The sequence below is a fragment of the Podarcis vaucheri genome, assembly GCF_965113315.1.
Source record: "Podarcis vaucheri genome assembly, chromosome: 6".
NCBI classification, from domain to species: domain Eukaryota; kingdom Metazoa; phylum Chordata; class Lepidosauria; order Squamata; family Lacertidae; genus Podarcis; species Podarcis vaucheri.
The window spans coordinates 107672333-107733280 of NC_138764.1; the positions used below are offsets into that span (position 1 = coordinate 107672333).

General features: G+C 51.3%; 2 protein-coding genes and 1 long non-coding RNA gene across 8 annotated transcripts in view; 1 reads left to right on the top strand and 2 right to left on the bottom strand.

The window, feature by feature from the left end:
• Positions 1–2826, bottom strand: part of LOC309535445 (protein-glutamine gamma-glutamyltransferase E-like) — a 17624-nt gene extending 14798 nt beyond the window's left edge. Inside the window, exons 1-3 of one of the 5 annotated variants that reach the window (XM_082228518.1) lie at positions 2402–2826; positions 1750–1828; positions 816–932 (exon numbers count right to left, since the gene is read on the bottom strand). In XM_082228518.1, the coding sequence (XP_082084644.1) occupies positions 816–822 (7 nt within the window). In that variant the 5' untranslated portion in view covers positions 823–932; positions 1750–1828; positions 2402–2826. The other 4 variants (XM_082228515.1, XM_082228517.1, XM_082228519.1 and 1 more) reach the window with 4 other exon arrangements.
• A 24449-nt stretch (positions 2827–27275) lies between these two features.
• LOC309535446 (protein-glutamine gamma-glutamyltransferase E-like) lies at positions 27276–42668 on the bottom strand. Its single transcript, XM_082228520.1, has 13 exons — positions 42531–42668; positions 40385–40552; positions 39988–40224; positions 39477–39595; positions 37935–38063; positions 37475–37652; positions 34588–34723; positions 34272–34375; positions 31370–31615; positions 30473–30775; positions 29628–29785; positions 29265–29398; positions 27276–27549 (listed from the first exon to the last, which is right to left on the bottom strand). The coding sequence occupies exons 1-13, from the start codon at positions 42535–42537 to the stop codon at positions 27402–27404; spliced, it is 2067 nt and encodes a 688-aa protein (XP_082084646.1). The 5' UTR covers positions 42538–42668; the 3' UTR covers positions 27276–27401.
• LOC309535450 lies at positions 33301–49757 on the top strand. Of its 2 annotated transcripts, none has more exons than XR_014221257.1 (4): positions 33301–33613; positions 33890–34003; positions 37073–37122; positions 49424–49757. It is a non-coding gene; the product is annotated as an uncharacterized lncRNA (long non-coding RNA). The 2 variants fall into 2 exon arrangements; XR_014221258.1 differs by lacking the exon at positions 49424–49757 and adding an exon at positions 47363–47499.
• Positions 49758–60948: the final 11191 nt, after the last annotated feature.

Consider the following 60948-nt stretch of genomic DNA (forward strand, 5'->3'; position numbering starts at 1 on the left):
CAGGCAGGCAGGCAGAACCTGCCCTAACATTGGGGATATGTGGCTGTTGGGTCTTCATGCGCCACTTGCTGCCCAGTTCTTTCACAGGGGTTAATGCCAATGGCGGGGGGGGGGGGTTCTGGGTACCCAGTTTTGCAGTTCCCACCTGGGTTAGACCAGATCAGGACAAAGATCAAAGCGGCAGGCGCACGTACACACACACACACCACCCCATGACTGTTTGGTTAAGGAGCCTCAAGGAGGGTTGTAGTGGGAGGCCAACCAGAGCAGGACTCTGAGGGGTTTGGAAGGGCTACCTGCTGATGGGCTTTTGGTGGAGGATTGTTGCAAACCGCTCAGATGCTATTTATGAAGAGCAATATATTAATATTTTCTACTCATAAATACATGAAGTGGAGAGATGGAAGAAGAGGCTGGTGCAGGAACTCCAGGATGCTCAAGAATGCGCGGCATCCGTCCACTCAGAGCAGATTGCCACCTTGAGAGGAAGAGCCATCACTTGGGACCTTCAAGGCCCTCTTGCACCCTGAGGGTAGAGCTGCTGGGGAAGAGGAACACCCCATTTCTCCTGGCACCCAGAAACTCACCATCTCTCCCTTGGAAGGCCCCAGGCAGCTGGGCTGGACCCCTTGGATGTGGGAGACAGCAAATGCACAGTTGCCTTGTGTTCTTCTGAGGACTCCAGTCTCAGCAGAGCAACAAGCCAAAGGCCACCACAGAGAAAGCTCCCTCCCACCCTAGCAAGGACCACAGCATGGAGGCTGCAGGGCAGAGAGCAGGGCTGGCCGGGGCAGGTGCCACCATCCCAAACTCACCTCCCATCCTTGAGTCTTGTCTTCTTCAGCACGGCCAGGAGCTCCTACTGCACATTCCTCGCCGCTCTCCTGCTGTCCGCTGAGCCAGGTGTGATGTGAGGATGTTTCCGCTGATCCCTAAAAACTACCCAGGTGCAATTAGCCAGCTCCTGTAATCGGTGGCAGCGCAAGGGCAATTTTCCTCTCCAGTGGGAGGAGAAGGCATCCTTGTTTACTCAGAGGAAGTGCATTCACTTGCTTGCGCAGGGATGACATGCAGGACTTCCTACATGGAATTCCAAGGTGAGGAGTCACCCCCAGAGGCGAGGAAACAGGTGGGAAGGGAGAGAAACTGCAGGAGGAAGAGAGAGCCTCTCTCCCCACACCCTTCCATTAGGCAGAGCCCTGCGTCTCCTTCATTGCACAAGCCCAGCCACCTCCCATTTCCCAATGGGGTTCCTGCCTGTGTGCGGACATCCCTTTGGCCTCCTGCCCTCCCCCAGGAAGCTGGCATGGCCCCATTTGCTCCTCACAAGGTAACTGTGCTTCTAGCATTGCAGGGGGTTGGACTAGATGACCCTTTGGGTCTCTCGCCAATCTACAGTTCTGCTCCAAGAGCCTCTTGAGGCAGCTTCAGCTGAGAGGGAGGGAAGGAGGGGCTGCTAGGCTGCGTTGGCAGTAGCCTTGCGTGACCAGAGAGAGACCCAAAGCCACCAAGTGAGTTCCATGGCTGAGAAGGGGCTGACCACCCCCAGGGACTCTTGCAGAAACCCACCGCTGGCTCCCTTGGGCCTCTTGCACAATGCCTCATTGGCATCGACCTTCTCCCCTCCCCATTTTTGTTTCTCCTGGGCTTGAGGTGGTACCTCAGACAGTGGAGGAGCCTTTCCTTCTCCTCAGATGAGCTTTACTGAGGTTTCTAGAAATTGTGTTTTGGCTGAGGAAAGTGAAGTACCTTTTGCCAGTGGAGTATTGATCTTCTCTGAAGGTCTCCAGTGGCCCTTGGTTGCTTTGCATCAAGAATGTCTTCCAGGCTTGGAATTCAAAAAGACTCAGTTAGGAAGATGTGAGACAAGAGCACCAGTCATCTTCTGGAGGGAAGATGTGGCTACGTCACCTCTCAGCAAGGCTTGTCTAACGGGTGACATGGCCATGGCCAACCTGGGGTCAAAGCTTCCCCCACCCCACTGGGTGCCCCAAGGGGTGCTGAGCTCCCCCCTTCTCTATCTGCTGGGGACCTTCTTGGGTCCCTTCCTGAGTGCCTTCCATCCTCTCAGGTCCTCTCCATCGCTGGTTGTCCAACCAGACATCCCCTTTTCCCTCATCTCTCAACAGACCTCCTCTCAGGCTGATGCCTCCCCACCACACTACAGAGCCACAGAAGACAAGGAGCTGCGCAGCCCCCCTGCCCCACAGACGCACCAGGGGAGCTTCACCTCCCCCTGCCCCATTTCACCTGAGAGCATGAAAGAGCCCTGTGGCTGGATCTGGCCAAAGGCTCACTCCCACAATGCCCATCATCCTGTTGGGCGTGAGCTGCCCCTGGGCCACCTCTCTCGGTCTGGCTTCCTCTGGGAGCAGCCCTTGCTTCCCACCGTGGCACCTACTCCTTCTGCTGCTGCTGCTGCGATGCCTTGGAAACCACCTGCCACTGCCTCCTCTTGCTGCTCAGGCAGTCTCAGGCGGTGGCGTTGCCTCAGTCGTGCTTCACTCACTCCACCCCTTCATTACAAGCCACGTTGCCGGGTGTTTGATCCCCGCTTCCTCCCAGCTCTGGGCTCCTGCAAACTACCTGCTCTGAGCCTTTTGCCTGCTCAAGAACTTGACCTCCACACCTTCACTGCTGGCAGCCATGCTTGTCCCAGCCCAGAATTCCCAGCCCAGGCATCTTCCCCGCTGTGTGCAGATCCGTATCTGCCTGGCTTGACTTTCCAGTTTGGAGATTCATCTGCTGAACTGCAACTTTGTCCTTGCTTGCTTCCTGGATTCTTCACCGGGAATCATCACAAGCCCAGCCTGAACTCCATGATGGCTTCTGGAAGTCTGCCACAGGGCTGGAGTTGAGCAATGCTGTTGCCACTTCCCCGCCCAACTTAATGGTCCTGATGTTGCTCAATGTCCTACTCAGGAGGAAGTAGCCTGCTCCAAAGCCTTCGTTGTGAATCACAGAATGCTGGGAAGATGTCTAAGGCTGTTGCTCTGCTTAATTTCCCCACAGCATCCTCCCCCCCCCCACCTGAGCACTTCCAGCTCCCTTCCTCTTCTTTGGAAGGCTTCTGCTTCTGCACCACCTGCAGCTACAGGGATCCACCTTCTCCCCACCTTGCGCCCCTGCAGTGGGCAGATGCCTGACGTGGTTGCCTTACTCTTCTCCTGCTGCTGCAAGTTCAGAGCATGTTCAGAGCAGGTACAGAGGCATTTCCCAGGTGGTGGACAGCAAGCACACAGGTCCACAACAACACCCTCTTCCATTCGGAGCCTTATATCCAAAAAATCAGCTTTATACTACTACTACTACTACTAAAGACCCTGCTGTTGGGAAAGATGGAGGGCACAAGGAGAAGGGGACGACAGAGAATGAGATGGTTGGATGGTGTTCTCGAAGCTACGAACATGAGTTTGACCAAACTTCAGGAGGCAGTGGAAGACAGGAGGGCCTGGCGTGCTCTGGTCCAGGGGGTCACGAAGAGTCAGACACGACTGAACGAGTAAACAACAACAATTACTACTTCTACTAATAATTATTTTTATTATTTTTATTTCATACCCAACCTTTCCCCCCTGACAAGGACTTAAGTCTGCTTACAGATAAAATAAGAACAGCTAAAAATATAGGGGAAATCGTTTTTTTAAAATAAGCATTAATAAAATTTTGTACACACACTCACATAACAGAAGATAATTGCAATAAAAACAGCACGGTGCCAACCCGTTCATTAAAAGCAGTCTGTTCCCCAGAGCCTGTCGAAACGAGAAGCTCTCCACCTGCTGGTGGAAGAGCAAGAAGAAGGGAGCCAGCCTGACTTCTCTAGGCGGGGAGTTCCAAAGTTGCCTCTCTTCCAAGCGAAGCAGATTTGTTTTCCCGAAGCTGCTGGTTTCGGCCATGTTTGCTGCAACTGCAAACTCTTGTTTTACTGTAACTTAGAAGTGTTTTCCTGTACGTAAACTTTTTTGTCTATCTTATTCTTTGCAATGGAAAGGTCAGAAGACCACAAATAAAAGTGGTAAAAGGTATGATTGCCTTGTTCCTAAGCTTTACTAAGTGTTTCACTCTGTTACAGAGTCTTCACAGCCTGTTTACTTTTGCATTTTAGCCTGCAGATTTAACCCTCCATCCATCTCCCACAACCGTCGCTGAGAAAGCCCCCTCCCCCACCCCACCAAGGGTGCCTGTGAAGGTGGCAGGACCAAGAGAAGGGCTGTTTTATGGGAAGGGATATGACACTTCTGATAGCTGGCACCTCAGCTGTGCAGGGCTTGTTATCTTATAGCCAGCCCTTTGAAAAGAGAAAAGAGATCTTTCATGAGTTGAAAATTGGATCTTATTTGTTTACCAGAAGCACGTATTAGGGAAAACAATATAAAATATTTGTTTCAAAAAAATTTAGCTGAGGAAATTGTCTGCAGAACTGAAGAAAAAAATGGGGTTATTCTACATGTACATAGACATTCCAATTTTGCCCAAAACTGATGAGCAAGGTAGATATGTGTTTTTTTCCCATATAATTTTTATTAACAAACCAATCAGATCACATTAATTCCAAATTACAAAACCAAATTTTTAAATTTTTGTTGGGGGTACCCATGCTTCGAGCTCAGAAAGGGATCCAAACATCTCTTTTGCTGCTGCTTTAATATTCACAGTTCTGTCCAAATAGTATTCACAGTTCTGTCCAATCTTCTCTCTATTGTTTTCTTCATCTTCTTGTTGTTATCATATATTCCTTTCTTTGTGACCTCTGATGGTCTCCACAAGCGGGTTAAAAACAAACGTTGTTATATCCTGTGTGGATTGTCCGTTCCTCCAAGAGCCATATTCAGACAGGCAGACTCCATTTCAACACTTCGATACAAAGCATTCTTAAAGTCTGCCCATTAATCCTCGCAAGCCTGTCACTCTCTCCTTGATCTTCTTAGGGGGTTCTGCCAGGTCAAACTCACAGTCCGCTATAATAACAAAGCCGTGGTCTCCTCCCCCTCAATAATAAATCCAGCCACCAGGCCTGCTTCCTAACAAGTCTCTTTTTATAGCTGCGTCATTCCAAAGGCCTTTCATTCCTTTCCAAATATTTCACAAACCATGTCTTTGATTAGTAATTCATTTCCACACAGTTCTTAATCATTCCTCTTATATTCAGTAATTGCAACGATTCTTCCGGGGGGGGGGGGTTGTTAGGTAATCACATAAGATAAAAAAAGAAACCCCCCCTCATTCCGTCCTGTTCCAAAGCAAGGTAGATATGTTGAGGTGGAAGTTAGCATCCAAGGGAATAAAACTGTGGTTTTAGGCATTTATGCTCCAAATGAAGACAAATCAATATTTTATAAATGATTTATGGAAAAGTTGGTGGGTTTTTCATATGAAAGTTGGTGCGTTATGGGAGATTGGAATGGAGTGGTCTTCACAATACAGGCTAGAGCTTCAGAGAAAAATACTAAAACTTCCTAGGGTAAGGTACCTAAACATTTTTTTAAAAAAAGATGGATAATTTGGAACTTGTTGATATCTGGCGAGATAAAATGGAGATGTAAAGCAATTTACATATTTCAGCAAAAGACACAGATCTTTCTCAAGAACAGACATGATATGGTGGACAGACACCGGTTACTTGGGTGCATAAAGCTGACTTATAGTTAAAAAGGGAAATCCTGGGGTGCAGGCTGACTCTGCTTCCCAGCTCCTTGGGGTGCCACTCCCCGTGGGTCCCTCCAGTCAGTAAAGAAGGAATTTCCAGCCAAGTTTAAAAACCAAAACTGCGCCAGTAGACCCAATCTTTAGTGTTGCCTCAAGGTTCAAACACACAAAGGGTAGGAACCCCAAACATGGGTTGCATGTGATCCCTCGTAGCCGAGTAAGATTGTCTTCCATGAACACAGTCTGAACAGTTAGTCCGTAAGTGACTGTGGAGGCCAATTCTGGATCCACACGTCCTTCCACAGTGGGGACATTGGTTTCCGGGTGGGAGTTCATCATGGTGTGGATTTGCCAAGCGTGCCTTCCTCTTAGTGTGTTTCTCCCTTGTGTCCTGAGTTCGAGTGTCTCCAAAGCCCATTCTCCAATTGGAGTGCTCACAGGCCAATGTTTCCCAGTTGTTAGTGTTTATACTACTTTTTAAAGATTTACCTTGAAAGAGTCTTTAAACTTCTTTTGTTGACCACCAGCATTACGTTTTCCATTCTTAAATTTGGAATAGAGTAGTTGCTTTGGAAGACGATAATCAGGCATCCGCACAACTTGACCAGTCCAACGAAGTTGATGTTGAAGAATCATTGCTTCGACACTCTTAATCTTTCCTTCTTCCAGTACGCTGGTATTAGTTTGCCTGTCTTCCCAAGTGATGTGTAATTTTTTTGGGAGACACTGTTGATGGAATCTTTCAAAAAGTTGGAGATGGCATTTATAAGTGGTCCATGTTTCACAGGCATACAGTAAGGTTCTAGTACAATAGCTTTGTAAACAAGCATTTTGGTTTCCCTGCAAATGTCCTGGTCCTCAAACACTCTGCATTTCAATCAGGAGAAAGTTGCACTTTCAGGCGATGCTGGATTTTGGCATCAATGTTGGCCCTTGTGGAAAGATAACTGCCCAGGTAAGAGAAGTGATCGACACTTTCCACCACTGAGGTCGCTTTGTGGTGGTGCAGAGGGATTGTTTTGTGCTTGTTGGTGCAGCACTTTGGTTTTTTGGATGTTGGGCAATAGGCCAAGCTTCTTGTAAGCTTCTGCGAATACATTTAGGATGGTTTGGTAGTCATCCTCTGAGTGTACACACATTACGTTGAACAAAAGAGGGAGCTTTGGGGTTTTAGGTTTATGTTGCATTTGTGCAAACAGTGTAGGGGAACGCTCAGGCTCATCATCCTGACTCGAGGCCGTGGTACCACTTCTGGGGTGTCACAATCCCCCCCCCTCCGGCTTTAACATTACCAAAGACTTTCTCAATCATAATCCAGTTATTATGACTTTCAACAGGAAAAAAATGTTTGTGTAGAGGCTTATTACAACAAGAAAAGTTTGTACAAGACTGCAAACAGAAGTTAAAATATTTATTGGAGAATAATTTAGACAAAGTCATAGAGATGCAAACAGTTTGGGATTCAATTAAGCTTTCATAAGAGGCTATTTCATACAACATACAGTTGAAATCAAAATTATTCAACTCCCTCAACTCCCTTTGCAAATCATGTTTATTATCAAAAATTACAGACTTTCGGCTGTTTGCAATGAGCAAATCAAACAAAAGCAATTGAAATAGCTCAACACAATGGATGCTTCAAGTGGTTTCCCTCCAATTCATCTGAAATTGCAACTTATACTGGCTTCTCCAGTCTCACTATCATTCAACCCCCTGAATAGAATCCCTCACAACAGCACAAATACAACTGGTGTTGATTAGTTGCACCAGGTGTGCTTGAGCTGGAACACCTGAGATACCTGAACTGGCTAGGGGTTTGCCGAGTATCAAATGTGGCTGCAAGTCAGAAATATCACTATGTCAAGAGAATACAAGAATGTAAGAGAATAGATCATCCCCCTTCCGATACAAGAAGATACCGAAGGCACTGAATGGGAGCTTGAGTTGAGAGTCTTGCATTGCAGGGGGTTGGACTAGATCAGCCTGGGGGAATCCCTTCTAACTCTATAATTCTATGATTCTAATTAGAAAAAGATTATGGAACTTTATTTCAATACATGATTACAGCTGTGAGACTTTTATACGCAGAAAGATTCATCATTACCTACCATGGAGGAATGGTTGTTAAAATTATTGGATTTAGCTGAGATGGTGAAGTAGACATGTTTAATCAGAGAAAAATATTGTCAATATTTACTCAAGATTGGACATTCATAGAATCATAGAATCGGAAGAGACCACAAGGGCCATCGAGTCCAACCCCCTGCCAAGCAGGAAACACCATCAGAGCACTCCTGACATATGGTTGTCAAGCCTCTGCTTAAAGACTTCCAAAGTAGGAGACTCCACCACACTCCTTGGCAGCAAATTCCACTGTCAAACAGCTCTTACTGTCAGGAAGTTCTTCCTAATGTTTAGGTGGAATCTTCTTTCTTGTAGTTTGGATCCATTGCTCCGTGTCCGCTTCTCTGGAGCAGCAGAAAACAACCTTTCTCCCTCCTCTATGTGACATCCTTTTCTATATTTGAACATGGCTATCATATCACCCCTTAACCTCCTCTTCTCCAGGCTAAACATGCCCAGCTCCCTTAGCCGTTCCTCATAAGGCATCGTTTCCAGGCCTTTGACCATTTTGGTTGCCCTCCTCTGGACACGTTCCAGTTTGTCAGTGTCCTTCTTGAACTGTGGTGCCCAGAACTGGACACAGTACTCCAGGTGAGGTCTGACCAGAGCAGAATACAGTGGCACTATTAGTTCCCTTGATCCTAGATGCTATACTCCTATTGATGCAGCCCAGAATTGCATTGGCTTTTTTAGCTGCCACGTCACACTGTTGGCTCATGTCAAGTTTGTGGTCAGCCAAGACTCCTAGATCCTTTTCACATGTACTGCTCTCAAGCCAGGTGTCACCCATCTTGTATTTGTGCCTCTCATTTTTTTTGCCCAAGTGCAATACTTTACATTTCTCCCTGTTAAAGTTCATCTTGTTTGTTTTTGCCCAGTTCTCTAAAAAGAAAAAACTTTTTGCATTAAAAAGAAAGTGACCTTATAATATAATATTGAGGATTGAAAATGATATTGGTGGAATTCTGGGAACTATTTTGGAATGGATTCTTTGAACAATTTTGTCAGAGCTGCTTCAAGATCCTAGCTCACAGAGGATCACGCTAGCCAGCGGTTACTTAGTAAAAGTCTTTATTGAATTACAGTTTCCATTCTCAAGCTGCTGCGTGCAGCTCTACGTCTTATGGGTTAGACCGGCGAAGCTCCGTCTGAGTCTCCGCCCCCTGTACACCAGCTAAATACCCTAGCCTTACTCCACCTTTTCCGCCTGACCGTTCTTCTCTGGGTCCCTCTGCCCCCCGTGGTCTCTTCCTTTCTGGACGCTTCTGACGCTGACCCCCCCGGACCCTTCTGTCTCCTTGCGTCAGGCTTTAGGACCTGGCTCCCTTTCCGGGCTGCTTACTGCTCCACCTTCCTGTGTATTTGAACTTGGCGTGCGCGCCCAACCTTCCACTTGCCGCCTGACCGTTTCCTCGCTCCCCGATGGAGGTGTGGCCACTCCTGACTCGTGCCCTCCCTCCTGCTGCGAGCTGCCAGAGCTCGGTACCTGGCGCCCTTCCTCTCCACTACGTTCTGTTGGTGACGCTTGTCCCGATTTCCAACTGCTCCCCTCTGAGCCCCCTCTGGACCCTTCTTCCTGGGGTGCTCCCCTAAGCTCCCCCCTTGCTCTGGCCACTGGCGCTCCTTCCTGTGAATCTTCTGATTCACTGGAAAGACTCGGAGATCTCGGGTCCGTCGTCATCACTCATCTTTTCTTCTGCCTCCTCCCCCTCGCTCTCTGTTTCCTCCCTTGCCCTCGCCTCTGCTCCTGAACCCCTGACAAATTTTCTATATATAGCTGACAGACAAAGAATCAGAAGTTATCATTTTCTTTACTTTATTTCTTTCCTTTTTTGTTTGTGCTTTTGTTTAGATTAGTTTTTTATCTTTTATGTTGACCTTTGAATTTGTTTTCAGACTTTAATAACATCTATTTTAAAAAAAGAAAAACTTGTTTGCATTGAATTGCCCTTGCCCCTTTCCTCCCCATTCCCATCCAGGGCATTCCTACTTCATTTCCGAAGCTGCATCCATGCGCTGTTTGCCACAAGCTGTATCAATTCTGTAGGTTCCTGGCAAATCCTGCTCTTTGATGCATTTTCTCTCAAATCAGTTTCTGTCCAATTAGGAAACTGGATGAGGAGCAAGTGGTGACATGAACAGCAGTGGCGCAGGCAAAGATGGAAGGGGATGGGGGTGTGTCCAAAAGGGTCATGTGCTTCATTGGGTAAAGACATCCCCACCCCACCCCCTCTCTGGTGCAAACAACTGCTCTGTGCTTCAGTGTAGCCAGGAGGAGGGGTGACCTCACTGCATGCCAAGCTGTTATTGGGAACATCCTCTCAGTTTGGAGAGTTCCTCACAGTCTTTGTTTCAACTACCCTGAGCAAGTTGTGGGAAATTGTAGTCAAGCTTAGTGCACAATGCATGAAATGGTTAAGACCAGAGAATTGTATTCCTAGACTCATCTAGCTCACCCCCCTCACCTGGAAGGAAGTTTCCTCCTTTGTTCAGTCATGAGAACTCACTGAGATAGAATGGGACAGAGCTTGCTCACAATCAGCTCAGACCATGTGCTTAGAGCTATTTCACTATATTTTGTCACCCAAGATTTCTGCTGCATCTCCCACAGGGCATGTTTTCAGAAAGACTGGTCCAGCGCATCACTAGTGAAATGCTCAGTTTATCTAACATTCAACCACAAAGGGGTTCCAGCCTAAACACCCTTTCCACATTTGCAGTCCTGTTCCATCTCCTGTCTTCGTTGTACTCCTATGAAATACAACTTGGACTCAGAAACCCCTCCAGGAGAAAGCGGAATGAGGAATAACCTCTGCTTTCTGGCCTCACCAGGCATCTTGGAAACCAGGGAGCCAGAGAGCAAGAAAATAAACTGGAAGGGGAGCATGATGCACAAACCACATTTGGGGCGCCTGCAAATTACAGGGACAGGCAGGTGTTTTGCCTTAGGCAACCTCGGTCTTGCACAGATCAATTCCATTAATGATGGTAATTTGCAGCATAAGTAGTTTATGTATGAACCAGAACCACAACAAGGAGCATTGAGAAACTCTCATGCCAAGGGTTATCCCTCTGCAGCTTCTGTTTTCAGGGTTCTGTTATTCTCCTTCATTCTGCAATTTTTCTGGGGAAACTTAACTTTACTGCCAGCTTCCCAACGGGAGAAGTTTTGTCTTTTTTCTGCTTTTGGTCCTACTTGGGTGTTACCCTCTGGACTGCCAATCCCAGCGTCACAACTGCAGGTGAGGGGGAGGCAGGTGCCCCAGTGAGGAAGGCAAGTCCTCAGAGATGCCCTTCCCCCAAAGCCTCATTGAGAGGAAGGGGGAGAGGAGCCAACAAGGAGTAGTCTTGGCCGTCTTCCTTCTTGCACAGTCCCTGGGTTGGGGCTCGCCTCAGTGGGCTTGGGGCATTTCACCCCTGGCTTTTATTCCTCTGCAGGCAAAGGCAGAGGTGAGAGTCTTGGACTGGGGCAGTGGGACACAGATCCATTGGGGCTCAGAGTGCCACGGAGGGGGTGGGGATGAGCCACCATGCATCTTTCCTTGGAGAGCTGCTCTGCCAGAGCTGCCCTGATGGAGGCCAGCACAATCAAGGAGACACAATCTCAAGATGGAAGGGGAGGGAACAGCTGCAGTCGCCTGCGATTCCTGCGCAATGTTTGCCATCTTGCCAAAGGTTGCAGGCAGCTTTACCTGCAGCAATTGCATGTTGATTGCCCTTTTAAAAGACAAGGTCCAGCAACTGGAGGAACGTGTAGCTACGCTCCAAAGAATTAGAGAGCTGGAGCTCTTCTTGGAAGCAACAGAGCACACCGTCCCCACCAAGGAGGAGACAGGGGACTCCCCTGAGAAGGAGGCTAGTTCACCAACTCAGGAGCCAGATATATGGAGAAACGTGACTCAAAGAAGTAGGAGGCCCAGGGTTCACTCTGATTGTTTAGAAATACACAATCGCTTTGAGGTCCTTTCCCCTAGCATGGAAGACGAAGAGCAGACTCCATTTGAGGATCTCTCCCTCATTACAGTCGATCAGGTATATGAAGACGAGCAGCAAAGTCAGTCCTCAGGGAATGTGCAGGCGACCTTGGAACGGACAGCTCACGGAAGAACCCCGACCAAACCCAAGAGGAGGCGTGTAGTGGTGATAGGGGATTCCCTACTGAGGGGAACAGAAGCAGTGATCTGTGGGCCTGACAAGATGTCTCGGGAAGTGTGCTGTCTCCCTGGGGCTAAGATCCAAGATGTAACTGAACGACTGCAAGGAATCATAAAACCCACTGACAAATACCCCTTCCTCTTGGTTCATGTGGGAACCAATGACACTGCAAGCAATAGCCTCCAGAAGATCAAAAGAGACTACGAGGCTCTCGGCAGGAAATTGAAGCAACTAAATGCACAAATTGTCATCTCGTCTGTCCTCCCAGTTGAACGACGTGGCCCAGGGAGAGAGGGGAAAATAGTGGAAGTGAACAGCTGGCTTCGCAAATGGTGTAAACAGGAACGGTTTGGATTCTTAGATCACGGACTGCAGTTTCTTGAAGATGGACTTCTGGCAAGTGATGGGCTGCACCTCACAACGGTTGGGAGAAATGTTTTTGCCAAAAATCTCAGAAACCTCATCAGGAGGGCTTTAAACTGACTAATGTGGGGGAGGGAGATAGTGCTCCTGAAGGTAGGAGTCTATCAATTATTGAAGCTGATCATCCAAATGTCATAGACCAAATGGAGCAAACAGCATGTGGACCTAGTGGTGGGAGGAAAAAATCCTTAAATAAGAGACACGGGGGAATGATTAATGGACTTCAATGTCTGTACACTAATGCGCAAAGCATGGGAAATAAACAAGATGAGCTTGAGCTCTTGGTACAGCAAACTAAATATGACATAATAGGCATCACTGAAACCTGGTGGGATAAGTCCCACGATTGGAATGTAAAAATGGGGGGATACAATCTATTTCAGAGAAACAGACCAGACAAGAAAGGAGGAGGAGTGGCGTTATATGTCAGGGATGTGTATACCTGTGAAGAGATCCAAGATTTAGAACCTCAAAGCCAAAGTGAGAGCATTTGGGTCAAAATTAAGGGAGAGAAGAATAACAGAGACCTCATTGTGGGAGTTTACTATAGATCCCCAAGCCAAACGGAGGACATAGATGATGCCTTCCTGGAACAGATGGCCAAGCATGCAAAAGGAAGGGAGATAGTAGTAATGGGGGACTTCAATTACCCGGATATTTGTTGGACGTCAAACTCAGCCAAGAGCATAAGGTCAAACAGATTCCTCACTGGCCTTGCAGACAACTTCATTGTCCAGAAAGTGGGAGAAGCAACAAGAGGAACAGCCATTTTAGATCTGGTCCTAACCAATGTTGATGACCTGGTTAGTGGGGTAGATGTGGAAGGATCATTAGGCGCGAGTGATCATGCTCTTCTGAAGTTTACTATACAGCGGAAAGAAGCAGCCAAGCATACTAGGGCTCAATTTCTTGACTTTAAGAAAGCCGACTTCATAAAACTTAGGGAAGTGCTGGGTGAGATCCCATGGACAGCAATACTAAAAGGAAAGGGAGTTCATGATGGCTGGGAGTTTGTTAAGAGGGAGATACTAAAAGCACAACGTCAGGCAATACCAATGAGACGGAAACATGGAAGGTGCCTAAAGACGCCAGGGTGGCTATCTAAAGAACTTTTAACTGAATTAAGATTAAAAAAGGATGTGTACAAAAAATGGAAAAGGGGGGAAACCACCAAAGAGGAATTCAAACAAATAGCCAGCACGTGTAGACACAAAGTCAGAAAAGCTAAAGCACAGAATGAACTCAGGCTTGCTAGAGAGGTTAAAAGCAACAAAAAAGGCTTTTATGGGTATGTTCGTAGCAAAAGGAAGAACAAAGAAACAGTGGGGTCACTCAGAGGAGAAGATGGTGAAATGCAAACAGGGGACACAGAAAGGGCTGAACTCCTCAATGCCTTCTTTGCCTCAGTCTTCTCCAATAAAGAAAACAATGCCCGACCTGAAGAATTTGGAGCAAATGATTCAGCAAAGGAAACACAGCCCAGAATAACTAAGGAGATAGTACAAGAATATTTGGCTAGTTTAGATGTATTCAAGTCTCCAGGGCCAGATGAACTGCATCCAAGAGTATTAAAAGAACTGGCAGATGTGATCTCAGAACCACTGGCAGTCATCTTTGAGAATTCCTGGAGAACAGGCGAAGTCCCGGCAGACTGGAGGAGGGCAAATGTTGTCCCTATTTTCAAAAAGGGGAAAAGAGAGGACCCAAATAATTACCGCCCAGTCAGTCTGACATCAATAGCAGGGAAGATTCTGGAGCAGATCATTAAGCAAACAGTCTGTGAGCACCTACAAAGGAATGCTGTGATCACCAATAGTCAGCATGGATTTCTGAAAAATAAGTCATGTCAGACTAACCTGATCTCGTTTTTTGACAGAATTACAAGCCTGGTAGATGAAGGGAACGCAGTGGATGTAGCCTACCTTGATTTCAGCAAGGCATTTGACAAGGTGCCTCATGATATTCTTGTAAAGAAGCTGGTAAAATGCGGTCTTGACTATGCTACCACTCAGTGGATTTGTAACTGGCTGACTGACCGAACCCAAAGGGTGCTCATCAATGGTTCCTCTTCATCCTGGAGAAGAGCGACTAGTGGGGTGCCACAGGGTTCTGTCTTGGGCCCGGTCTTATTCAACATCTTTATCAACGACTTGGATGATGGACTCAAGGGCATCCTGATCAAATTTGCAGATGACACCAAACTGGGAGGGGTGGCTAACACCCCAGAGGACAGGATCACACTTCAAAACGACCTTGACAGATTAGAGAACTGGGCAAAAACAAACAAGATGAATTTTAACAGGGAGAAATGTAAAGTATTGCACTTGGGCAAAAAAAATGAGAGGCACAAATACAAGATGGGGGACACCTGGCTTGAGAGCAGTACATGTGAAAAGGATCTAGGAGTCTTGGTTGACCACAAACTTGACATGAGCCAACAGTGTGACGCGGCAGCTAAAAAAGCCAATGCAATTCTGGGCTGCATCAATAGGAGTATAGCATCTAGATCAAGGGAAGTAATAGTGCCACTGTATTCTGCTCTGGTCAGACCACACCTGGAGTACTGTGTCCAGTTCTGGGCACCACAATTCAAGAAGGACACTGACAAACTGGAACGTGTCCAAAGGAGGGCAACCAAAATGGTCAAAGGCCTGGAAACAATGCCTTATGAGGAACGGCTAAGGGAGCTGGGCATGTTTAGCCTGGAGAAGAGGAGGTTAAGGGGTGATATGATAGCCATGTTCAAATATATAAAAGGATGTAAGCAATAGCCTCCAGAAGATCAAAAGAGACTACGAGGCTCTCGGCAGGAAATTGAAGCAACTAAATGCACAAATTGTCATCTCATCTGTCCTCCCAGTTGAACGACGTGGCCCAGGGAGAGAGGGGAAAATAGTGGAAGTGAACAGCTGGCTTCGCAAATGGTGTAAACAGGAACGGTTTGGATTCTTAGATCACGGACTGCAGTTTCTTGAAGATGGACTTCTGGCAAGTGATGGGCTGCACCTCACAACGGTTGGGAGAAATGTTTTTGCCAAAAATCTCAGAAACCTCATCAGGAGGGCTTTAAACTGACTAATGTGGGGGAGGGAGACAGTGCTCCTGAAGGTAGGAGTCTATCTGTCAGAGCTGCTACCAGGTCCCAGCTCACATAGGACCACGCCACACAGCGTCCACTTTAAAAGAGTCTTTATTGAGTTACAGGTTTCATTTCCGAACTGCAGCGTGCAGCTCTACACCTTCTGCTCTAGGTCGGCGAAGACCCGTCTGAGTCCCCGCCTCTTGCACACCAGCTTAATACCCTAGCCTTGCTCCACCTCCTTCGCCTCTCCCTACGCCTCTGGGTCCTTCTGCCCCCCTGGGCCTCCTCCCTTCTACTCTCCTCTGACGCTGACCCCCCTGATCCTTCTGCCTCCTTGCGGCGGGCTTTAGGACCTGGCTCACTCTCCGGGCTGCTTACTGCTCCAGCTTCCGCTGCATTTGAACTTGGCGCGCGCGCCCAACTCTCTACTTTCCTCTTAACCGTTGCCTCGCTCTCTGAGGAGGGCGTGACCACCCCTGACTCGTGCCCTCCCTCCTGCTGACAGCCTCCGGAACCCGATGCCTGGCTACCTTCCTCCCTGCTGCTCTCAGTCTTGAGCGTGGGTCCCGACTTCCAGCTGCTGCCGCCCTCGGTTATGAGCGTGGGTCCCGACTTCCAGCTGCTGCTCTCTGAATCTCCTCTGTTCCCTTCCTCCTGGGGTGTCCCCCCGGATCCCCCCCTTGCTCTGCTCACTGGGGCTCCCTTTTGGGAGTCCTCTGACTCACTGCTTAGGCTTGGAGATCTCGGGTCGTCATCATCACTCATTCTCCCTTCGGCTTCCTCCCCCTCGCTCTCTGTTTCCACCCTTCTCTGCGTCTCTGCTTCTGAACCCCTGACATCCATCCCCCCCTCGAAGCCCCCCCTTCCCCCCTCCCCGCTGTCAGGTGTGGGTGCTGGGCGCTCCATCATCATGGGAGGGAATGCTGGATACAGGTCGCTCCCCGTGGGTGGCCGCCAACTGAAGACCTCCGAGTCTTCCCCCTCGCGGTCGTCGACGTTGACTTGTTGCTCTTCCATCTCTGTACCGCCGTGCTCGAACCCGAGGTCCTCCCCGAACACGTCCATGTCAGTCTCTGCGTCGGTCGCTCGACCTGGCATCTCCAGCCACTTCCTGCGCCATCGCTCCTCTGGTCGATCGTCCCACCAATACGAGTTGCCTGATGCCGAACCTGCCGGTGAACCTTCTGGGGAACGGGTGCTCCGTGCGGGTTCCCCTTCTGAGTCGAATCCATGGAACGTGCTGGAAGAAAGTGTGGGTGTGAACAACCAGTCGTCGAAGAAGCTCGCTGGCATGGGTTTGTGTGGGAAGAGGGCATGAAACTCGTCCTTGAGCAGGGGTTCCTCCAAAGCGTAGTCTGGTACCCAGCTATTGGCGCTGGCCCGGGTGCCCTCTCTGGCTAAGAGGTATTCGACTCCCTCTTCCCCCCATCTGGAGTCCAAAATCTCCGTGACCTCGTTGATGTGGTCCTGGTGCTTCACCTCCCGCGTCTCCGTCCGTTCCCGGAGCGGACTTGGCGCCGTCCCTGGCTCCTGGAACCTGTGAGGTGCCTTGTAGGGAGTGAGCACCGACCTGTGGAACACCGGATGCATTCTGGAACCCTCCGGCAGCGCCAGTCGGAAGGCTACCGGGTTGATCTGCGCTTCGACTTGGTACGGACCGATCTGCTTGTGCCCCAACTTCTTCTTGGCAAGCGACCTGGTCGGCACTGCGTGGGCTGCCAACCAGACCCAGTCTCCCACTTGGATCACTTCGCCAACCCGCCTGTGCTTGTCAGCTTGCACCTTGTAGGCGTGCTTAGCCAGCTCCAGCTGCCGTCTGAGTTGATCGTGGACCGCCTGCAGCTCTGACGCGAACGCGTCCGCCGTCTGTGGTTCTCCTTCCCCCACTCTCTCCAGTCCCGGGAAGGTTCTGGGATTCCTCCCATTGTTGGCAAAGAATGGCGTCACTCCTGTGGACACGTGCTTCGTGTTGTTGTAAGCGAACTCGGCTAGCGGCAGGTAATCCACCCACGTCGCAGGCTGTTGATTGGCATAGCATCTCAGGTACTGCTGCATGATGGCATTGACCCTCTCTGCTTGCCCGTTGGTCTGCGGGTGTCTTGCTGATGCCAGATTGACCTTGACATTTAGAAAACCCATCAGCTTCTGCCAGAAAGACGAGATGAACTGGCGTCCGCGGTCGGACAGGATAGACCGTGGCAGGCCATGCACTTTGAACACGTGATCTATGAACAGTTTGGCGGTTTGTTCCGCCGTGGCCACCTTCGCACACGGAATGAAATGTGCCATCTTGGTGAACAAGTCCACCACCACTAGCACAGCTGTCTTGCCTCTCGAGCTGGGTAAATCCGTCACAAAGTCCAGGGCCACCCTCTCCCACGGTTCAAACGGTGTTTGCAGCGGTTCTAACAGTCCCGCCGGTGGTCTGTGTACCGGCTTGGCCCTCTGGCAGGTGTCGCACCTCGCGACGTAGTCCGCGACCTCTCCTCTCAGCCTGGGCCACCAGAAGTCTCTCGCGACTAATTCCATCGTTTTCTCTGTGCCAAAGTGACCGGCCGTGGGTGCGTCGTGCAACTGTTGCAGTACCTTGGCGCGAAGGTCGTCTCCTGGTACATAGACAGCCCCTTTGCGTAGGAGCAAGCCGTCCCGCACCTGGAACTCGTCCGTGGTAGCCGTGCCTCTGAGCAGTTCCGCCATCTTGTCTTGCGCGAATGAGTCGTCCCGCAATGCACGTCGCACCGCATCCAGGTCTACTGTAGCTGAGGCACACGCCCACGCCGTCGGTGCGAAGATGTGCATGGCCGCCGCTGGCGTCACCTCTTCTAGGTATTGCGGTTTTCGGGACAGTGCATCCGCCATGATGTTGGTGTCGCCTGGGACGTACTCTATTCGGAAATTGAAGTCAGCAAAGAACTCCGCCCAACGTATCTGCCTCTGGTTCAGGAACTGAGCCGTGCGCCAGTGCTCCAGATTCTTGTGGTCCGTGCAGACCTGCACCGTGTGCTTGGCGCCGATTAGGAAGTGCCTCCACGCCTTGAAAGCTGCATGAATGGCCAGCAACTCCCTGTCCCAGATGGTGTAGTTCTGCTCCGACTTGCTGAGCTTTCTGGAGTAGAACGCTCCCGGCCGCCACACCCCCTGCGGGTCTCGCTGCAGCAGGACAGCTCCCACGGCTCTGTCTGACGCGTCTGTCTCTACCCTCAACGGTTTACTGGGGTCGATATGCAGCAGTTGCTTCTCCGATGCGAAGAGATGCTTGAGCGCTTGAAAGGACTGTTCCGCCTGCTCCGTCCAGATGAATTTCTTTTTTTTGGAGCTGAGCGTGTCCGTAATTGCTGCCGTCTGCATCGCGAACCCCTTGATAAACTTGCGATAGAAGTTGGCGAAGCCGACAAACCGCTGGACCTCCTTCCGGTTGCGCGGGCTTTTCCAATCCAATACCGCACGAACCTTGGTGCTGTCCATGGCAATCCCCTTGTCCGACAACTTGTATCCCAGGAAATCCACCTCCGTTGTGTCGAACTGGCACTTCTCCAGCTTGGCGTACAGTCTATGTTGTTGCAACCTGCTGAGCACCTCCCTCACGTCTCGGTCGTGAGCTTGCTGCGAGTCAGAGAAAATCAGGATGTCATCCAGGAAGCAGACGCATGTCTTGTAGAGGAGTCCCTCCAACACGTGATGCATAAAAGCTTGAAAACAGTGAGAGCCATTTTGTAATCCAAAGGGCATAACTCTGTATTCGTAGGTGCCCAGCGGTGTGAACATGGCCGTCTTCCACTCATCGCCCTCCCGCATGCGGATGAGATTGTACGCCCCTCGCAGGTCCAACTTGGTAAACACGCGTCCCTTGCGCACCGTCGCGAGGAGGTCGTCAATCCTGGGCATGGGGTAATCAGACGGTTTGGTCATCTGGTTCAAAAGGCGGTAGTCCACAACTAGTCTTTTTTGGGGCGTGTCTTTCTTTTTCACGAAGAAAACGGGACTGCCCCCCACTGCCTTGGACTCTCTGATGAATCCACGCTCCAGATTATGCTCGATGAACTGCTTGAGTTCCTGCATTTCATCTTCAGACATGGAGTATAGCCGCCCCTTCGGCAGCGTCGCCCCCGGTAGGAGGTCAATCTTGCAGTCATATGGCCGGTGAGGGGGTAGCTTGTCTGCCTCCTTCTCGCAGAAGACCTCCAAAAAGCTCGCGTATTTGTGGGGGACCGCTTGCAACGTTCCCAACTGCAGTTGTGATTCCTCCTCCTCTCCCTCCCGTCGGGGCAGGATGCAGTGTTCTGCGCAATAAGAGGAGCCGAAGATCAGTTGTCTCTGGTACCAAGCCAGTGTCGGACTGTGCCTGTCCAGCCAACTCATGCCCAACACAATGGGCGTGTCCGACAGTTGGGTGACATTAAAACTGATGACTTCCCTGTGGTTGCCAAGGCGCATCACCATCGGTGGCGTCTGCTTCACCACCTGCCCCCCTAGCAACTCTCTGCCATCCACTGTGACGACTTGCAGGGGCAGAGTGGCAGGCAATAGCTGTATAGCGTGCTGCTCCACAAAGCTCTGCGCTATAAAGTCTGCGTTGCTTCCAGAATCCACAGAAAGCGGCACTTCGATAGTGACGCCGTCGGGTAGCTGGAGAGATGCTGTGAGCTGCACTACTGGTTTGGGTGGGAGGGGATCCGTGGGTTGCAAGATTGCTGGGGACTGCTTCACAGATGCGTCTGGCTGGGCCCCAGTGCCTCTGTCTCCAGCCAGACATCGTCGTTTCCCTGCTGTGGTTCTCCTTGCTGCGTTGCTGCAGTCACCATTGCTGAGGCTGCAGTGTGCTTGTGGAGCCTCCGGGGACACTCCTTCGCCAAATGGCCTGGATCCTCGCAGATGTAACACTTCCTGTTCCCTCTAGGAGGCTTCGCTTTCACTGCTGCCGGTGCTAGGGCTCTGGCTGCTGACTGAGCCCTTGCACCTCCAACCTCCATCGGTTCTCCTCCCCCTCCTGGCGGAGGTGTGGATTGCGCACGCGCTGCTTCCCTCGGAACGAAAGAGAAACTTCTCGCTGCTTCGCGCCCTCCACGTCCTTCATCTCTGCACCATGGACGTTCTTCCAGCCTCACCCCCACAGTCAGCGCCCTTTGGACCACCTCCTGCGTGCTTCGGGGCCTCTCCCCCCTTGCAATTTCATCCTTAACCGCTGAACTTAGACCCTCCCAGAAGAGGTCTCTGACAGGGGGCGAATCCCGATCCCATTCTAAAGCACTGACCAGCGCAAAAAATCGGGCGTGATACTGCCGGACGCTCGCCCTCCCTTGTTTTAGTCCATGAATCTCCCGTCTGGCAAGATCCACATCAATAGTAGACAAAAAACACGCATCCATCGCTTTGATAAAGGCATCTGCATTCTGAAGCGCCGGATCTTTATCCCTCCACAAATTGCGCAGCCAGGCTTTGGCATCCCCATGCAAATGGGACAATATGAACCCCACCTTCTCTTCCTCATCTCTAAAGTCTTTTGCCAGCAGTTGCAGTGCGCACATTACGTCTGCTCTAAAATTAGGGTACTGTTGCAAAGTCCCATCGAAGTGAGCCACAAGCCCTCCTGCTCTCCGTGCCAATCCCACGCCCTCCGGTCTGGGTCCCGGTTGCCCTTGCTTAACAAGCATTTCAAACCTGGCGTGTAGGTCTCTGTAGGCGGCTGTAGTCTCCTCCTCCCGTTTCTTGGAAGCCAATACCTCTGAGGACAACTGGGTCACTGCCTCTTGCAGCGCGGAGATCCTCTGTTCTTCCGTCATTTTGCTAACCTTTGTGAGCTCGCTTACAGACACCCCTCTTCCTCCCCTAGCGGCTTCTGCTCCCGCTGCGAGGTTTCAGGTTTCTGAAGCTTTGAGGAGACGGGTCTTACTGTCAGAGCTGCTACCAGGTCCCAGCTCACATAGGACCACGCCACACAGCGTCCACTTTAAAAGAGTCTTTATTGAGTTACAGGTTTCATTTCCGAACTGCAGCGTGCAGCTCTACACCTTCTGCTCTAGGTCGGCGAAGACCCGTCTGAGTCCCCGCCTCTTGCACACCAGCTTAATACCCTAGCCTTGCTCCACCTCCTTCGCCTCTCCCTACGCCTCTGGGTCCTTCTGCCCCCCTGGGCCTCCTCCCTTCTACTCTCCTCTGACGCTGACCCCCCTGATCCTTCTGCCTCCTTGCGGCGGGCTTTAGGACCTGGCTCACTCTCCGGGCTGCTTACTGCTCCAGCTTCCGCTGCATTTGAACTTGGCGCGCGCGCCCAACTCTCTACTTTCCTCTTAACCGTTGCCTCGCTCTCTGAGGAGGGCGTGACCACCCCTGACTCGTGCCCTCCCTCCTGCTGACAGCCTCCGGAACCCGATGCCTGGCTACCTTCCTCCCTGCTGCTCTCAGTCTTGAGCGTGGGTCCCGACTTCCAGCTGCTGCCGCCCTCGGTTATGAGCGTGGGTCCCGACTTCCAGCTGCTGCTCTCTGAATCTCCTCTGTTCCCTTCCTCCTGGGGTGTCCCCCCGGATCCCCCCCTTGCTCTGCTCACTGGGGCTCCCTTTTGGGAGTCCTCTGACTCACTGCTTAGGCTTGGAGATCTCGGGTCGTCATCATCACTCATTCTCCCTTCGGCTTCCTCCCCCTCGCTCTCTGTTTCCACCCTTCTCTGCGTCTCTGCTTCTGAACCCCTGACACTATCAATTAATGAAGATGATCATCCAAATGTCATAGACCAAATGGAGAAAACAGCACACGGACCTAGTGGTGGGAGGAAAAAATCCTTAAATAAGAGACACGGGGGAATGATTAATGGACTTCAATGTCTGTACACTAATGCGCAAAGCATGGGAAATAAACAAGATGAGCTTGAGCTCTTGGTACAGCAAACTAAATATGACATAATAGGCATCACTGAAACCTGGTGGGATAAGTCCCACGATTGGAATGTAATAATGGGGGGATACAATCTATTTCAGAGAAACAGACCAGACAAGAAAGGAGGAGGAGTGGCGTTATATGTCAGGGATGTGTATACCTGTGAAGAGATCCAAGATTTAGATCCTCAAAGCCAAAGTGAGAGTATTTGGGTCAAAATTAAGGGAGAGAAGAATAACAGAGACCTCATTGTGGGAGTTTACTATAGATCCCCAAGCCAAACGGAGGACATAGATGATGCCTTCCTGGAACAGATGGCCAAGCATGCAAAAGGAAGGGAGATAGTAGTAATGGGGGACTTCAATTACCCGGATATTTGTTGGACGTCAAACTCAGCCAAGAGCATAAGGTCAAACAGATTCCTCACTGGCCTTGCAGACAACTTCATTGTCCAGAAAGTGGGAGAAGCAACAAGAGGAACAGCCATTTTAGATCTGGTCCTAACCAATGTTGATGACCTGGTTAGTGGGGTAGAAGTGGAAGGATCATTAGGCGCGAGTGATCATGCTCTTCTGAAGTTTACTATACAGCGGAAAGGAGCAGCCAAGCATACTAGGACTCAATTTCTTGACTTTAAGAAAGCCGACTTCATAAAACTTAGGGAAGTGCTGGGTGAGATCCCATGGACAACAATACTAAAAGGAAAGGGAGTTCATGATGGCTGGGAGTTTGTTAAGAGGGAGATACTAAAAGCACAACGTCAGGCAATACCAATGAGACGGAAACATGGAAGGTGCCTAAAGAAGCCAGGGTGGCTATCTAAAGAACTTTTAACTGAATTAAGATTAAAAAAGGATGTGTACAAAAAATGGAAAAGGGGGGAAACCACCAAAGAGGAATTCAAACAAATAGCCAGCACGTGTAGACACAAAGTCAGAAAAGCTAAAGCACAGAATGAACTCAGGCTTGCTAGAGAGGTTAAAAGCAACAAAAAAGGCTTTTATGGGTATGTTCGTAGCAAAAGGAAGAACAAAGAAACAATGGGGTCACTCAGAGGAGAAGATGGTGAAATGCGAACAGGGGACACAGAAAGGGCTGAACTACTCAATGCCTTCTTTGCCTCAGTCTTCTCCGATAAAGAAAACAATGCCCGACCTGAAGAATTTGGAGCAAATGATTCAGCAAAGGAAACACAGCCCAGAATAACTAAGGAGATAGTACAAGAATATTTGGCTAGTTTAGATGTATTCAAGTCTCCAGGGCCAGATGAACTGCATCCAAGAGTATTAAAAGAACTGGCAGATGTGATCTCAGAACCACTGGCAGTCATCTTTGAGAATTCCTGGAGAACAGGCGAAGTCCCGGCAGACTGGAGGAGGGCAAATGTTGTCCCTATTTTCAAAAAGGGGAAAAGAGAGGACCCAAATAATTACCGCCCAGTCAGTCTGACATCAATAGCAGGGAAGATTCTGGAGCAGATCATTAAGCAAACAGTCTGTGAGCACCTACAAAGGAATGCTGTGATCACCAATAGTCAGCATGGATTTCTGAAAAATAAGTCATGTCAGACTAACCTGATCTCGTTTTTTGACAGAATTACAAGCCTGGTAGATGAAGGGAACGCAGTGGATGTAGCCTACCTTGATTTCAGCAAGGCATTTGACAAGGTGCCCCATGATATTCTTGTAAAGAAGCTGGTAAAATGCGGTCTTGACTATGCTACCACTCAGTGGATTTGTAACTGGCTGACTGACCGAACCCAAAGGGTGCTCATCAATGGTTCCTCTTCATCCTGGAGAAGAGTGACTAGTGGGGTGCCACAGGGTTCTGTCTTGGGCCCGGTCTTATTCAACATCTTTATCAACGACTTGGATGATGGACTCAAGGGCATCCTGATCAAATTTGCAGATGACACCAAACTGGGAGGGGTGGCTAACACCCCAGAGGACAGGATCACACTTCAAAATGACCTTGACAGACTAGAGAACTGGGCAAAAATAAACAAGATGAATTTTAACAGGGAGAAATGTAAAGTATTGCACTTGGGCAAAAAAAATGAGAGGCACAAATACAAGATGGGTGACACCTGGCTTGAGAGCAGTACATGTGAAAAGGATCTAGGAGTCTTGGTTGACCACAAACTTGACATGAGCCAACAGTGTGACGCGGCAGCTAAAAAAGCCAATGCAATTCTGGGCTGCATCAATAGGAGTATAGCATCTAGATCAAGGGAAGTAATAGTGCCACTGTATTCTGCTCTGGTCAGACCACACCTGGAGTACTGTGTCCAGTTCTGGGCACCACAATTCAAGAAGGACACTGACAAACTGGAACGTGTCCAGAGGAGGGCAACCAAAATGGTCAAAGGCCTGGAAACGATGCCTTATGAGGAACGGCTAAGGGAGCTGGGCATGTTTAGCCTGGAGAAGAGGAGGTTAAGGGGTGATATGATAGCCATGTTCAAATATATAAAAGGATGTCACATAGAGGAGGGAGAAAGGTTGTTTTCTGCTGCTCCAGAGAAGCGGACACGGAGCAATGGATCCAAACTACAAGAAAGAAGATTCCACCTAAACATTAGGAAGAACTTCCTGACAGTAAGAGCTGTTTGACAGTGGAATTTGCTGCCCAGGAGTGTGGTGGAGTCTCCTGCTTTGGAGGTCTTTAAGCAGAGGCTTGACAACCATATGTCAGGAGTGCTCTGATGGTGTTTCCTGCTTGGCAGGGGGTTGGACTCGATGGCCCTTGTGGTCTCTTCCAACTCTAGGATTCTATGATTCTATGAGCACAGCCCAGGGGATCCAGTGGCGCTTCCCTGGCTGGGCCACCCACAGAGCAAATCTCCTTGCCACACCTGCCCAAGGCGGCTCATTGGGAAACTGCTGAATATGCAGGGGGCAGCAGGACGCCTGCGGAGCCTGAGCAAGAAAGAGAACCCCACTGCAGCCTGCCTGGCCCCGCTGCGGATGGGGAACAGAAGAGGGTGTGCTGGGGCACAGGTCTGCTTGCCTCAGCTGAAAAAGTGTGGGCGATTAGGAAGCAAACAAAACAAAAGCCTATTCTTGCTAGTTAGCATGAGAAGGGGCTAAGATCACAGAGCAGTACTGCTGACGGGCAGAGACTCAGACCATAGAAATACAATTAGTTAGAGAGGGCTCTCTCTGAGGCTTAGAATAAAAATTGCCAGTAGCACCTTAGAGACCAACTAAGTTTGTTCTGGGTAGAAGTTTTTGTGTGCATGTACAAACTTAGTTGGTCACTAAGGTGCTACTGGACAATTTTTTAATTTATTTTGACTGCGTCAGACCAACACGACTACCTACCTGAATCTGAGGGTTAGGGTTAGGTTGGCAGTCCAACCTAAAAAGTGCAGGGGTTCATGCTAGCTAGCAGCAGAAGGGGCTAAGACTACAGCTGACTGCTAAGGACCAAGACCATCAAAATGCAATTGGTAGAGAAGACTCTGTGTGATGTCATTTCCCCTCCTCTCCTGGGGGCCTCCTGGTACTTCCTGCTCCTCTCTCTCCCTTTGGCCAGCCAAGAGGGCAGATGTTCCCTTTGCCTGCTCCACTGCAGGCAAATGCCAGAAACTGGCTATACAGCCAAGCTCGGCTCCCAAACGCCTCCGTTTTGGAACATTTTGGCTCCCGAACACCGAAAACCCAGAAATAACTGCTCCGGGATTTGAACAATTTTTGGAAGCCGAACAGCTTCTGTGGAGTTTTTTTTCTTTTATCTCCATTGACTTTGCTGGCCACCCTTTGATCCTTGGTTGTTGAACGTTTTGGAAGTCAAACTGTCTTCCGGAATGGATTACGTTGAACAACCAAGGTTTGACTGTACTGTGAAGGTAAATATTGTTGGGGGATTGATCATTTGTTTTACAGACAACTGAGTGAGTTTCTGTTCTGTATGTGATGCAACTTTCAGATGCTGGCCAGAAAAACCAGAATGGTTACACTGCTGCAATATAAGAATGAGATCATTGTCAGCTTGCAGCATCTGGAAAAATAGCCTTGAAAAACTGTGCTTTTTATTATTTTATTGTTTATTGAGTTTATATACCACCCTATACCTGGAGTTTCTTCTTAGACTACTGCTGTGTGCCATAGTATGCTAAGTGAGATGTTCCACTGTTGGGACTAGCAGCCATAAATGGACTTTCTGTATATATTTCAACAATGACGCTTAATACGGGCAATAAAGAGCTATTGCTTGGACTGCTCCTGCGTCTTGAGCTGTTTATCCATCAGGGCAAATCCGCTTGCAAAAGCTGCATGTTTACAACTCTGCTGGAAGTGTGCTGGGCGATTGGTTTAAGGCAGGAGTTTGAAGGCCATAAAATCTCAGAGGTATTTTGCCTGCATAATTTTTACTCCTGCCATTGCTGGGAACCAATGCATGATAATAAGTAAATTATATTTTAAACTTGCTTCCCAGGTTGTTGACTTTGTTAATCAGGGTAAGAAAGGGAGAGCCAGTTGAGTTGATAGCTGGACTTGCTCAAAACAAGGTTTCATAGCCTAATCCCTGTGCTTTTAATGTTGCAGCCAAGGATGGGACCCCCCCCTTTGGTGTCCTCTGCTCTGGGCTGTTATTGGGGGTCCAAGGATTACACACACATGAAGGAGATGGATGGTTGGTGAAGAAATGGCCGCTACTGCTTCAACCATGACGGTCCCTGGCAGGGCTTTGCTGCCCCACAGGGGACTTTCCTTGCCAGGTTCCAGCGCCCCCTTCCTGCACAGAGGCTGGAATCCCCCCCCCGAGTCCTGTTGATTGCATGGGGGGCTGCTTTTCATCTCCTGTCGGCAGGCTGTGGTGTCCCAAGAGTCAAAATGTCATAGAATCAGAGAGCCACAGAGTTGGGAGAGACCAAAGGGGTTAAGGTCTCACAACTAATGTGTCGGGTTTTGGGGGGGTTCTCAAAGGCACGCACCAGCCAGAAGAAGAGGACGTCACACAGTGGAGATATAAGAAGAAAACTTGTATTAAAATGCACATGGAAACAATGGGGCTGAGGCCCCGCTGTGCTCAGGCTCCCCATTCCACTGCTTGGCTCCATCCTCCTGGCAGGCTGCTACATGGCTAGTCATGCTCAGGCAGAGACATTAATGGGCTCAAAGGCTTTGATGTCTTGAAATTTGTCACAGGAGAAATTAACCAGCAGCTGCTTCGTCCCACTCTTGCTGGGCTTGACCTCGAACTCAAGGCGGGTGCTCTGCTTGGCCTGCAGGGGTGGCGCACTGCAAACAAGGAGCAAAAGGAGCCAGTCAGCTGATGCTCAGGAGGAGCTGTGGGCCTGGCATGGGGGCTGCCTGGCCCTCCTCTGCCCTTCAGGACTCCAGGGCCAGCTCCTGCAGCAGCCGCCGCCAAGCCAGAGGCTCTCCCGGGCCCTGCCCACCAGGTGGGGTCTCCCTCTCGCTGCTGGGTTCCCATGCACAGGCCAGGCTGCGGCTGCATTTGCTTTTCACTACTAATTAGATCAAGCACAATAACTCTGAGTTGGGGGGGGGAGCAGTGGCAGAAGCAGGTGCTTCCCCTGCAGAAGGACCCACGGCTGGGAGGGCAGCTGCCAAAGGGACCAGGGCAGGGGGGTTGGGGCTAGCGGGGTCCAGGCTGGACATGCCATGATCATTCAGGTGGACCAGAAGGTACAGTCTGCGGTGCAGCCAGTGGGGGGACTCTGAGCCTGGAGAAACGATGGATGGCAGCCCTAGGCTGAGCATGATGGACCCACTCGGGGGGGGGGCGGGCAGTGGGTGCTGAGCAGTCTCCCATTACTCCTCACCTCCCTCTCAGACCACCCTAGGAAGAGCAGCTCTGGACGGCCCCTCCCTCGCCCCATCACCTTGTGGCAGTGGCAGCAGATGGCAGGAAGGGTATGGGGGGGGGCGTATGCCTGGGAATTTATCCTTCTTCTGATTTGAGGGTCAGACTAAATGTTCCCCAGTTCAGCAGCTCAGGCTGAAGGTAGCCATGAGCTCCCACATCCACGCCAGCCAGGTGAGGAGCCAGCCTGGGCCCAGCTGAGCACACAAGTGGCTTGTGGGACCTTCAGTTTGGAGCACGGGTCCCTCTCCCCACAAAATACTTCCACATCCCATCAAAGCTTGCTCATTGGGAAGCAGGGACCCAGTGTCCCAATTCCTCTCTAGAAGGGTCCTCCTTGAAGTCTTTCTTCTAAGATCACTTTTCTTCCTCAGAGTAGTTTGTCCCCATTGGCTGCCCAGATTCCTCCTGACTTTGGATGTGCCAAAGAAGCAGCAGCCCAGCTCTGCCTTTGCCAGTTCCTGGCTGGAGTGTTGAAAGGCAGTGGGGACACCCAGCCCCACACAGCTGCCACCAGGTGGGGTGAGTGACAGCACCAGTGCTAAGCACTGCCTGGGGTGGTTGGCAAGCCGGGGGGGGTGTACAAATGAGCAGTTTGAGCAGTGGGGTGCTGGGGGCAAACATTTCTGAAGGGTGGCTGAAACTCATGTCTGCAGCAGAGGCTGCCTGTGCACAGCACTCTCTCTCTCTCTCTCTCTCTCTCTCTCTCTCTCTCTCTCTCACACACACACACACACACACACACAGACACACACACTCGTGATTCCCTGAAGCAATTTCTCAACTATTAAAAGACACCTCTGAAGCAAAAGGGGCCCCAGCCTCTGTCACCGACAATTCCTGGTACACATAGAAAAGTTGCCTTGGAAGGTGATAGAAAAGTGGGCTGTGACTCTTTTGGGTAGTGAGCAAAGGAAGCCCCACATGGCCAGGAAGACACAGGAGTCCCTTCTGGGCACGCCTTTCCAGTCCTCCCCCCAGGGAGACTGGAGCCCCGACTTTGCCTGCTCTGGAAGTGCAGCTGAGGAACTGGGAGGTGGGAGCACCACGAGGGAGCACCCCAGCAGCCACCCCCAGTCCTGGGAAGGGGACACGGCACCCCACCGGTCTGGATGTCCCAGGCACTTACTCCAGCTTGAGCTTCTCTGCCAGCAAGTCACTGCCCTCTGCCTGCAGCACACAGTCCTTCACTTCTTCATTGAGAGGGTTGGTGAAGACCACCTCCACCTTCAGCGGCTGGTCCACTTTCGCCTGTCCCAGCACCTGCCCAGAGAAAAGCCCCCATTGAGTAGGATGGCCACTCCCCAGGCCTCCCAGGGGGCAGGCCAGGGGGCAAAGCCAGGAGGGCACAGGCCTCCAAAGGCATGCCTGGGATGGCCATGCACCACCCAGCAAGCAGAGAGAGAAACCTGAGGGGCAATTCTGTGGGCATCAAGGCAGGGAGGCACTCAGGAGCCTCTCCTGGGCACAGAGGCAGCTGAGGCAGGCTTACTTTCAAGGTGACGGAGGGGTTGCTCAGCGTGATGTCTCCTTCCACCACAGCTTCGGTTCCCTCTGAGAGTTGGCACAAGGCTGTGGCTCGAATCATGTTGTCTGGTGTCAGGTGTTGCTGGTACTCAGCGTATGAGATCTTGAGAGGAAACTTTTTCTCTGAAAGTGACAAGTAACCAAAGGGCCTTCCATGAGATGTGGGTCACGCAAGCCGGCAGGGGCAGACTTTGGTCTTCCATAGTTCAGCAGCACCCATGGAAGACCTAATTTGGCACCCTGCCTCATGCACATGCACTGCATCAGAGTTGCAACACCTTGTGGCTCAGCGGCCGGTGCAGAGGAACCTCTTGCGGTGCTCAAAATCCCCCTCGGATGCCAGGAAGAACCCCAAAACGTTGCCCTTTCTTCAGGGGAGGGTGAGTCCCATAGCCCTTGGTGGAGAACAGTCAGGGGCTGCCAAGGCAGGAACTTGGCTAGCTGGGGGCAGATATGGGAAGCAATGATCCCCCTCTTCCGTGTCCCTTGCCCCCCAACATTGCCCATGGGTGCAAAAAGAGGAGCCCCCCATCTCTTGGGGTAGAGCAAGTGGAAAAAGGGCCAAGCACAGAGGTCAGCACACACCAGCAGTGGGAGTTCCTTGCACCCCAAGATCTGAGGAGGTTGCTGGAACTCGCCATCCCCCAACCCAGCAAGCCAAGAGAGAGACCTATGAGAGGTGCCTCTGCCACCACCCCCACCTAATTGGGGCTTCTCCAGAAGGCCCGACTGTGGCTTGTGGGCAAAGGAGGAGGAAGAGGGGGCATTGGAGGCTGCCCCCTTGCTGTGGGGAGCCCACAAAAGGCTTACCTTCTTGCGGGCCCAGAGTCACTGCGAGAGAGTCCTTCCAGACTTCATGGATGGGCTTCCCATTGTAGACAATGGACCAGGCGGTCATCTTGGCCGTCAGGCTCCTGGCCTCGGAGGCAAGGTTCTTCAGGGTGAAGACCAAGTCAACATCCTGACCAACCTTTGGCTCAGGGCTCTTGGACTTTAGAGTCCCTGAGAGGTTTGGGTTCACAGCTTCCGGACCCTTGGCAGATATGGCATTGAACGTGTTCAGGTTCAGCTTCTCACTGGCCTTCTTGAAGACGGCTCTTTCCTTCTCTGAGCCTGGAAGAGAAACAGCAGGTGGCAAAGCCCAGCGGGGCTGTCAGGCCCCAGTGCAGGAGCCATAGGGACCAGCAGTTGCATGAAGGGCACCTTCCCTCTCCTTCCCCAGGCCAGGGGCTCTTGGGACCTCAGCCTCGCAGCTATCCTAGCAGTGCAAGGCCTGGTGGCACAGGAGGGCTGGCAGGCCGGCCGTGGGGCTCTTTGCTGGCTGGGGTGTGGCGCATGGACTGAAAATCTTTGCCTGCCCTCCCTCCCACGCATTGGTGGGCAATGCCACCCATGTTCCGCCCTCCCTGCCCTGGCCAATCTGCTGAGAGGGCACCCAAAGTAGCTTCTGGGAAATGCTCTGAGAAACACCTGAGCCTCCATGGGTGTAGCCAAGGGGCAGCAGGGGAGCATCTCCCCCCCCATCAAGTAAATCCATAAAAATATTTAACTGAGGTTCTGCCCCCAACAAAAATACTGTCTCCACCCATGTGAGCCTCCCTCTGCTTTGCTCTCCTGATGGGCCAGTCTTGTCCTCACAACTTGGGTAAGTGCTCATTTCCAGATCCCTCAACATTTCCAGTTTCTGTCTCAATTTGCATGCCTTACCTTCTGGGTATTTATAATTGTTGGTGACATCCTGGCGGGCATAGCTGCCCACGGCCTTGGTGCTTGTGTTCTGGCCAATCGTCTTGGTCTCAGAGTAGACCTTTGTTTTCTTTCCCGTGTTCGTGTCATATGTCCAGGTGACGCGGTCGGCATTGACCTCTGCATAGACGAATGGGCAATCGTAGTTCAGGTCGACGTCTCCTTCCTTGATGGCCGTCAGCGAAGCTGGACCGCACTGGAAGATGCCTGCAGGAAGGAAAGGGAGGGAGAATCATAGAATCATAGAGTTGGAAGAGACCACAAGGGCCATCGAGTCCAACCCCCCTGCCAGAGAACCAGTGGACATTCTGCGCCTCAAGGCCACATGCAAGAAAACAATTTGGGAGGGAGCAAACAAAACCCCAGCTAGCAGATACATTTAAAACAAAATGAAAAGCATACAAAATAAACTTTCATAGCAAAGACCCACTAAGTCAGCTGGGAAAGCCCGTCAGAACAAAAATGTCTTCAACTGCTTCCAGAAAGTGCAGATCATGGCTGCCTGTCATATCTCAACAGGGATGCTGCTCCACAGAAGAAGGGCAGCCACACTCAAAGCCCTCTTCTTTACAGGTCAGTTGCTTTTGGTGAGAGCCATTGTCGTCGTCGTAAGCATTGTGATTTTGGGAGTGAGAGAAGGAGCAGAGAGAGAGGCAGGGGAGTTTTTTTTTTACTTGCAGGAGAAACCTCCTGCCAGCTGCAGTCACCTACTGGGCAGCCAGTGCCAGATTTACATAGCTTGGGCCCCCGAAAAAAAATTTAAAGGAAAAAAACAACCTGGATGTACATTTCCAAAATATAAGATAAAAAACAAATAAAATAAAACCTACATACAGCAACAGTGTTTTGTGTTGTGTATGGACCTATTAAAATTAATCAATTTTATGTATATTGGTAATTCAAAATTATTTTGATGTGAATGGACAATTTGTTGTTGACAAAGGACAGCTGGGAATATAAAGGGCCCCATTCCCTTCTGTAACTTAGGGCCTCACCAAACCTAAATCAGGCCCTGTGGGCAGCAAAGGGATAAGATGGTCTCTCTTGCAAGGAAACTGGTCCCAAGCTGTATAGGGACCATATACAGTATGTAAGTACCAAGGCCTTGAACTTGGCCCGATAGCAGAATGGCGGCTGGTGCAAATTCCAAATGTTGCTGCTGGTTGGTCCCTACAATCAAGCTTGGTGTTCTGCCCTCCACAAAATCTTTCCTTTCAAAAAATACATATTATTGTACACGGCACTCCAGCAGGTTTCATAATATGATGGGCAAAAGGTCCCCCTGCTTAAATTTCTTTAAAAATTAATTCCATTTTTCATTCATTTTCCTTCTGTCATTGACTGCTCCCACAAATCCCCCACCAGGATGACATTGCAGCAAAAGGTTTTGTTCGCTCCTTTGCCAGGCTCCTTAAAATCGGTACATGTAAAACAAAACTATCAACATTTAATAGTGAATGATACAAAATTATATTTAAAAAGAGAATAGCTGGTGGGAAACCTTGAGAATCACTGTTCCTATAGCATTGACTCTTCCAGAAACACTGGGGGAAGAAAAAGTGTGACTCCCCCCCCCCCTTTTTAGACAACAAAGGCAAGCTTCCCTAAAACGAGAGCCCTGGACCTCTTTGTCTGAACTTTGGCAGGTTTCTTAGCCAAGGGCGGCTCCCAGTCTCAGGTTCCCAGTTGCCCACATAAATAAGACTGGGAGAGGAAGGGGGCTTCTCCCCACCTGCCCCAAATGCCAACGGCAGCCCCTGAGGAGGGGCCACTGCCCTTCACAGAGACACCCTCCTCTCAGGAGGGGGTGCCTCTTATTCCAATTCTGCCACAAAATAAACAAGCAACCTTCTTTTGCTTCCGTGAGAAAAATAGCCCTTAAAGGTCTTGTGGGATGTACAACATTCCTTGTAATGCTAGAGTGGGCATGCAAGGGAATGTTTGGTCCAGCCAGTTGAAACTTCCTCTTCCTCCTGGCCTGGAGCAGCCTTCCTCTTGCTTGTGACCAGAGGTGGGCATGACCTCACCTGTCCAGGTAACAAAAGGACGAGTCATGCAGCACTCCCTCCCTTTTTTTCTTTCTCCTTTTGTCTGCTTCCAGCTAGGACTGCTCTGTTGGCTTTCAGCCAACAGCAGCACAGGGATATGGGGTAAATCCACATGTTGCTATAAGCCTTGAGGACTGATACTGTGCACTGCCTGAAAGTGAGTAAACTTACTTTTTGTTGACTATGAAGAGGATTCTGGTGTCTTTATTCTTTTAAGAGGGATTTAAAAGGGGATCTTACCAGGAACATACAATTCACTCTGAGGCAGATTGAATTGCATAATAGTAAGAGGTTCTAACGAGCCTGCAACCAGTTTCTGCTGTGCATGAGAAGGGGAACGTAACTCTGCTACATAAGGAACTTGCTAGCGCATGTTAGGAAGATTATTAATAAAGAAATATATCCCCTCCTGCCACCCTGAACATTCCCACAGGTCCCTTGGATGAAACTCCCCTGGACGAATCCACATGAAGCTTGGCAGACTTTGGATTCCACTCTGGAGGAGATCCTTTGCCTGCAAATGTCATCCACCTCAGCAAAAATGAAGGTGGGGAATTATTGCTGATTATAGATTTCCCATTATAGTCAAGGGGTAGGGGACAGAGCTTGGGATTTAGCAGATCAGAATTGGTCCCAAATAGTGAATTGAACTGGAACAACACAGAACCTTTGGGTCGCTTCCAACACTACAGTTCTTTGATTCTGCTGCCCGCCACTTAGCCCCTCGCCAAACCTGGGCATTTCTGCCATGGGGAACAGTGTGGCAAGAAGGCAAAGCACAAATCAGCCTCCCCCTCCCCCCCCCCAGTTCTCACCTGTGCTCCTCTCCTGGGGAGTTGCATCCAGAATTTGCCACCCATTGAACTGGGAGCCAAGGTCCGGCCGGACAAACCAACCTTCATTCCAGACATGGAAGTTCCTGGGCCAGAGAATAAACAAGCCTGATGTGAAGGTTTGCAGTGAGAGGAGGGCAGATGGTGGCTTCCACCACGGCAACTTCCTCCTGCCAAGGGAGCCAAGGAAAGGACCAAGAGATCCCTTTCACCCCCCCACCCCCCCCAGGGCCCTGCCTCTCTGTGCAGAAATGCAACTGGTGCTGGTGAGGTGGGGGGAAGAGTCAGGCTGAGTTACCAGACGCTGTCGGAGGCAATGTTCAGGGGGTTCCCAGAGCTGTCGTAGTACTCATCCACAGTCAGGCTTTTGTCGGTGTCGTGGGCAGAATTGAAATTGGAGATCATGCGTGCTGCAATTCCCAGGCATCGGAGGACTGAGAGGGAATGAGAGAGAGAATATGAACTTTGTGAGGCTGTTCCTCAGGGGCAGAGGCAATGGCGGCTGCAGAATACTCTTGGTTGAAACATCAACTTCTCAGGCAGGTGCTCTTGGCTCTGTGGCCTGTGAGCACTCCTTGGGAGATGTTGCCATTGACCCTGTGGGCTGGCGCAAGAGCAAGCATGGAAAGGGGAGCGGTCACTGGAAGGAAGTAGAGCAGTGGCTGCCATTCCCACTCGGGAGTCTCCTGTGACCGGGACTGGTCTAAGGTGCTGGGTGCGAGAGGCAGGTGCAAAGTTGAAACTTCATCACTAGATAGATGGCTGCCTCATGCCCCATTGCCCTCTTTGTCAGGGCCAGCACTTTTCCTGCCTCCTCACACATCTGAAAATGCCAGGGGGACCCAGCAGAGCGTATCCGACTACCGAGACCACCAGCCCGGAAAGAGCCCCACCAGGGGAGTTTGCAGATCCAGAGAGGGTGACGCTTTTCTCCCCAGTCACAACACACACAAACACACCCAGCCTAGTTCCATGCCCAGGATCCCAGGCAGAAAGGGCCACAAGTCTGAATCAAAGCTCAGACCAGAAGCACAAGTGGCGGTCGCTCTGAGCCACGAGGAAGAAGGGGAGCCGTGGAGCAAAGGGCTCTCGGGATCCAGCTATGGCTCCTCCTCCTTACTTCCGGATTTACTGGTGCAGCACATCCTTCTGTCCCGCTCCTAGGACTGTGTGTGATGGTGACCCCTGGACTGGACATTTCACTTGCCACAATTACATCAGATGATAGGAACATAATGAAATGTTGAAGCAGAAAGGCATGGAATCATGGAGCTGGAAGGGACCCCAAGGGTCATCTTTCTTGTGCAATGCAGGAATCTCAGCTCAAGCATCCCTGACAGATGGCCACCCAACCTCTGCTTGGAAACTTCCAAGGAAGGAGAGCCCAGAACCTCCTTATAAAAAGTAAACACTTGTTTGACCTCAGTTATTTGACACAGAGGGGGAAACCTGCAGATACAGTCCAAAAGGCACACAGGGAGTTCTGCATGTATGGGAGAAATTTAAAAAGCAAGTGGTCCTCACTGACCGGGTGCAAAAAGATATTGTCATCCGGAGGAGCACTGGCTGCCTATATAAAACACTATAGTGCCCCCCTTACCTGAGAGCAAGGCCCACTGAACTCAGTGCAGCTTTCTTCTGAGTAGATAGTTCTTTACTAGATGCAAGTCAGCTGCACCAAATGACCCCGTTCAGCTAGGCCCTGCGCCTTGCAAAGCTGAGCAGACGCTGCCAACAGGCCTTGTGCCCCTTGGCAACATCTGAAGACCCTGATCTACCTGATCCAGTGCTGGGTGGATTGCAGAGTCAGGCCCAGGCGGCCACTGGGCCCAGCACTGGTGGCAGCTACAAGCAGCTCTGGTTCGCCCAGCCCTACCCATTGCCACCCCACCTGACCTGGGGGTTCTGGATCGGAAGCTCTACTGGTCAAAATAGGAGCATCAGCAATCGCCCTCTCCTATCAGAAATATCCCAGGACTGCTCCAAGAAAACACATGTGGCCAAAAGGAGTGCTAGGCCCTGGTGGCCCCCCCCCTTACCCACTTGCCATTGACCAAGCGCATAGCTAGCTAGTCAGGGTTCTATATGTGCCTATTTTTCTTCCCTTCTCACTTCCCTCTGTGGCCCCCTAGCCTCGTGCTATGCCCCCCCCCCCCATTTATGCGATTTTCACCTGTGACCCCCTTGGAATATCCTTAGAATATCCCCTTGGAATATTCTAGAGAATTTTCTGTGACCCCTTGGTTGTGGGGGTTTGTTGTCAAAATAACAATGCATTGTTGAGGTTGAGTAACTCTAGAGACTAGGGACGCGGGTGGCGCTGTGGGTTAAACCACAGAGCCTAGGGCTTGCTGATCTGAAGGTCGCAGTGAAGCGGCTTAGTCATGCTGGCCACATGACCCGGAAGCTGTACGTCGGCTCCCTTGGCCAATAAAGCGAGATGAGCGCTGCAACCCCAGAGTCGTCCGTGACTGGACCTAATGGTCAGGGGTCCCTTTACCTTTACCCTTAACTCTAGAGACTAACAACCACAGTGCTGCAAATTTCTGGTTAGACAGATTGCAAAGAAAAGCAATGTAATTTGCAGACACAGAGCTCTGTTTGACAGCACTTCCCTTGAGTTCTCTAGCAGGAAAAAGACAAAGGGATTTAATTTTTTCTACTTCCTGCTGCTTCAGAACTCATTATCTTTTCCGCCATGCTTCTGAGGCAGATGGACGTCTGTCTGGTCTCTCCTCCAGTGGAGATTCCATTTTTGACCTCAACTATGCATTGTAATCCAGAAGCAGAATTTGCCTGTTTGTAACTGCTGGAATCAAGTGCAAGACTTTATGTAAGTACTATTTCACATGTGATTCTTTTATTAAGAGGGAGAAAGGGGAAAATCCTATATCCTATCCTTCCCACAAAATCCATTCAACAATGGTTCCCTGGGGACTCTGAATGTTCTGGGGGTGGTGGGGGCAGCAGCAGCAGAGAAGCTGCTTGCAGCAAAAGGCATTGGCACCCATTGCACTCAGCCATCGGTTTTGCCCAGACGAAAAGCTTGCTGCATGCCTGCCACCTGTGGTTTGGCTGCTGACCAGAGGCAGCAGAGCCTGCCATGAAAACCCACAGCTGGTGCTTGAGCCAATTCCTCACCCCAGCGGCTTGGCGGTGCATGCCAGGGTTTCAGGCAGACCTACCTGTAGTCAGCACTCCAGCAAAGACCCAGCACTGCCCATACAGGACAGGTCTAAATCCCGAGTCCTTCCATTTTCTCAAGATGTCCACGCTTCCATTCCAGCTGCTTGGACTCTCCCCACCACTGTAATTCCCACTCCAGTTTCCTTGCAGGACTCCTCTGTCGTCATTGCTGTTGACCTGCAGCAGGGGAGGGGGGAGTCGAGAGAGGCCAATGAGCTGCTCCCCCTTTTTGGCACAGGCCGGATTGGACCAGGGAGCAGCAGGAAGGGAGTAGCGGGCTGCCTGCCTGCCTTCCCCTTTCCACCCATGATCCCACCTCCACATCCTTTTGCAAAGTGAATAGAATCATAAAATTGTAGGCAGGCAGGCAGGTGAGAATCCCCTCGTGGCTCCTCTCAGGGACACTCGCTCCTATCCATGGGGTGGGTGGGAGGCTGGCTCATGCTGGGCTTTCCTTACCATGGCGCTGAGCACCCGCCCAACGTATTTGGGGTCATTTCGTCTGCGCACGTCAGCAGTTGGGTCCTTGCGGTAGCTCAAGCTCCGGTCTAGGATGTCAAGGCAGATGTCCAAAATGCCCTCTTGAAACTGAACACAGAGAGGAAGACAAATGAAATGGTTCTTCATCCCATGGCAGCATCACCCAGTGCTACACACATAACCTGGAGCTCCCCCTGCGTTTTGAGCGACTCCAACTATGAACTGGTTGAAGGAAGAGAGCAGGTACTATTGGTTCCTTCCTCTGCAGGAGAGGAGGGGAAATGATATCACACAGAGCCCTCTCTACCAATTGCATTTCTATGGTCTGAGTCGGCCTCTCATCAATACAGTTCTGTGGATTTAGCACCTTCTCATGTGTTGGGGGAATTACTGGCTTGTTTTGCTTTTGGTTTTCTTACTTATTTTGTGTTTTCATTTTGTATTTTTCTGTATTTTTCTGTTGTGAACTGTGATCTTTGGAAGAAGGCTGATATACAAACTTAATAAAATAAATAATTAATATAAATATGTGCTTGTGAGGTTTGGCTGCTAATCTCTCACAAGGCCTGGGTGGGCGAGAGGGGCCCACAGTGGCTTCCTGCCCCTCTCCCTCCCTTGGGAAGAGGCTTGGGAGTAACCCAGACTGTCCCAGAGAATGTTCAGCTTGTTAAGACGACCCAGGCCAGGGGCTCCTCCTTCTCCCTCTCCCCCCCCCCTTCCCGGGATTGCCATAGGTCCTCTTTTTCCAAGACACGTCCTCTTTTTCATGGGTAGAGCCATCATCTCCCCCCAAAAAACTAAGTTTTGGGTCTTTTGGGGGATTTTTACAGCATTTTCCTCAAAAAGTGCCCTAAGTTGCCATACCTCCGGAGTTTTCTGGACATTTCGCCAATTTGGCGAAAAATCCTCCCAGACACCGTTTTGACAGTCCGATTTACGGACGTGTCTGGGGGAAAACCGAGACGTATGGCAGCCCTATCATGGTGATCCATAGCAGTGGCGTAGCGTGGGTTGTCAGCACCCGGGGCAAGGCAAGTAATTTGCGCCCCCTAACCTGTGGATTTGCGCTCCCTAACCCCCAGATGTTGCGCCCGGTGCGGCCGGCCCCCCCTGCACCCCCCCACGCTAGGCCACTGATCCATAGCTAAAAGCAGCAGTCGACAAATGTGTCCTGTTCTTTGCTCTTCAAAATATGGCAACCCGAAGACCCCCAGGGACCGTCCAGCCAGCCTAGGAAGTGCGCTCTGGTCGCGGGGGGGGGGGGGAGACACGAGGCATTGCCATCCACACCTGGAATTGAGGAGGAGCTGGAAAGGTCCTTTGGCTTCACACCCAGGACCCATTTTCTCTCTCTTCTTTTGAGAAAGCGGGGGGGGGGGGAGACGGGATTTGGAGGGCGCGCGTGTGCGCGTAGCTGAGCTCCAGTTGCTCTGGGCATTTCTGGACGGGGCCGGTGGCGTCTCTCCTAACCCCTCCCCACCCCGGTCTCCAGCCCCCCCCCGCCCAAAGGCTTCCCCCTACCTGGCCGAAGTTCCACCCGAAGCTGGAGATGCGGTTCGCGCTGCCCACGAAGACGACGCCGAACTCGGAGAGGACGTATTCCTTGCGCTCCGCGTCCTTGCCCATGAAGACGTCGTCTCCTGCGAGCGAAAGAACCGGCCGGTGCTGAGGGGAAGAACTAGGGATCCCCAATACCTCCTTGGGACGCCCCCAGCCCTCCTCCCTGTAGCTGCAGGTGGCCCGTCCTGTCCCTGTGCGCCTTGGGGGCAGGAAGCCCCCCGGCGCCACCCCGAGGCCGCTTCGTGCAGCTGGAAGCACCTAGCCGGGAGGAGAAGGAGGGGGGCAGTCGTCGGGGGGGACGGGACGGTGCGGTGGGTTCGGGGGCATCAGTCGCTGGGGGGCCGCGTGCTTTGGATTTGTTTTCGCTCTTGTTTTTATTAAGTATTTCGTGTTTCTTATATTTTTATGTTGTGAACCACCTTGAGATCTACGGAGGAAGGGCGGCATACAAATTTAATAAATAGCTCAATACCTGTCGCCCAGGGGTTAAAGAGCAGCACGAAGGTGCCGAGGTGGGAGGCGCCGGCGCTCGTTTTGATCCCCAGCCGGTAGCGCCCGATGGCGGCACTCGCAGGGCTGGAAATGCCGATGTTCAGGGAGCCCGAAGCCGCCGGAGAGTCCTGGACGGCGCCCCAGGAGCCGCCGCTGGGTGCGGCGCTGGAGATGCCGAAAGCCACGCGGGTCTTCTCGTGCAGGGCAGAGGTCGATCCTGGCAGCAGGAGGAAGGCGGTGAGCTTTGGGCATAGCGGAGGTCACATCTTGGGCAGCCCGCCCTCCGGGGTGGGGGCCTTTACGCCAAGTGGCCCCCTCGGCATGGAGAGCCAAGGAGTCACCCAGCTGGACTCTGGATTTCGGTGGCGGCGGCTTACCTGTTTCGACGGTGAACGTGAGGCTGCCTGGAGCTGGCGCTGCTCCGCCGAAGGCCAGGGAGATATAGAAAACTTGTGCCCGTCGCACCACCAGCTCGGTGCCGGGGTACTGCTCGGTGTGGTGCGCGCTGCCATTGGCCTTCCGCTTCCAGTCAATCTTCGGCACAGCTGCAAAAACGGGGACAAGACCACGAAGGTTGAGGCAGAGAGGCTCGCCCGCGCCTTTCCGAAACAGGTCATGCCCTCCTCGCAGCGACCCAGAGGCACCCTTCAGTCACAGGGCGCTCCTTTCCCTGAAGACCAAGAGCCTTTCCTAGCGCCCCTTTCCCTCAGGCCGGCTGGAGAAACGCGCGTGAAACGGAGCTCTCGATGCTCGACTTCACCGCATTTGACACCAATGCAAATACTGCAGATCTCCCGCGCGAGAGGCGGCGGAGGAGGAGATCTGTGGCAGCTGCGGAGTTGTGGGCAGGGCAGACCCTCCACGTGGCGCTGCGGCCCTTCGGCAAGAGCAGCCGCTGCGGATCAGGGCAGCGCAAGGGCACCAGTTCGCCTGTCCCGGCCTGGCGCCGGCTGAGCTCAGCCGCTTTCTGCGGCTTCACGCGTGCTGGGTTGCGCATACAGAACAGAAACCGTCGTCTCCGGTGCCAAAGTATTTAGTCAAGGGATGGATTGTGACCAAGCAAAAACCACTCGCGAATCTGAGGGCTCAGCAGCACTTGCTGGGCAGCTCCGGACCGACCTCTCCTAGCGCCTGGGACGGGACCGGGCGGGCGAGCAGGGAAGGAGGGGAGGGGGGCACAGACTCGCCCAGACTCTCGCCAGGGCAGCCCGGCCACATTCTGGATGCGGCCAAGCCTGCGCGCTCTCTCTCTGTGCAACCGTCCCTCGTGCGTCGCCCTGGGAAGACCCCGGGTCCCGCCGCTCCTTGGCCCGGGTGCGGAGCGCTTGGGCTGGGCTGCGGAGCGAGGGAGCTGGGCCCCGAAGCCCAGAGCCCAGCCGCGTCCCGCAAGCGCCGGCTTGCCCTGCCCCCGCCTCTCGCTGTAATTACGGCTCTTCAGACGGGGCGGACAGCGCGCGGAGCGTGTCCCGGTGGGGCGAGGGCAGCCCCAGGTCCCAACCCAGGAGGCAGCCGGGGACTAAAGATTTGCCTTTGGGAAGCTGCTGTTTGGCGGCGGACGCCCCATAACGGAACTGCCGGAGCCTCGTTGGTCCCCCGAGCTGGCGGAACGCGCTGTCACTGGAAGTCCAATGGACGCCTGCTGAAAACTTTTCCGCGCTGCCCAGCTCGTGCAGACTATTAAGACCCACCTTTCAAAGGCTCATAGAACCGTAGAGTTGGAAGGCACCCCAGGGTCATCTAGTCTACCCTCTGCATTGCAGGAATCTGTTGCCCAAGGTGGGGCTGAACTCATCACCCTGAGAGTAAGAGCCTCACACTCTACGGACCGAGCGATCACTAGAGAGGGAGTTCCAAAGGCTGGAACAGACACCACAATACTGTAGTTAGTGGAGGATTCCTGTGTGTAGATTTTCATGTGCTTTCAACTGCATATAGATGTTGTAAGCACGGGTTCTTTTTGTGATGTAGTGGTATATGCGTATTCCTTGGGGTCAGGATAGAGGTTAACTTTCCCCCGTCAGGCGATCAGCCTCCCTGCTCCAGCCCTGCCCAGGGTGGTCCCCTTTCCCATCCATGTCCTTGATGAGCTGGCTCTGCTTTGCTGCCCTACAGGTCTTCTTTATCCACTCTAGAAAGCAGACCACGCTCACCAGCCCCTCCAGGCTGTGCTCCCAGCAGCAACAGGGCTGGGGGAAATGGGCAGGGCTGGGCAGGGGGGCAGGTGTGCTGGGTCCCTCCGAGCAAGGTGGGGTGCGTGGCTAGAGGAAGGCCAGCCCACCAGAGAGATGCAAAGGCTCCCCCTGCAGAGGAAGAGGCAGGAGAACCCAGCTGGTTTGTATTCTATTACTAGCTGGTGCTGTGGAGGGGCAGAGGAGAGGGCAAAGGCAAAGGCAAAGGCAAAGCTTTGATTTGCTGGCATGCCCAACAGGTCCATGAAATGCTGGCCAAGCCTTCCTTATTCGCACCTGCCCAGCCCTGCAGGCAGCCCATCCTGGGGCCTTGCCCAGGGCAGCTTGTACTCACCAGCCATGCTCTCTCTTGTTCTGCTGCTCGTTGGGTCCTCTAGAGAAGCTCCCAGGGAGAGGATGAGTCTCTCAAGGGGCTTGGAAGCACCTTATATGCAGCACACTGGAGACTCCTCCTCTTTGTCCAAAGGTGGGCGAGGCTCACAAGCCACACCAACAGTGCTGCAACCTTCCCTGACAGAGTGCGCCTGCCATGGGAGGGGCAGGCAGGAGTGACTCTGGGTGGCTCTTCACTCCAGGAAGGCTGATGACAGAAAGGGTGCATGCGGCAGGGAGTCATTTCCAGGTCAGAAGAAAGGGGCCTGAATCAGCCACCAGGAACCTTTCCCCTAGTCTTTCTAGGAAGGCCTCGGCACAAGTGGCCAGCCCTCTGGGGCAGGTACACGGGCCTCTCTACAACTAGGGCATCTCTTAACTCATGCAGCCATGAAGCCAGCATTTCCCACTGGGGAACAGCTCGGTGGTGCAACCGCATTAAGCTGCACTCCTTCCTTAACGCTAATTCCTTGCTGCATCCCGCACTCCCTGCATGTCAGACACTTTGCTAGCTGCAGTTCTGCTGGGTGGGAGGTGGCGGATGGCTGCAGCTGCCTGTGTGCAGGTCAACTCTTCCCTGAACTTGTTACCAGAGAAGTCAAGGCCATTTCTGACAAAAGGAGGAACGCACCACCTCCTCCCTCCAATACGCCCATCCCAGCACAGGACTGATGACAGGCCTGTGGCAACAAAGCACTCAAGGAAGGAGACCCTCCAAAGGCACTTCGGAAAGGGTCCCTTTCCCTCCCACCCTCTCTCCAGTATTCTTGGGCAACCCACATGCAGGAGAGGCTCAAAGCTTCTTATGTTAATAGGCTTCTTAAACAACTGATGCATATTCACACACCAACTTATTTTTGCTGCCACACATGAAAGAGCCTGGCTGGAACCTCCAGAGCTGGCTCTTCCTGAGCATTTGTCCCTTGCTCTCTCAGCCAGTGCTGGGACCAAGCAGGCAGGGGAGCTGTGATGGGGCCTGCTGGCTTCCAGGATCCGGCCATTTGCCCCAGTGACTAAGAAGAGCTTCCTTATGTCAAAACCCTCCGTGAAAGATTGTGTGGCAAGGAACAACTATCCATATGCATTTCTACTCATGAGACGGATGTGACTCCCCTGAGTCACGAGCTGATACGTCTACCAATTCTTCCAGGGTTGCAGTTTCACTCACAGGAAAAGCAGAGGGAACCCTCTTCCTGCTAATGGGCCTTCCCATTGAAACTGGAAGTAGCTCTCTCTCTCTCTCTCTCTCTCTCTTTTAATAAAATATTTATTAAAATTTTACAACAAACATAGGTTCAAAGAACCAAGAAAACTATACCAAAGATTACACATAAACACAGATTACACAAAAACACCAAAAAGAGGACCTAAAAGAGAAAAAGGAAAATACAAAATACAAAAAACAGCTGGCTGGAAAAGGGGGGGGGGAGTTTAAAAAAGAAAAAATCCATTTTTCAATATCTTTAGGCTCATTTACTTATTTCCTTGACCTCCTCACACCTCCCCTTTTTATATTCCCATTTACAAAATCCTTTCAGCAAATCCTTTTCCTCTTTCATTTTATCTTTGCTCTGTATCTTAACCTATTATAACTATATATTTCCATCCATATAACGATCTATATTTGCATATTCTTATTAACCTTATTACCAAAACCACTTATTTCCATTCCAACATCATTTTAACATTCATTAATTTTACAGTATTTCTGCAAATAGTCTTTAAATTTCTTCCAATCTTCTTCCACCAACTCTTCTCTCTGGTCTCGGATTCTGCCAGTCATTTCCGCCAATTCCATATAATCCATCACCTTCATCTGCCACTCTTCCAGGGTGGGTAGATCTTGTGTCTTCCAATACTTTGCAATAAGTATTCTTGCTGCTGTTGTTGCATGGAAGTAGCTTTCTTTCTACAGGGAGTCAAGACAGAGCCTTGGTGCCACTCGGGAGCACATGGCCGGCCAGCCTTCCCTGCTCTTCCTCTCCTTCTGATGCAGCGGTGCCATCCCTTTGCCCACCAAACATCTCAAGACAGCAAGTCCTCTGACCAGTTTGTGGACTGGGCATCTCTCCAAGGAACTGCAGCCCATGGAGAAAGCCTCACTTGGGGGGCACATGGCAGGGTCTGGAGCAAGGGGCCCAGGAGCTCAGAAGCCAAGGTGGGCTCTGCTGTTGGCTCCACCATTCTCCAGGCCATGGCAGAGGAAGCAATGCTGGCATTTCCCGGCTCACCTCACAGTGACTGATCCAGCCAGAATCTCCTTTATGTTGCTCCATTCAGGCTGCCTCAGCACTGAGTGGCAACAGAGGCCAAGGGCAAACAGATTATTATGAAGGGCCACACCCTGAGCTGATGGTTTTCCTGTCCAGGGAATCTTGTTGCATCTAGTTCTGCATGTTCACCAGTGACTGCCAGGGATAAAAGTGTGGAAAAGATCACTCCTCCCCAGGACTGTGGCTCACCTGCTTACCTGGAGGGAGGGGCAAGGAGGGGCTCAAGCAAGGGAGGACATCTCTCTCTCTCTCTCTCTCTCTCTCTCACACACACACACACCCTCACCCTCCAGTTGCCACCAGGTTAACTGGACAGGCTCATTCCTGCCACAGAATCCCAACATCTTCAGGCCTTCCACTGCCCTCGGATAAGGAGCACCTGGGGTGGGGTGGGGGGGCATGTGCTGGCCTGTGGCTACTGGCAGTGAGGTTGGCAAGCTTGGGGGTGGGGTAAGAGGAGAAAGATTGCCTTTGTCACCCTCTCAGTGCTCTGTCCCCCAACAGAGATTCTCCTAGACCTTACTGCAGGTAGTGAGTTTGCTCAGATCCTGGCCACCCTCCTCCCCTGGCAGTTCTCCAGGAGAAGGTACAGTTGTTCCCACCTGTTGATGGAGCCCCCCCCATACTCTTGCTCTGGCCCTCCACCTCCACCTGGGCTCAACTCCTTGTTTCCAAGCTACTCTTGGTCTTGTGCCTTGTGGAGGGGCAGCAGAACCCCCCCCGGCACCTCCCTCCCAAATGAAGGGGCTCGGGAGTTTGGGAGCCTTCCTGCCCCTTTGGCCAGAGATATTGCCCCACTTCAGGGTGACTCGCGTGACACACTTATGAAAGTCGGATGGGGAGGAAATGCTGGAGCAATCTGGCCCCAAGTGAGCAAGAGCGAGGGAGGAAGAGCTGCTGGGGCAATCCTGCTGGGGAAGGGATGTGCCAACCCTGCAGTTCTCAGCTCCTGCTCAGCCCCTGCTGGGGTGGACAGGCTGACTGGCCCACGCACCCCCAGGATGATGCTCACAAGACCAGGAGCAGATTGGGTTGGCTGTGTGCGCGTTAACCATTGTGAGGAAATCTTTAACCATCAAGTGGTTGCCGTTTGAATTGCGAAACAGCTGACCCAAAGAAATCCTGTTCCTTGTAAGGATCTGGCCACGGGTTCAAGGTGTGGGCCAGGCCTGGCCACCCCCTGTTCAAAACTCACCTTAGCCACAACCTTGCTGCCCCCAGCTCTGATGGCCCACGGGCTTCGCTGGCTCTAAAGGGAGAGCAGACTGGAGTGGTTCTAATAGTAGTCATAGCAGCAGCAGCAGGGACTCTCAGAATTATAGAGTTGGGTGGGGTCCCAAGGGTCATCTAGTCCAACCCTGTCATAGTCCCGTGCTGCTCAACCATGGCAGAGCTCAGTGGCAGGAGAGGCCAGCCGACCAGCCGAGTCTCAGGGGGTACTTGTCTGGAGGCAGAGTCTATATGCAAGGTTCAGTCCAGTCCTAAGGTCAGAAGTATCCCAGTTCATGTAGTCAGACAGTCCGGGGTCAAGAAAGCAGAGAGTCCAAGGTCACAAGAGGCAAGAAGCAGCAAGGTCTGGCCAGGAACGACAAATGTTGTTTCCAGCAACTGACTGAGGCTGGAAACCCTGCTGAAGAAAGCTGGAGCCAGCTGGTTCTCATCAGGAGCAAGAAGGCTGATCAGTGGCAGGTGGCGTCACTCTGCCTTCTGCTCCTTCAGGCTGCTGCTCAACAGGTGAAGCTGATTCCTGGCCCATGACAAAATCCCTGCAATGCGGGAATCACAACTAAAGCCTCCCCGATAGTTGGTGATCGAGTCTCTGCTTAAACCCCCCCAATGATGGAGCCCAGCACCTTCCAAGAGAGTCTGCTCCACTGTCCAACAGTTCTTACCCTCAGTGTGTTTTCTCCCAATATTCCCATGTTTGTAGGCGGTTTTGCCTGATAAGACACTTCTTTGCAAAGTGCCCCCCCAAATAATGGATTTTTGTATGTTTTCACCAATGCATGCACTTTTATGTACACTTGATTACTGTACGTGCATTTTAGTACACATTACTTGGCTGGAGAACTGCATTCCAACATTTGGGGGGGGGGCAATTTTAAAGGATAGCTGTGTTTGAATTCTTGCAAGGTTTGCTTCCCCTTTCAGTGGAAACTGAATCGAGTTTCTCCATCTACAGAGCTAGGGGGCTCCTGCAGGTGGCAGAGGCGGCTCCTGCTGCACCCAGATACTCCACTGGACTTTCCTGGGTGCTGCCAGGGCGGGTGGGGGAAGAAGGAAGTTTTTCTCAGTGGCAGCAGCGGGGCACACAAACAGCATTTCTGATGATGATGGAGAAATTTCAGCTCTGCTTGCTCGCGGAAGGTGGCTGTTTGTGAGGGACGGATCTCTCTCTCTCTCTCTCTCTCTCTCTGCTGAGCCACAGTCAGGCCTCTGCCTGGCCCTTCCTCTTTTTCAGCCCAGCTGCTGGCCACATGCGGGGTACCTGAGAGCCTCTGCTGGTCTTGCTCCACTCTAGGTCATTGCATCCTCTTTTGAGCTGCCTGCCATCAGGAAGGTCTGGTCCAGAGGACATAACACACGTGGATTCTGAAATGATTTTGAAGACAACATCTCACACCAAAGCCTCCTGCCTTGAGATCACAGCGGATGGAAGCTTGGATAAGTACATAAGACAAGCCTGCTGGATCCGGCCAAGGGCTCATCTAGTCCAGCGTCCATTTATTCATTGTCTTGCTCTCCCACCTCGTTTCCCCAAGAAGCTCAAGGTGATATATGTACCTGGTTCTCCCCTTTCTCATTTAATCCCCGCAACCCCATGAGGTTGTTTAGGCTGAGAAGCCCCCAAGGTCACAGAAAGCTTAATGGCCAACTGGGGATTCAAACCCTGGTCTCCCAGTCTGACACTCTAACTAATATACCACACTGGTTCTCATTTCCCACTGGGGAAACTAAGAAGAACTCTCAGGTAGACAAAATCTTTTGAGGTGCTCCTCTTGCTGAAGCTTCTAGCACTGGAGCTGAGCACTTGGCAAAAGAGCCAGCAGACCTCAGGCTTAGTGCAAGGCTGGCCCTGAGACCGGTGTCAGCCGAGTGAGGCTGGGGTGTGCCTGCGATGGTATTCCACGGGTAAGTTAAACACTTTTCTGAAATTGTGTTTTTTAAAGGATGTGACCAGTTTTGCAACTTCAATAATTTATCTGTAACTTGGAGAAATATTTTCTCTAAAAGTACTTGAACAATTAAAAAAAACCATCTGTGGCAAAAGGACAAAGAGCTAACGCTTCATGGGCAAGTGCTGAACATATGGCAACGTTTGTTGGAAACTGTGGGGGAAAGCTTTTCTGGCAAAGAACCTGTGGCCAATGTAACATAACCGATGTGACGTGACAATTCAAGCCACGTAAATGTTTCCAAAGCAAAACCCTGTGTATATGACACTTCACTCTGCAGTCACGGGTTGAAGGGGAGCATCAGGTCTACGTGGAAGTTGTAATGTGGAGAAACAGACCCTTTGCTTTAGCAACACCCTAATGATTTGTGACTTTTCAACCCAACGTTTATTATCGTTTACAGGGAAGACAAATGTCAAGGAAGTTCTCTTTCTCAAGAAGAAGAGAATTTCATACCAATAAATATTGTATTGTATCATTTGGCCAACCAATTTCCTTTTCAGTTTCCCAGTTTCAACAATGTCAGAGACGCCAGCTGACACCAGCACTCCGGGACCGCTTTTTGCTTTTGGAGGACAATCAGCTTCCATTGGGACATTATTTCGTGTCTTGGTGCCGCTTGTTTTAAATTATGTGCCAAATTCATGTACACTTTATGTATGAGACAAGCTTCAACCTGCCACGGGGTTGTACTTGTCCTCTGAGGCAAGTTAAGAGACTTTTGGCTCCCCAAAGGATCTCTCGATCTAGAGTATCTCCAGCCTGTGGGGCAGCCTTGGCCCACCAGTCTTCCTCCATTGGGACCGTGAGGCCATTCTTCTAAGCTTGTATGATCCTAATGCAACATTTCTTCTCAGTTCAGCAAGTAAGAAAGCAAATCTATCGGTACAAAAAGGGGTCATTAACCTATTCTCTAATTTCTTGGAGCAATATCTAACTGAAGTTTAGAAAAAAAGAGAGAGAAATCCTGAGTCACATGTTGTTTTAAACAAATGTAAAATGCCATTTGGAAAACTGTTGCCAGATAATGAAACTAGAAAATTATCTTTACAATGAGATAGAACACGTTAACAATGTGAAGATGAAAAAAGGGTTTGTAAGTTGAAATGTTAATGGAATTATCTAGTAGCTCAATTTATGCCTCAGTTTCCCTGCTGAAATTAAAAAAAAAATAATAGGAAAGAGTTTTAGGACACACTTTCAGTTAAAGATCAACAGCAATTAGAATATACGGTGCAGTTGCTCACAAGTCAGGATAATCTACCAATTTACCAGCTGAAATCACAGTAAAACACCTCAGGCTTTCTTGAGCATTTGAAGGCTGACTGGACAAAGCCTCAAACTGAGATAAGCAACTCTTCATCAAGGATAACAAAATGTGAGGTAATAAAATGTTGTTTCTCCAGAATTTCAGGAAAGCAAGAAAAGGCTTGCTGCTGTTGCTGCAGTCATCCCCAGTCACTGTCAAACTCATGGACAGCAGGACCAACTCCCTTTCTCAATATCTTCTCCCTGAAGAGCTGGCTGGACCCACATAGCTAAAGTTGCCCCACGGCTGGTCGCTCCTGAGACTGCAGCTGGCTTCCTATGGCACAGAGGAGCCCCTGGCCAGAAAATTACTGGCTTCTCATCTTTGTGATGCGTCCAACAGTCTTGGCTCTGAAATGCCCAAGATTTCTGCCCCACGTGTCAACTGAGGAATAACCTCAACTTCAAAAACTCTCAGGGGCGGCACCACAATATCCCAGTGGCATAGCGTGGGTTGTCAGCACCCGGGACAAGGCAAGTAATTTGTGCCCCCTAAACCGTGGATTTGCGCCCCTAACCCATGGATTTGCACCCCCTAACCCTAACCCCCAGATGTTGCGCCCGGTGCGGCCGGCCCCCCCTGCACCCCCCACGCTACGCCACTGCAATATCCCCACCCTTCACTCTGGGAAATGCAAACACTGACTGCGCCAAACTCCAACCATTCCAAAGACCATTTTGGGCAAAAGAAATCTCTGGTTAATTAAATGTATCAAATTGCTCCAACAGATGCCTGCTTGATTGCCATTTGTGCTTAACTGCTCAGTTGCCAAATACGTTTAAATTGGTCTTGGTGTAATTGACACATAACTGTTGCTTATTGCATACTTCCCCAAATGATTTCAGCAATCTCCTGCCAATTAGGGTCTGGGAAAACAGGTTCCTGTTGTCCGTGTGTAGCAGCCACAATGCCCGTGCCATGCTATTTTGCGTCCTAGGCAAGGCTAACTACACACACACTAGTTAACTTCCATTTTCATAACAGATGTCTTGTAGAAAAAATGATAAGTGCAAAACTTGAAACTGCCTTGGTCTGACCACATCTGGAATACTGTGTCCAGTTCTGGGCACCACAATTCAAGAAGGATGTCCACATGTGGTAGATATGTAAAATAGTTTAAAAGTATCGGGAAATGATATACAATGCTATATAACTGTCAGGGGTTCAGGAGCAGAGACGCAGAGAAGGGAGGAAGCAGAGAGCGAGGGGGAGGAATCCGAAGGGAAAATGAGTGATGATGACGACCCGAGATCTCCAAGCCTAAGCAGTGAGTCAGAGGACTCCCAAAAGGGAGCCCCAGTGAGCAGAGCAAGGGGGGGATCCGGGGGGACACCCCAGGAGGAAGGGAACAGAGGAGATTCAGAGAGCAGCAGCTGGAAGTCGGGACCCACGCTCATAACTGAGGGCGGCAGCAGCTGGAAGTCGGGACCCACGCTCAAGACTGAGAGCAGCAGGGAGGAAGGTAGCCAGGCATCGGGTTCCGGAGGCTGTCAGCAGGAGGGAGGGCACGAGTCAGGGGTGGTCACGCCCTCCTCAGAGAGCGAGGCAACGGTTAAGAGGAAAGTAGAGAGTTGGGCGCGCGCGCCAAGTTCAAATGCAGCGGAAGCTGGAGCAGTAAGCAGCCCGGAGAGTGAGCCAGGTCCTAAAGCCCGCCGCAAGGAGGCAGAAGGATCAGGGGGGTCAGCGTCAGAGGAGAGTAGAAGGGAGGAGGCCCAGGGGGGCAGAAGGACCCAGAGACGTAGGGAGAGGCGAAGGAGGTGGAGCAAGGCTAGGGTATTAAGCTGGTGTGCAAGAGGCGGGGACTCAGACGGGTCTTCGCCGACCTAGGGCAGAAGGTGTAGAGCTGCACGCTGCAGTTCGGAAATGAAACCTGTAACTTAATAAAGACTCTTATAAAGTGAACGCTGGCGGACTTGGTCCTATGTGAGCTGGGACTGGGTGGCAGCTCTGACAGTAAGACCCGTCTCTTAAAAGCTTCGGACACCTGATATCTCGCAGCGGAGAGAGAGGCAGCTGGAGGAGGGGATCGGTGTTTGGGAGCAAGCTCACGACGGTTAGCAGAGATGACGGAAGCAGAGAAAGTTGCAGCGCTGCAACAGGCAGTTACCCAATTGAACGCGGAGGTACTGGCATCCAAGAAGAGGGAGGAGGATGCGGCAGCCGCCTACAGAGATCTCCACGCCAGGTTTGAAGCATGGGTTAAACACGGGCAGCCAGGACCCAGACCGGAGGGGGTTGGGTTGGCACGGAGAGCAGGAGGGCTTGTGGCTCACTTCGATGGGAATTTACAACAGTACCCCAATTTTCGAGCAGACGTAATGTGCGCACTGCAACTGCTGGCAAAAGACTTTAGAGATGAGGAAGAGAAAGTGGGGTTCATACTATCCCATTTGCATGGGGATGCTAAAGCGTGGCTACGCAATTTGTGGAGGGATAAAGATCCGGCGCTTCAGAATGCAGATGCCTTTATCAAAGCGATGGATGCGTGTTTTTTGTCTACTATTGATGTGGATCTTGCCCGACGGGAGATTCATGGACTGAAACAAGGGAGGGCAAGCGTCCGGCAGTACCACGCCCGCTTTTTTGCGCTGGTCAGTGCCTTAGAGTGGGACCGGGATTCGCCCCCTGTCAGAGACCTGTTCTGGGAGGGTCTAAGCTCAGCGGTCAAGGATGAAATTGCAAGGGGGGAGAGGCCCCGAAGCACGCAGGAGGTGGTCCAAAGGGCGCTGACTGTGGGGGTGAGGCTGGAAGAACGTCCCTGGTGCAGAGATGAAGGACGTGGAGGGCGCGAAGCAGCGAGAAGTTTCTCTTTCGTTCCAAGAGAAGCAGCGCGTGCGCAATCCACACCTCCGCCAGGAGGGGGAGGGGAACCGATGGAGGTTGGAGGTGCAAGGGCTCAGTCAGCAGCCAGAGCCCAAGCACCGACAGCAGTGAAAGCGAAGCCTCCTAGAGGGAACAGGAAGTGTTACATCTGCGAGGATCCAGGCCATTTGGCGAAAGAGTGTCCCCGGAGGCTCCACAAGCACACTGCAGCCTCGGCAATGGTGACTGCAGCAACACAGCAAGGAGAACCACAGCAGGGAAACGACGATGTCTGGCTGGAGACAGAGGCACTGGGGCCCAGCCAGACGCATCAGTGAAGCAGTCCCCAGCGATCTTGCAACCCACGGACCCCCTCCCACCCAAACCAGTAGTGCAGCTCACAGCATCTCTCCAGCTACCCGATGGCGTCACTATCGAAGTGCCGCTTTCTGTGGATTCTGGAAGCAACGCAGACTTTATAGCGCAGGATTTTGTGGAGCAGCACGCTATACAGCTACTGCCTGCCACTCTGCCCCTGCAAGTCGTCACAGTGGATGGCAGAGAGTTGCTAGGGGGGCAGGTGGTGAAGCAAACGCCACCGATGGTGATGCGCCTTGGCAACCACAGGGAAGTCATCAGTTTTAATGTCACCCAACTGTCGGACACGCCCATTGTGTTGGGCATGAGTTGGCTGGACAGGCACAGTCCGACACTGGCTTGGTACCAGAGACAGCTGATCTTCGGCTCCTCTTATTGCGCAGAACACTGCATCCTGCCCAGACAGGAGGGAGAGGAGGAGGAATCACAACTGCAGTTGGGAACGTTGCAAGCAGTCCCCCACAAATACGCAGACTTTCTGGAGGTCTTCTGCGAGAAAGAGGCTGACAAGCTACCCCCGCACAGGCAATATGACTGCAAGATTGACCTCCTACCAGGGGCGACGCTGCCGAAAGGGAAGCTGTATTCCATGTCTGAGGACGAATTACAGGAACTCAAACAGTTCATAGATCACAATTTGCAGCGCGGTTTCATCCGGGAGTCCAGGGCAGTAGGGGGCAGTCCTGTTTTCTTCGTGAAGAAGAAGGACACGCCCCAGAAAAGACTGGTGGTGGATTTTCGCCTCTTAAACAAGATGACCAAGCCTTCTGATTTCCCCATGCCCAGGATTGACGACCTGCTAGCGACGGTGCGCAAGGGACGCGTGTTCACCAAGTTGGACCTGCGAGGTGCGTACAATCTCATCCGCATGAGGGAGGGCGATGAGTGGAAGACAGCCATGTTCACGCCTCTGGGCACCTACGAATACAGAGTGATGCCGTTTGGATTGCAAAACGGTTCTCACTGTTTCCAAGCTTTCATGCATCATGTGTTGGCGGGACTCCTTTACAAGAAGTGCGTCTGCTTTCTGGATGACATCCTGATATTCTCCGACTCGCAGCAAGCCCATGACCAAGATGTTCGGGAGGTGCTGAAGAGGCTGCAGCAGCATAGACTGTACGCCAAACTGGAGAAGTGCCAGTTCGACACGACGGAGGTGGATTTCTTGGGTTACAAGTTGTCGGACAAGGGGCTAGCCATGGACAGCGCCAAGGTTCGTGCGGTGTTGGATTGGAAGAGCCCGCGCAATCGGAAGGAGGTCCAGCGGTTTGTCGGCTTCGCCAACTTCTATCGCAAGTTTATCAAGGGGTTCGCGATGCAGACGGCGGCCATTACGGACACGCTAAGCTCCAAGAAAAAGAAATTCATCTGGACGGAGCAGGCGGAGCAGTCCTTTCAGGCACTCAAGCGTCTCTTCGCGTCGGAAGAGCAACTGCTGCATATCGACCCCAGCAAACCGATGCGGGTAGAGACAGACGCGTCCGATAGAGCAGTGGGAGCTGTCCTGCTGCAAAGGGACCCACAGGGGGTCTGGAGGCCGGGAGCGTTCTACTCCAGAAAGCTCAGCAAGTCGGAGCAGAACTACACCATCTGGGACAGGGAGTTGCTGGCCATTCATGCAGCTTTCAAGGCGTGGAGGCACTTCCTGATCGGCGCCAAGCACACGGTGCAGGTCTGCACGGATCACAAGAATCTGGAGCACTGGCGCACGGCTCAGTTCCTGAACCAGAGGCAGATACGTTGGGCGGAGTTCTTTGCTGACTTCAATTTCCGAATAGAGTACGTCCCAGGCGACACCAACGTCATGGCGGATGCACTGTCCCGCAAACCGCAATACCTCGAAGAGGCGACGCCAGCGGCAGCCATGCACATCTTCGCGCCAACAGCGTGGGCGTGCGCTTCAGCCACAGTAGACCTGGATGCGGTGCGGCGGGCGTTGCAGGACGACTCCTTCGCGCGGGCGAAGATGGCAGAGGTGCACAAGGGCACGGCGAAGGGCGACGAGTTCCAGATACGAGACGGCTTGCTCTTACGTAAAGGGGCCATCTACGTGCCGGGAGACGAACTTCGCGCCAGGGTACTGCAGCAGCTGCACGACGCACCCACGGCCGGGCACTTTGGCACGGAAAAAACGGTGGAATTAGTCGCAAGGGACTTTTGGTGGCCCAGACTGAGAGGGGAAGTCGCGGACTACGTTGCGAGGTGCGACACCTGCCAGAGGGCCAAACCGGTGCACAAACCACCGGCGGGACTGCTGGAACCGCTGCAAACGCCGTTTGAACCGTGGGAGAGAGTGGCCCTGGACTTTGTTACGGATCTACCCAGCTCGAGAGGCAAGACAGCTGTACTAGTGGTGGTGGACTTGTTCACCAAGATGGCACATTTCATTCCGTGTGCGAAGGTGGCCACGGCGGAACAAACCGCCAAACTGTTCATAGATCACGTGTTCAAAGTGCATGGTCTGCCGCGGTCTATCCTGTCCGACCGCGGGCGCCAGTTCGTCTCGAATTTCTGGAAGAAGCTGATGAGTTTTCTAAATGTCAAGGTCGATCTGGCATCAGCAAGACACCCGCAGACCAACGGGCAAGCAGAGAGGGTCAATGCCATCATGCAGCAGTACCTGAGATGCTATGCCAATCAACAACCTGCGACCTGGGTGGATTACCTGCCGCTCGCCGAGTTCGCTTACAACAACACGAAGCACGTGTCCACAGGGGTGACGCCGTTCTTCGCCAACAATGGGAGGAATCCCAGAACCTTCCCGGGACGGGAGAGAGTGGGGGACGGAGAACCACAGACGGCGGACGCGTTCGCGTCAGAGTTGCAGGCGGTACACGATCAACTCAGACGGCAGCTGGAGCTAGCTAAGCACGCCTACAAGGTGCAAGCTGACAAGCACAGGCGGGTTGGCGAAGAGATCCAAGTGGGAGACTGGGTCTGGTTGGCAGCCCACGCAGTGCCGACCAGGTCACTAGCCAAGAAGAAGTTGGGGCACAAGCAAATTGGTCCGTACCAAGTCGAAGCACAGATCAACCCGGTAGCCTTCCGACTGGCGCTGCCGGAGGGTTCCAGAATGCATCCGGTGTTCCACAGGTCGGTGCTCACTCCCTACAAGGCACCTCACAGATTCCAGGAGCCAGGGACGGCACCGAGTCCGTTCCGGGAGCGGACGGAGACGCGAGGGGTGACGCAGCAAGACCCCATCAACGAGGTCACGGAGATTTTGGACTCCAGATGGGGAGAAGAGGGAGTCGAATACCTCCTAGCCAGAGAGGGCACCCGGGCCAGCGCCAATAGCTGGGTGCCAGACTACGCTTTGGAGGAACCCCTGCTCAAGGACGAGTTTCATGCCCTTTTCCCACACAGACCCATGCCAGCGAGCTTCTTCGACGACTGGCTGTTCACGCCCACACTTTCTTCCAGCACGTTCCATGGATTCGACTCGGACGGGGAACCCGCACTGAGCACCCGTTCCCCAGAAGGATCGCCGGCGGGTTCGGCGTCAGACACCTCGTATTGGTGGGACGATCGACCGGAGGAGCAATGGCGCCGGAAGTGGCTGGAGATGCCAGGTCGAGCGACCGACGCAGAGACTGACATGGACGTGTTCGGGGAGGACCTTGGGTTCGAGCACGGCGGTACAGAGATGGAAGCGGAACAGGTCAACGTCGGCGACCGCGAGGAGGAAGACTCGGAGGTCTTCAGTTGGCGGCCAACCACGGGGAGCGAACTGTATCCGGCATTCCCTCCCGTGATGATGGAGCACCCAGCACCCACACCTGAAAGCGGGGAGGGGGGAAGGGGGGGCTTCGAGGGGGGGATGGATGTCAGGGGTTCAGGAGCAGAGACGCAGAGAAGGGAGGAAGCAGAGAGCGAGGGGGAGGAATCCGAAGGGAAAATGAGTGATGATGACGACCCGAGATCTCCAAGCCTAAGCAGTGAGTCAGAGGACTCCCAAAAGGGAGCCCCAGTGAGCAGAGCAAGGGGGGGATCCGGGGGGACACCCCAGGAGGAAGGGAACAGAGGAGATTCAGAGAGCAGCAGCTGGAAGTCGGGACCCACGCTCATAACTGAGGGCGGCAGCAGCTGGAAGTCGGGACCCACGCTCAAGACTGAGAGCAGCAGGGAGGAAGGTAGCCAGGCATCGGGTTCCGGAGGCTGTCAGCAGGAGGGAGGGCACGAGTCAGGGGTGGTCACGCCCTCCTCAGAGAGCGAGGCAACGGTTAAGAGGAAAGTAGAGAGTTGGGCGCACGCGCCAAGTTCAAATGCAGCGGAAGCTGGAGCAGTAAGCAGCCCGGAGAGTGAGCCAGGTCCTAAAGCCCGCCGCAAGGAGGCAGAAGGATCAGGGGGGTCAGCGTCAGAGGAGAGTAGAAGGGAGGAGGCCCAGGGGGGCAGAAGGACCCAGAGACGTAGGGAGAGGCGAAGGAGGTGGAGCAAGGCTAGGGTATTAAGCTGGTGTGCAAGAGGCGGGGACTCAGACGGGTCTTCGCCGACCTAGGGCAGAAGGTGTAGAGCTGCACGCTGCAGTTCGGAAATGAAACCTGTAACTTAATAAAGACTCTTATAAAGTGAACGCTGGCGGACTTGGTCCTATGTGAGCTGGGACTGGGTGGCAGCTCTGACAATAACGATAATGATATATGATGAGATGAAAAAAAATGTTTAAAAACCTTTTCCCAAATACCCATTTCTTTTGGGAATGGTACATATTTGGGACGCTTGTGGTGCTGTGGGTTAAACCACAGAGCCTAGGACTTGCTGATCAAAAGGTCGGTGGTTCGAATCCCCACGACGGGGTGAGCTCCCGTTACTCGGTCACTGCTCCTGCCAACCTAGCAGTTCAAAAGCACATCAAAGTGCAAGTAAATAGGTACCACTCTGGCGGGAAGGTAAACGGCATTTCCGTGCACTGCTCTGGTTCACCAGAAGCGGCTTAGTCATGCTGGCCACATGACTTGAAAGCTGTACGCCGGCTCCCTCGGCCAATAAAGCGAGTTGAGTGCCGCAATGCCAGAGTCGGCCACGACTGGACCTAATGGTCAGGGATCCCTCTACCTTTACATATTTATGTATGCTACTACAGCAGCTAGGATTTTGTTAGCTCAGAAATGGCAGGTGAGTGAGGTCCCAAATAAGGAGGGTTGGCAATTAAAAGTGATGGAATATGCAGTTAGCTGGTCTAACAAGTAAAATAAGAGAACAAGAACAGGTATACAAAGTGGAATGGAATTTTTTGTGTAGTATCTGGAAAACAACTGTAAACATGTGAACAAGTTAGTAGGATTGAGGTAAATTCAATAGTGTAACACATAACAAAGGAATAATAAAGGAATAAGGGAGTTAAATAGATATATGAGAATATGTGGGGTAGGTGGGAAAATTAAAGGAACCACGGAAGGGGAAGATGGGAAGTCGTAGATGACTGGTTGGTTTTAAAGAGACCTGGTGTTCATCTCTATGGATGTGGGTGATCTGACACTAAGTAAAAGCGAAACAAAAGAAGTGTCATGGTCAGATCACTTCCTGGTGCAACTGGACTTCTCCACAACCCTTCCCCTCTGCAGGGAGGTGGGACTGATTCGGATGGTCCGTCCCCGCCACTGAATGGATCCAATTGGCTTCCAGAGAGTAGTAGGGGAAGTTTGTTGATGGCCTTTCAGCTGATTTCCTGGTAGCCCGCTGGAATGCGGGGTTAACCAGGGCTATTGACTGTTTGGCTCCGAAGCGCCCTCTCTGATTTCATAAGGCCCAGACAGCCCCATGGTTTTCACCAAAGCTGAGGGCAATGAAACAAGTCATTGAGATGGCTAGAGAACCAGTGGCAGGAAACTCATTCTGAATCGGACCGGACATGGGTTAGAGCCTACCAAGTGGCGATAGTGACGGTGAAGAGGACCTTCTTCACCGCCTCTATTGCATCTGCAGAAAACAGCAGCAGGAGACTCTTTCAGGTGGTTCGCAATCTAAAAGCCACCTTCGCCATTGGTGCCTGGTAAGGACCCAAGATTCCGTCTAGTCAAGTTGCATGGGATCAATTCCAATCTGTTACCTCCCAGGATGTGGACAGGCTCTTGAACAACTGAAATCAACCACCTGTCTCTTTGATTCTTGCCTATCTGGACTCATAAAAATGAGCCGGCAAGGGCTGGGTAATGGGCTCTGTGGGGCGGTGAATCCTTCCCTCTGTGAGCAAGCCTTCCCAGACCCACTGAAAGAGGCGGTTATTACGTAAACAGCTTCTTAAAAAACCATCTTTTGATTCGGCTAATATGGCCAACTATCACCCAGTTTAAAATCTTCCATTCTTGGGCAGGGTGATTGAGTGGGTGGCTGCTGAGCAACTCCAGGCATGCCCCCATCGTTTAGCCCAGACACTGAGGTCCACTGAGGGTCTTCTGGCGGCTCCCTCTGCAGGGTAGGGCTCAAACCCATGGCTTCAAGTTACAAGACAGGAGATTACAACTCAACACCAGGAAGAACTTTCTGACAGTAAGAGCTGTTTGACAGTGAAATGGATTCCTTCAGAAGGTGGAGGACTCTCCTTCCTTGGAGGCTTTTAAGCAGAGGTTGGATGGTCATGTCATGGGTGCTTTAGTTGAGTTTCCTGCATTGCAGGGGGCTGAACTAGATGACCCTTGGGGTCCCTTCCAACTCTTATGATTCCACGTTGCTTCTCACTTGCCTTTTTTCTATACCGGTAAGTTCCAAACGCTGCAGCCTTTGTTCATAGGGGTGTCACTCTATTCCCCCCACTTAATCATTTGGGTTGCCCTTTCTGAACCTTTTCCAGCCCAACAATATCCTTTTACGTGCTCACTTCAGCAGCACATATACTAAAATTGGAACGATACAGAGAAGATTAGCAGAGCCCCTGCGCAAGGATGACACGCAAATTTGTGAAGCGTTCCATTTTTTTAAATAAAAAAAATCCTTTTACGAGGCGAGGGGAGAGGCTGGGGAAACCCAGCAAGATGGGCAAGGTATAAATAATAAAATTATCACTATTATTATTATTATTATTATTATTATTATAGGTTTTGATCTGATGGGCCAGAGATATCGGCCATACAATCCAGTTGGAACAATGGGAGAATTTATGGAGACACAACATTAAATTTACAGCATGCTCCATAATTAGAGAAAACTTAATGAAAATGATATACCAATGGTATTTAACCCCGGTTAAACTGGCTAGAATATATAAATCAAAAACCAGTGTGTGTTGGAGATGCAAAAAGGACATCAGAACAATGTATCATATGTGGTAGGAATGTGTATGTGGGAAAATGATTGCTTGTACATAAGAGCATGAGCAGAGTTCTTATTATTGCAGAGTGATTTTACGGCACGAGATATTGTTAAGAGCATGATGAGCGCGTGAACACCTCATGCTGGACTAAATGATTGGCTCACGTAGCATAACACTCTCTTTGTCTGTGGGCAAAGGCAAGGTTACATTCTTGTGATTGTTACTTTTGGGTAAGAGGCGCACAACAAGCGCTGTGCTGGAGGAGAGCGGATGAATTATTTTCACTGGACACAATAAAACATTGCACGGCTAAGGCCAAAGCTTTTTCTTCAAGTCATCTTGGTGTGAGACTGATTATTTCGGATGTCGAGCAGGTTCTCGACATGTGTACATATTTAAAAAATTTGGACCACCATACAAGAGGAACTTTAAAAAATGCTTAAAGGACCGTGCAATAACTGTAAAAACCTGTAGCGTTCCTCTTGGGAATAACAACAAATGACATTCCTGCAACCAAGAGAAAAGTATTCTTATATGCAACAGCTGCTGCCAGAATACTTATAGCAAAAAATTGGAAGGGGGAAAAATCCCATCTGTTTGAGAGTGGCAAGTCAAATTTTGTGAATATATAGTTTCGGCTAGCCTTACGGCAGCAATAAGAGGACAAACAGATCAAAAATTAATTGAAGAATGGGATTGTGCAAAGGAGTATATGAAAAAAACATTGTTCTGGGACAAATATATCAATATGCAATGAATAAAGTTTACAGGGTAGAAATATTGAGGAAATGGATGGAATGGATGGAAGTGGAATAAAAACAATGTAATATTTATAACACAATGAATAAAAGAAGTCAAACATGGGTGGAGGGAAGTCTATGTTTTTATGCATTTTTTGGTGTGTTCTTTTTATTTTATTTTATTTTATCTTTTTTGTAATGTGTTATTTTTCCTTTTTTGCTTGTTTTGTTTGTTTTTGTTACTGCAATTCAATAAAAGTATTTATTTAAAAATAAAAAAATATTATTATTAAAACAAAACAGTATTTTAAGTGTGGTCATTCTATAGATTTCTATTTTATAAATAAAACCCACGTATTCCTTACAGTTTATCAGCATCTGAGATCAGTTTTCCTCACAAAACTGTATGACTTAATTGGGCCAGCAATTTCTTACCTGCATATATTTGAAAAT

Excerpts from the sequence above, each read along its gene's own strand:
- LOC309535446 (XM_082228520.1), bottom strand. Across the intron at positions 39,596-39,987 it reads CTTTAACCCCTGGGCGACAG|GAGACGACGTCTTCATGGGC; the intron begins GTATTGAGCTAT and ends TTTCGCTCGCAG. Across the intron at positions 37,653-37,934 it reads GGCGGGTGCTCAGCGCCATG|GTCAACAGCAATGACGACAG; the intron begins GTAAGGAAAGCC and ends CCCCTGCTGCAG.